This window comes from Humulus lupulus, chromosome 5, assembly GCF_963169125.1.
Source record: "Humulus lupulus chromosome 5, drHumLupu1.1, whole genome shotgun sequence".
Classification (NCBI taxonomy): Eukaryota; Viridiplantae; Streptophyta; class Magnoliopsida; order Rosales; family Cannabaceae; genus Humulus; species Humulus lupulus.
The window spans coordinates 195,376,511-195,437,458 of NC_084797.1; the positions used below are offsets into that span (position 1 = coordinate 195,376,511).

The window sequence follows — 60,948 nt, forward strand, 5'->3', positions numbered from 1 at the left end:
TGCAGCTGATGCAAGGTACTTGAAAGTCCACGCTCTTGGACAATTTGAATTTCATGTGGTAGACCCAGATGGTGACGGTGAGGTGAATTTGATGACCAAATCATGCTCCTATGGCATGTTTCAGATTATAGGGATACCTTGTGTTCATGCAGTGGCTGCAACCATCGATCGCAGTGTTAACATTTACTCATTGTGTTCCCCATCTACACTACTGAGATGTGGCAAGAATCATCTAAAGAAACAATTTACCCAACTAGCAACAAGGACGAGTGGACAGTTCCTGAGGATATAAAGAATATGGAAGTTGGGGTACCCATTGAGAAACAACCAGTTGGTCACCAAAGAATAAAAAGGTAGGAAGAACGAAGATAAAATGTTATCCATCAACAGGAAAAGTGTTGCGCAAGGAGCGTAAGTATAGTATGTGTGGTGGTCTCTGCCACAACAAATAAACAATAAACTATTTGTATCAATTTGGACACGTTTTTATTATTAACTTTGCTTGGTTTCCCTTTTTTTTTTTTGCCAAATTATGTGTAGCTCGATATAAACTCGATATATTTCAATTATAGCTCGATAATTGCTCGATGACAAACTTGTTAAAATGAATTTTAAACCTGACTGCTTTCTTCGCTCGATGGTTGCTCGATATGAGCTCAATTACTGCTCGATAATACCCTATTAAAATAAATTTGAAGTCGAATAAGTATGTTGCTCGATATAGCTCGATAACAACTCGATAATACCTTTACAACAGTTATATTTCTATAGTCATCACAAAAAAAACCCAAAACACAAACAGAAGATGTAAAGAACCTGTATATATGCAATCATCATAATAAATGAAGAGCCTATCATAATCACTCTTGTAAAATATGTCCAATAAAAAAACAAAATATATAAGTAACCGATGGTGTGGAAGCCAGTCAAGGTTGCACATTTTGATACCATAAGTATGTCGTCCACTTGATCCTGAACAACTCTATATTTTCATCACAAATGGTTTCCAATGGAAGGCCGGAAATGAGATGCTCAGTATGCTTGATAGAATACACACCACAATTTCCACTGTAAAAAACATATAAACATTAAATGTACAGTACTATAAATTTCCTTAGAAACTAATATTGTATAAATATGATGTTATTTACCTTCTCTTGGACTGAGTGAGCTCGTGTCGCTGTAGGTGACGCCATATGAACTGATGTGGCTTCTTTCCTGATGCAGGAATCTTCAACATCAAGCTATCCTTGAACAGTTTACTCTGCAGCAATATAGAAGGAAACAACATGCACCATGGCTTCATAATTTCCTCCATTTGTGTGACAATAATCATCAAGATGTATGAATCATATATGGTGAATGTCCTACTAGAAATGGAAGCCTCAATGGCAAACCAATGAGATTGTTGATAGTTCTGGTACCAATATACATCTTGAATTCCTGTCCATGAGGCAGAGACGTTGATAGTTTTGGCAACCCGCCTCATGTTCAACTCCTAGATAACCAAGACCGTTACACTGTGTATTTTAAAATAGTGCAAGACTTGCTAATCAAGTCGTTTGAACAAAAAATGTGATCCTAAGGTCAACCATCAGGTTAGGGTTAAAATATTTTGATCATAAACGGTTAATTTTCATTAAAACAGATGTTTGATACATGGGATACCCAAAATAAGGTATGAGTGGTAATTTACAATTTCAAAAAGTTAATACAACCAAAAGCCACTCTAATGGAAAAATACAAGTTCTAGGGCTTTGTCCCTGAACTTTCCCTCGGCTGTGGCAGACGAGTAGTTGACTATGTACACCCTGCCCCTAAAGCTCTCCAACTCGTGGTTGGTCCAGTTTCCCTTTGCCTTTACCTGCACCACATAGCACCCATCAACCAAGGCCCAGCAAGAAAACCATAAACAGCAAGCACATATAGCAACAGTAGAATTCAATCAATCTTAACTCAATCAGTTCAATTATATAACAGAGTACAAGCATTAAACTAACCAATGGTACACCTATAATCTCAAGTTCATATCTTAATCAGTTTCACAAGTGTTCAAGGTTGGCATGCTTAGGCCGAGCCCCCTGTTTAATTAGCTAACCCTAGCTCGCTTAGGCCAAGCTGCGTTCAATACGCTTATCATCAGCCTCGGCACCCTTAGGCCATTCATTCTCATATAACATAGCAATCGTACAATTACACAGTACATGTATTCAGTTATTGGGAACCTCAGTCCCATTCACAACCACGCAAGGGTGCAGTTTTCTTACCTCGAATCTCGAGCGAAGAATAAATGACGGTCATGAGCACGATCCTTACTCCTGAGCCTTAGCGATAAACCTAGTCACAATGCCAATGGGTAACTGTAACGTCCTGTGTTTTCGGGTACCTTTAAACGACTTGGGTCAGAATTTTTTTTCCCCGAGTTAAGAATATTATTTTAAATAATATTATATTTTTTTTTAATTTAATTCCATGAGTTATTGCTAGCCAAATTATGAATTTTGTGATTAAAAGCCAACATCAGACTTTCGGTCTTAAACCAACACAAAAACCCTGATCAGGTAAAAATCTCGGAAAAATAAAATAAAAAACTATGGCAAATATATTTTGGGCATAAAATACATTCATAAAAATTAAAGTTTGGTCAAAAATAATAAACCTAAGGGAAAATGGAAATTTTAGGGCATTTTGTGTTAAAAGCTTAATTTTACCGAAATGGAGAATTTTATTCCATGAATGGACCTTAGGTTAAATTTTATTGTGTGATTAATTAAATTAAATGAGAGACATTTAATTTAATTATTATGTGTTAAGTTTTGTTTTTAAAACTTAATAAGATTAAAAAAGATTATAGAAAGTCAATTTGGATTTTTCTTCTTAGGAAATATTGATTCACCTTTATAAAAAAAATAATATAAATGAATATATAGGAAGAGGTGGCCGGCCATGTGGGGTTTTAAATGGTGTGAACAAAATTAATTAAGTTTTAAATCCCATTTTAAATATTAGGGATATGGGTAAGTGAATAGTAAAAATACTGAAGTGTTTTAGGATATTTTAGAGTAGTCTAAACCCTTCTAACCCCCCCCCCCCCCAAAATCTGACCCTCTCTCTCTCACAATCACTCTCATCTTATTTGAAAACTCTCTATCAAGTTTTCTCTCCATCTTCAACCTCAAGAACACTAAGAAGGCTTGGAAGCTAAGCCTTGGTCTAGAAAGGGTTTCCCTAAGGTGAAGTTTCAAAAAACTAGACTCTTGTAAAGTTTTAACCATAGATTTTTCAATAGCTAATTATATATGTTGTTGGGGGAGTTGGTTAAGGTTTTGAAAGGGTTTTGAAGGAGCCAAAGCTAATAGGAAGATCCAAACCTTAAGCAAGAACAACAAGAGATAAAAAGTGTACTTTTATGGTTGTTATTGTATGGTTTTTAGTTTTAAGCATTATTTTGTATTATAAATGCTTAAAGTTTCTTATTGGTGATGTAATAAGGTTATGGTAGTTGTTTTATAATTTTTATGATGCTTGTGTGTTGATTTTTTAAAATAGGGACCAAAACCCCCAAGGGTTTTGTAGGAAACCCTAAAACAAAATACATGTTTTGAGCTGTGACTTCCAAGGGGTCAAGCATCCACTGTATATTGAATTTGAAAATTTAATTGTATTGTGATGTTTTTGAGATTGAGTACATAAAATTGAGCTTTTGAAACACTCAAAAATATTTAAAAATGAGTGAGTTATGCTATTTCAAAGTTTAGGTAAAAAATTGTTTTTTCGTATTCTTAATTTCGGGATCAAGTTTGGACAGCCACTGTATAGGAAAAATGAACCCAGTTTTTTCTAAAATTTGGTGGACATATTATTGGCATAACCTAGTATTCCACTGTAAAATTTGGTAAGAAAATGCTAAACAGTTTGAAAGTTATTAACTATCAAAGTTTGGAAAAATTAAGGACTTGAAAATAAGGTCATGTTTACCTCATTGTTGGAAAATAATTTCACCAATCAAAAAATTCTCATTTTGACCTAAGATTTTATAAAGACCTAAATGGCATACCAAAAATGGAATTGAGAAATTTTGGTAACAATTGGGTAAGTAAATTTCAAGTTATGACCTAACAAAGTATGTAGTTAAAAATGTGAAAAATAGGGTTTTCACACTTAGTGTAAAAATGAGATTTTGGAACTTAAGGTAAAAAGTAAAATTTTGCTTATTGCAAGATAAAAACTTGGCAAGTCTTGAAAACATATTTTGACCTAAAATACCACTTTGAGTTTAGTGGGAATTATTTTTTATTAAAGAATTTTTATTCTTTCAAAAAATAAAAGAATTTATTTATTAATAAGTTAATAAATTAAAAGAGGGTTTAAAACCCTATCTTTTGAGAAAAGAATTGAGTAAATTATTTTTCTAGTAAGTAAACTTTATTAATTGACTTTGGAAAGATTAACTAGTCAAGATAGGAAATTTTTAATGGTTTTCCTAATTAAGACAAATTAGGCAATTTTCTTAAAACGATTTTTAGAGATTAAAACCTTAAGAAAAAATAAAAGGAAAATTAAGAGTTTATTTTCTTTAAAAATAATTAAGGAATTAATTAGTATTTTCTAGATATAATACCGGCTAAAATCTTCCATATGTTTAACCGACTTGTTGAAAGTATGGATTAATAGCGATGCGTTTAAAGAACAAGATTTTCTAGTGGATTTTGGGAAAATACTATTGTGATACCCGAGCCTAGGTATCGAGACCATAGGATAGGTCTCCCTGAGACTTAGGGTTTAGTCTTAAATATTTTTATATGAATTTCCTTAATGGGTTTAAAACCAAATAAGGATCATTAATCCTTACAAATAATTTTTATTAAAATGACCAAAATAATAATAATGAATTATGAGTGTCATAATTAATCCGAGTATATTGTATGGATAACTACAGTATTGGCTAGCGTAACTGGACTGAACGTTGGAGAGTCAAAACATGCTGAGTGCTAAGGACTCCAGGTAAGTCAACTTATATTGTGTGGCTGCAACATGAAATGACTATTGTATTGTATGTTAGTATAGGGACACATGCACATATATACACTGTCGTAGAAAGTTGCTTAGAGATGTTAATCTAGTGAGTGTTAATTTAGAAAATATGAACAGTAGATATCGGTCATATCCTAGACGGCTGATCCCCGTCACACTGCTTGATTTTATTATGTCCGGTTCATTACCGCGACGAGTGGCCAAGAGGTGAGGATTGCTGGTTAAACCTAGGGGCGCCAAAATGAATGGGACCTAGGGGCCCTCATGCTTACTTAATCAGTGAACGGTTAGAACCCGAGCAAGTGTTATGATAAGTTATTCCCGGATAGCAGCCGTGAATATTGGCCATTCAATGAGAGTGCCTAGAGATACTAGGGGTTGCCAAGTTTGAGTGAGGCTGAACACCCTTGGGGCAACTGCTCACCAGCACCACTGATTAACATAGAAGTCTCTGTAAAACCATGTAAATTCGATTACACTCTTTGATATGTAGTGATGCCTTAGGTAACTTGATGGTTACCCTTGTGAGGGATTTGCTCTTGGATAAGTAGTGATGCCCTAGGTAACACGATAGTTACCCTTGATGGGGATATTTATTGGCTAGATCATAGTGTTGAGACTCGGTTCTCTCTTACAGATTAGCATTTATGTTGGAGGGCGTGTTATGCCCGAATTGTTGGAAATTGTCGAGCGTTGGTCTCGAATTATATTGTGATATATTATATCTGCTTGCTCTGGGATTTTGTGAGTGCAGGGATATATATTTGTTGATAAGATATAGTTGTGATATAATATATCTGCTTGTTCTGGGATTTTCTAAGTACAGGAATTTATCTAGTTATATGAAATAATTTGTCATTGGTTATCAGGCATGACCATAAGTTTGCCAGGACGCTTTGCGTTCTTGAAAATGATTGTGTCCGGAACCCTAATTCTCTGCATGCTTTTGTTTTAAAGTTGAACTTACTAAGCGTTTTCACTTACCTAGTTGTTTCTTATTGTAGGTAAGAACAAGGGCAAGGCAGAGTAGTGAGCACTGGAGTCTACCTTACAAATGTACATGTGGACCGACCTTTTTGGGAAGACGTTTTATTTTTGGAAATGTTGTGTAATTTTCCTAAACTAGGCTCACTCTACTCTTTATAAAATATGTTTGTAATTAAATGTTAAGTATGGTCATACAACTTTTTAAAAAGTTTTTTTATACGGGTTTTTGAGAATTTTTGTAAATGAAAACATTTATATTTCCGCATTATCGAGTCTTGAAAATCCGGGTTGTTACAGTAACCATCAATTCAAAACCCAAATAAATGTTTAGGAAACAATAACTAGCCTCGGGGACCTCGAATTCTACTAAAATGGGTAGTAGAAATCGTCCTGAGCGCTTAGGTTCAAACCCTCGAGCCTTCCCAAGCCTAAAAACTAACCTAGGCCAAAGTTCCCTAGGCGGGCCACGACCTGGCCCTGAGGGTCGCGGCACACCCCAAGTAAGAGGCGTGGCCCCATGCTTTATGGGGGGAGGCGAGCCGCGACTTGCTCGCTAGGGCTGCGGCGCGCCCTAAAAAAATAGCCCTCCCAAGGCATTCTGGGCACGCAGGCCACAGCGCCCATGAGCTGGGTCGCGGCACACCCCAGCATACCCAGAATTTCCTAGGTTTTCTCAGCAACCTACCCAGCCATAACCTCAAAAATCCTTCTAGCCACACTCCCAATCCATACCAAACTCAGACTCAAGCCCAGAAAGCTTATCCCTATAACCTAAGCATCATGCTCAATCCATAAAGAATTTCTTACTCCCCTCTAACACCCAGAAATCAGACCCTACAATCAGTTTCATGCAAGCTCTAAGCCTGAATATCATTTCAACAAAATTCAGTAATTCGAGATTAAATTTTACCTGTATTACTAGTCTAAAATTCCTCAGGAACCTTTGTCAGCCCTTCACTTTGTTTTTCCCAACTTGAACCAGCCCAAAACCTAGCTTAGTCTTGACTTTCCCTTCAGTTTTCTTCCTTAGCTTTAAGATACAAAGAGAAGAAGAGAGAGAGATAATGAACGTGAGTGAGAGGGAAAGGGAGAGTTTGAGAGGTTTCTAGTGTATCCTGGTACACTTCCTTAACTTTTTGTGTATAAACATAACCCAAAAAGACCCTTTTGCCCCTTAAACTTATTTAGCCTTCCAATGGTTTCTAAGGGTAAAATAATTTTTTTCCCCAATTCCCGCTAATTCCTCGAGTGTTCCTAGCATTTACCAATTAATCTCGTTGTGTCCAATTAATTACCAAATACTTATTCATTACTCGATAAATCCCAAAACATTCTCTAAATTCCCAAAATTCCCCTAGGCTCTCCCCCGAGCTGGGTATTTAAACCCCGCACTAGGACCGTCTCGAGTCATATACTACAAATATATTTACATAATAATGTGGTCTCAACCATTTATCACATATAATCACATTTATGTCCTCAACGGGCCAAAATTACAAATATGTCATTATAAACAATAAAGGGCCCACATGCATATTTAATACTCATAAACATGCATATAATTTACTCACATAATCATATTAATCATGCATGCCATATAGTCATGCATTTAATCATTTAACACACATATATCCAATTATGCCATCCCGGCACGCCAATCAAGGAACTAAGCCCTATTAGCAAATTTTGGGTCATTACAGATATAGTGAACAGAATCAGATTGTGGGAAATGTAAACCTGACAATGTATTTGGGAGTATGTTGGTTATAATTGGATGTGGCTATAGTACTTAGCTAAGTTATATCGTGATGATCCTGAGTAAAATATTCTATGGAAATTTTTAAATGACAAGGAAAAAGTTGAGTTGTCAGATACTCTCGAGGATGAAAGATGTTATGGCATAGGAATTTCGAGGAAAAATTCTTTTTTAAGGGGGGGGATAGTTGTAATATCCACCTGTAACGCCCTGGATAGCCAAGACCGCTACACTGTGTACTTATAAAGTTGCAAGACTTGCTAATCATGTCATTAATTTAAAACGTGTCACTAAACATGTATGAGCTAGAGTTAAAAAGGTTTTGGTCTCAAAAGTTTCATTTTATATAATTAAACAGTTATATACATGGGATCCCACAAGAAATAGAGTTTAAAAGTTGGATTACAGAATCCTCAAAATACAGACAACTGTCAGCCATACTAAGGCAAAATGAGCATTTTTGAGTCTCGCGTCCCTGCCTAAATCTCAACCGTGGCGGCTGAGCAACCGGTCATGTACATTCAGCTCGCAGAGCTCTCCAAATCAGGGCTGATCGAGCTTGCCCTTGCCTTTACCTGCACCATGCAGCACCCGTGAGCCAAGGCCCAGCAAGAAAACACAATACACATCATATACAATATTAGCAAACAAGTAACCTTTTAAGCATGTTCAATCACTCAATGTTCATATCAACTCTATAGCATGTAATCATACTCCAAGATACAAGTAAACACCATTAATAATCAAATTACTCAATAGCCACAATAATCATCCTTAATAGCCAAAATATACAATAATCAGGGCCGACGACTTAGGGCGCACCCTCTGTTTAACCCACTGACTCCGGCCCGCTTAAACCGAGCTCAGTGCATAATAAGCTGTCCTCGGCTACCAGTGGCCGAGTCGCGCCCTGTGCGCTAGTTTAACCTTGGCACGCTTAGGCCTTTGGTTTACTATTTACATGGCATAATACCATTCTTTCAAACATACATATTAGGGAGCCCTTAGTCCCATTTCAAATATACAACCGGGTGTAGTTTTCTTACCTTTAACTTCTTCGTTTATTAACTACAAGCGACGTCCCTCGAGCACGATCCTTTCCCGAGCCCTAGCTTTAGCACCTAATCACAACCAAGGTATTGGGTTCCATTAATATCCAAATATAGGTTTTCGGGTACAAAACTAACCTCTGGGAAATCAAATCCCACCAAGCATGGTGGTGAAATTGATCCCGAGCACACTAGGCTCGATTCCCGTGCTTAAAAACCCTAAACGTTCAAGTATGCATCTAAGGGCTGCGGCCCTTGAAGCCTAGCCGTGGTCCTGCCCTAAAACAAAACCTAAGGCCTCCCTGGAAGAAGACACGCGCTGCGGCGCTCACCCCTGGCTGAGCCTCCTTGGCTCCTTTGCATTCTAGGACCGCAGCGCTCTAGAATAGAGCCGCGGCCCTTCCCTTCGTGCCTAGAAATTCCACCATTTTCAACACCTAAACCTTACCCAAAATCATCCCAAAGCTTCCTAGTTCAAAACCAATTAATCCCAACACTTCTAGAATGACTTAAACAACATAATTCAACTGAAAACCCAACCTAAAACTCATGGAAATCCCATCTTCAATTTCTGAAACTCAAGAACCTCAAACACTAAAACCGGCCATGCAAAACTCAAATCTAAACCTCTAATTCACAAATTGAAACTTACCTCTTCTGCTACCACTTCTCCAAGCAAAATCCAAGTTAATTCCCAAGCTTTCCACCTTAATTCTGCCCTTAAACATCAAAATCACAATTGTCTCAATACCCAGCCAAAACTCAGAATTTCTAACCACAAAGAAGGGAATTCAATGCTTACCTTAGTCCTGATTAAGTTCCTTGGAAAATCCTTGAGTTAATTAGCTAAATCCCACCTTCAATTCTCAGAGATCCCAACCTAAATCCTCCAAATTTCCTCTGTTTCCTTGTGTTTTCTTCCTAGTTCCCTTGAGAGAGAATAGAGAGAAAAGGCTGAGAATAAAGGGTCGGTCTAATTTTTGTTCTACTATTTTCCTTTAACTTTAGCCTATCCTTATCTCGTTAAGTCAATCCTGAGGCTCGGGGTGCCGGAAACATCCCCGAGGGCAAAACAGTAAAATTCCCCAATATTCCCGCCTAGACTTCCTAACCTCAAATATATCTCAATATATTTATTTTCATAACCCAATAGTCTAAATAACTACCCGATACCTAAAATACCCCTGACTTATCCAAAGTCAACTATTAAGCCCTGTTGTGACTTTTCCCACTATCTAGCTCCCTAGGATCGCCTCAGGTCGCACGCTGCAGATTTGCCCACATAATAATGTGGTTCCCACGATTATAACATTTAATCACAATTTAACATTCATATAGTCAAACATGCATTCTTAACATATAATCATGTATTTAATCAATTAATCCACACATGGACCAAATATGCCCTCCCGGCACACTAATCAAGGCCCTTAAGCCACACTAGAGAATTTGGGTCGTTACACCACCTTTGCATATATATGGGTATTGTAGTAATTTTGGCCTGTGAAGGCAATTTGGTAATTTATGTTGATGCATATGTGAATTTTTTTTATTATTTCATGATAATGTGTGATTTATTTCATAATTATGATATGTGTATGTATGGTAGCAGTAAGACACGGTTCCTTCAAGTATTGAGGGTTTAAGTGCCAATTGTAATATATGTTTTTACTATTAAGGGTATTATAGTAAATTGTATGACATTATATGTTTAATTATATGAATTATGATATGCATGATTTATGATGTATGTTCATTTACGTGTTCTGTCAAGCAATCTAGTCACACGTGTTTCTTCAAGTATTAGGGGCCAAAGTGTAATAGAAGTTATGTATTGGGGGTCAAAGTGGAATTATGGGTTTTACAATAAAAAGCGTAATTATCAAAAGTTAAAACTATTAGTTATGGTTGGAAATTACAATAAGGGTCTTAAGTGATTATTACGAATAAATTTGAGGTTGGGGACAGAAAGGTCATTTGGTTTCATACAAATTAGGTCAGATTAAATAACCTATTAATAAGAAAATTAGGTTTAGATTAGTACGATTTTCAGATCTGGTTTTGAGCGATAGACGGAATGAGAAACAGAGCAAGAACAATCTCTCGTTCTTGATCTGAGTATTTTTTAAAGCTTGAGGTTGAAGGAGATCACCAATCTGGGCTATTGAAGGGCTAGGAATCTCATAGGCAGCAAGGGTCTGAGTGTTGGTGGCTAGATCTTGATCTGTAAGTGCTTAACTTCTATTTAAGGTTTTGTCAATTTAAGTTTTTAAAATTCTGAGATTGTTGTTATTGTTTCTGGGTTGATGAATGTCTAATATTGGTTTAGAGATGTTAATATTTGGGTTCCAAGGGTTAGAAACATGTTAGGATAGCTGTTGTGGGGCAAGATTTGAGTTCCCTAGTGTTTTGGGATGTCTTGAGTCGAAAGGGTTGAGAAATCGCAGAAATTTCTAGATTTTTTTCGCAGTGGCGCCGCAGCTCAATTGATGAGCGACGCGGCTCAAATGCATCTATTTTAGGCTGAAATTTGCTCTCTGACATTGGTAGCGTCGCGGCTCTATGGGAGGGCACTGTGACTCAAATACATTTTTCTGTTATAATTTTTAGATTTCGTATTTTGACCATAACTTTTGACCCTGATGTCGGATCTGGACGTTCTTTATATGGTTGGAAAGCTTGTGAAAAGATATACAATCCTAGAACCTAAGCCAAGTTTATATCTTATTAATTTGGAGTCAGAATCATGAACTAAGCTTGGTATCAATCAATTTTGATCTGTTTGTTTAGGTTTGGCTAGAGACGCTTGAACAGAATCAAACTTGGGTTGTTTTATCAACTTAATTGCTAGAATTCAGGTAAGAAGAGTGGTCACTGTAACACAGGGTGTGCATTTGAAGGCACAGATCTATGTATATGTGATCTAATTAAGTTTATGTATGTTATGGTTATGATTTTGTTATGCCTATTATGAGTTTATGAATACTGCATGTTTATGTACGTTGTTGCATGCTTACATTGACATGGATGTGAATACACTTAAGCAGAGTTGCTATAAACTATGTTTATGTTATGACATTATTTGGTGTTTGGTGAGATGTTGGACAGGGTAGTTATCGGAACAGGTAAGTGTCCAAGGCCGTGGAGGTTTAGGGCAGGACGCCACTCGTTACTATAAACTGCCAACACTTGCTTACGTTGTTTGTTTGTTGTATACTTGTGTGACCTGGTTACGTGATGAAAATGCATGTGTACTTTATGATAAAATGCATGCTTACGTTTCTTGTGCTTAGTTGCACACTTGATCAGGTTAGCACTAGTTTACGACGGGTATGACATTGCTAATACGTGTTATGATTGTATGATGAGATGATGTGATTCGATATGAATTATTATTGAACTCTATTTATGTTAAGGTATGTATTATGAATAGTATATGAATTAGATTGTCATAGTTTGAACTAGGTTATATTTTATGTTTATGTTTTATGTTTGGGGTTTGGGGTTGTGACCTACATAGCTCTTCTTATTGGGCGTTAGCTCACGGGTACTCTGTGTTGCAGGTAAGGGCAAAAGCGTAGTAGATGAGGCGATGAGTTGGAGCAGGCTCGGTCTGACGTGTGCATGTCATGATTGGTTGACTGGGGGTTTAAAAGGGTGCTACTTATGCATTATTGTTATAAAAGCCTTTAACCTTTGGTTTTATGTTGTTTATTAAACATTAATTTTTACTTACGACATGCATGTAAAACAGATTTATTTGAAATATTGAGATCTTGAGTTGCATGTTTGTAAAAAGGTGTTAATTCATGTTTCTTTCAATAAAAGTTTTGTTTTTTTTAAAGAGATTCATGTAAACATTAATTTACTTAAATATGGAGTATTTAGTAAATTAATGGAATTTAAGTCAGGTTGTTACACCGAGGTCTTTTCCTCGTTGGATCAATGTAGTCCTCAAACCATTATGGCCTGCATCTTCTCCTCTTAAACTTAACCTCATGCACCTCCTCAGGGTTGACAATAGCGACTCTTGGAGTCACAGCATTAGGTGTCACAACAATGGTTGAAGGAGTGGTTGGATCAAGTTCAAAGTCATTTGGAATATCTAGTGACTCTGAGTCTGAATCTGCTCTGGAGTCCCTTGGTCGTTCCTTAATAAATGTCAGGATCTGACTGACTGCATCCATGATCACTGACTGGTTCTTTAGGAGGGTCTCTTTTCGACCCTCAACTCTCTCCAATCGCTGCATCAACTCTTTGATATCGGCTAGAATGGGGGTTGGGGCTACAGAAGTGGCAGCAAGAGGGGTGGGAACCTCTGCCTCAGGGATAGCATCATCAAAAATCTTCACTGCCTGGGCAACTTGAGAAACTATCTCGACCATTTTCTCAAAATCCATGGTCGCCACGTCCTCCCCATCAAATTCCTCAGGATCCTGGCCAAACCCGGGATACAGGGGAACATCTCCCGGAGTCAAGGAGCTGTAATAATCGACCTCTGATGGTCGGGGCTTCAACAACGGAAGGACGATAAATTGCAAACAACATAAAGCATTGATTTAACTCAAATAATCATAAAATATAAACATATAGCAAAACATAACTACTTAATGTCAATCAAATATAACTTACAGTGCTCTCAATAACATCGGCGAGAGGACAGACTTGGTGAAATCCTTATTCTTCCAATGAGACCATCTAAGCATCCTCGGGACCATATTTCCCGAGCTCACAACAAACTTCGTCACAAGCTGCTGAATGAACTCATATGCCCAATACTGTAATGTCGGGGCATAACCATAAAAACTGTACTTTGACTCCAGTTTCACCTTGGCATCCTTCTTCTTTTCATAGTTAGCCTTCTGACGTTGCATGTCCTTCTTACAAGAATTTAATAGCCTCTTGTAAGAGAACTCCCCCCATGGATAGTTGAAGAAGTAGTCTATGTCCTCAACCATCTTCTATATATCTCGCCATATATTCAACTTTCCCTCTATGGCATTTAGAACCCCCTCAACCAACAAACAGAGACCCAACTTGTACACATCTTCGACCACAGTACAAGTTTTGAAAGCATTCTCCAACTGTAGGAGTTTTACTTTCTCGGCATCGTTGAAATACTCCTTTTTAGCGATCACTCCTCAGACGCTCATCCATCTATGCTTGTGACGATGCAGAACTTAAATTCAACCTCGTCACCAGAGCAAACTCTCCCACACCGAATCTACAGGACTTGGAGCCCAAAAAGAAATGCACCTCATCTTCTTTTTTACTTGCTATTTTCCTCAACATTAGCTCATGTACCAAAACTCCTGAGAAATGAAACTCCAAAGCCAAGAAGAACTGGTTGAAAGGGGATTCCTTAGCCCTGTCTATTAGGTCGAGCTCCACAAACCTTTTCTTAATATCGACCAAAGTCCTACCACCCCTATATGTGACTCGGCCAGGAAAGTGATCTTGAAACGAACAAGAAACTTCAACATTTGCATCGACACATGAAAACAATTGGTAAGAAAATAGAATGTTAAACAGAATCGGGCAAAAATTCAAAAAAAAATCATAAGAAATTTAAAGTAAACACTGCCATCGAGCTCTATCGAGCTATCATTGAGCTACAACATAACCCTATCGAGCCACTATCAAGAAACTATCGAGCCTATCAAGAAAATCATATTTTTTCTACATAAAGAACCATCGAGCATGTATCGAGCTCCTATCAAGCCTATCGAGCAATTTACACTCATCCTATCGAGCTCATATCAAGCACCTATTGAACCATTCATACTACCATATCGAGCCTACTATCGAACATATCGAGTAATTTACACTCATCCTATCGAGCTCATATCAAGCACCTATCAAACCATTCATACTATCCTATCGAGCCTAATATCGAACCAATGTCGAACCTATCGATCTTATCAAGAAATTTACACTCATCCTATCAAGCTCATATTGAGCACCTATCAAACCATTCATACTACCCTATCAAGCCTACTATCAAACTTATCGAGCAACTAGTTCAAACCCAGAAAAAAATTGCACAATATCGACGAACCCATTCCCTTCCACAGATCACAGAACCTACCTGTTTTTTATTAAATATGGAGTTGCGTATTCGAGATCTAACCTTTGATTTGATTGTCGCCATAGGAGGAAATTGGTGTCGTAGGGTTCCAAAGGATTGCGTTGTTGTGGGTCACCTGGATGCTCGACGGGGGTTGGGCTCGACAGAGGCTGGGGCTCGATAGAGGTTGGGGATCGATGGGGTTTGGGGCTCGACAGGGGTTAGGGATCGACGGGGTTGAGGCTTGACAGGGGTTGGGTTTGATGGGAAGTTGGGTTTTGTTGTGAGAGAGTGAGAGAGAGAAACCGAGAGTGTAGAGAGATGTAAAAAAACATGGGTAGAAAAATGGGATGGGTATTTTGAGTAGATGGGGAACGTTTAGCATCAAAATAAAATAGTTAATAATGGTGGTATTTTTTTTGTAATAATAGACACTATTATGCATAAAGAGTGATACTTCCCTTGCAAAATTGGAATTTGAATATGATATTTTCTTATTCCTCAAGAAACTAAATTTTCCCACGCAACTAATCATATTTTGGCCATATCTCCCTCGATATAACTCTGAATTGGACGATTAAACATGTTTTAGAGAACTTAGAAAAGTATATACAACTTCTATTTCTTGAATAATTTCCAAAATATGGTTGGAACAATCTCAAAATCGTTCGTGAAGTTTCAGCTTCAGCTTTGTCTCAAACTCTAGTTCATATTTCTATATTTTATTTTCTTCATAAAAATACACAATTTCCCATAAAACCAAATAAATCAAATCAAAATTAAATATTTCCAAATAAAAAAATACATTAAATTAAAGTCATAGAAATATTAATTCAAATTTATTTTATTTTTTATATTAATAAATGTGTATTTTTACTCTTAAAATTCTTTCTTACCCAAAAATCACAAAATACCAAAAACAAAATTAAAATCATTAAAATAACTAAAAATTAACAATTTCTAAGCCTAAGGAAATTAAAAATATATGATCAAAATTTAATTGATCACATTTGCACTTAAAGCCATTTGAAATAAACTATTATTTTTCCCGAAACAAACCTCCAAAAATTAACATTCTTAGCAACACAAAATTATTCAAAACTTAAACATGCTTACAGAGTAACAAGTTGACCCTCTTTCCAGCCACTGTGTGTATCTCATGAGAACATTCAAGATAGATATAGTTGTGGCTCTGAAACCACTTGTAACGCCCGCAATTATTCAATAAAATCAAATTCAAGCATTAAAAAACAATAATAATAATAATAAATGTTGCATCTTTTATTATAAACAAAGCAATAAGGTACCCAATCAAAAAAAGCATACTTTAGAATCTTTAATGCATAAAGTAATGTAAAATAAAGCAACATTATTAATCTCTTATTTAAAATAAATAAAAACTAATAAAAATCGTGCATGCCCTTTTGACCACCATCAGCTATATGATCCTCACTGATACATACACTGTTGGTTGGACTTAACTTGCACTCATCAATCTAATGTTCTACCTAGTTTTATCTGCACATATAAAACATAAGGAATGAGCTTCTAAGCCCAATAAGGAAATACATACAAATACATAAGCATAACAATCACGTAGTACCTAGCAAAATCTTATATCACAAATCTTAACATATACCTATTAAACATAGTCATACAAAATCATACATAAACCTTACTAATATCACAACTTAATCCAAAAGTGAACCGAGGAAATACCAAGGATATACTTACATACATAATAATGAAACAGAGAGTTTATGAGGGTAGAGATAACCGTAATAGGAAAACCAGAGCCACATTACCTCACATACAAATCCATCCTGTTCCTGCAATGTTAGCCATACATACATATCACACATATATAATCTAACATAAATATCTACCTAATTTCCTTACCTTGAAAATGGAGATAATAGAATGATTGCACTAAGATCCTTAAAACCACATTCCCAAAATGCCTTTTAAATCAAAAAATTTACAAAAACTAGCATTAGAGTTTAAACTAGCATATATATATACATCTTAAATCAAACTCTGCACCTTAATAATCATACCTTAACTTCGTGAATCAATACTCTAATTCAGACTATGAATGAATCTTGAAACCTTGAATAATTATGCTGTCTCCCAAATGCCTTGAATAAACTAGAATTTCGGCCACTAGGAGCCTTAGGGTTTCAATGTAGAAAATTGTTTAGCAAGGATGTGTGTTTCAGATTTGGTAGAGAATGAAACAAGGGCTAGGGTTAAAAAATATGATGAAGGCTCGGGGTGTAGTGTATCTTGGCCAAGAAGAATAAAAGATGAAGAAAGAAGAGAGTGTTTATGCACCTAAGCTTGTTCAAAAATTATAAAGGAAATGGAAGGCCTTAAGCTCTATTTATAGGTTCCAAGCTCAACCTCTTGTAATGACCCAACTACTCTAGACTTTTGGACCATTAACGAAAACTATACATAAATACTAATCCTTAATGAAACTTACAAGTGAAAAGACCATAACTTTATTAAGAAACTTGTAAAAAAATAAAGATGTACCTTACATAAAATATCAAGTAGGATATGGGATCCCATTGTTTTAAAATGAAAACATGACATAATTAAAAAGAGATTTACATAACAAAATGCGGAAAAATACATGTAAAAACCATAAGAAACAAAACTACATCCTCGAATCGAAACGCTCGGCTCTTGAATCCATTCCGCCTCAATACACATTCTCCAAGCTTCCAAGAACCTTTCCCGCCACTAAGACTATTTTCCTGCACATATAAACAAAAAGGAGTGAGCCTAATGCCCAGCAAGGAAAATTCTAACACATAGTCCATATACATAAATTTCATAAAAAAAAACATAAAAACATAACATAACATAACACTTATATCACATACATACTATAATGGCCATTATTACTTGGGGTCCCATAGACTAAACAAGTCATATGCCCATTAGATTAGTGGGGTCATGCTAGCTAAGCAAGTCATATGCCCATAATCTATATGGGGCTTGTTAGTCATATGGGTCTTGTTAGTCATACGGGTCATATGCCCAAGTCTACAATCATACATATCATAACATATTGCATAACATAAAATCATAAGATAACATATAAAAGCATATAACATATAAATTCTATCATATTTTCCTTACCAAAAATACCGAGATATGAGGACAGAGTTGGGACTTTGGAACACTCCTAAAAACCATTTATGAAAGGGTGAGTCTATTGAAGAAAAAGAGATGAAGGAACTATATTATTAAAATATACTTACCAAAACCTTGTGCTCAAGAACTTAGATTTCCTAACCAAAATAAGAATAAGGTTAGAAGGCTGAGTAGAAGACTATGAGAACTTAAATAAAATAATACCAATGAACTAGAGTGTGGAAATACCTTGAAGACTTATAAGACCAATCTAAACCTTGAACAGAAATGCTATAAAACCTTACTTCCCAAGTGTTTGATAAGCTTATGATGATCAAGCTTATGATTCCCAACCCAAGTGTTTACACTCTCACACTCACCTAGCAACTTGCAGCCTCTGAACTTAGAGTAATAGATGAATAATGGCTGGGTACTAGGTCCTATTTATAGAGTTTAGGAATGAAAAGATCTCATTTAACTTGAATAAAAATAATGGCTTTTTAAGTGAAAATAATTTGAACTATCGTTCAACAGAGGCTGAAGACTCGTTCAGAAAGGTGCTGGACTTATCAAGAGGTTGAAGGTTTGAATGGAAAACGATTTCAAAAACTTTCAAATTATGCTGAGAGGGGCGATATATTGCCCCCTGTAGGCGATATATTGCCTGGGCCAGTATGCCCGAGGCAATCGTGCAACATTTCGTGTTTTCCGTATCTTCGTGCTGCGATATATCGCCCCCTATAGCTGCGATATATCGGCATACGCTGATTATTTAAACACGAAATTACACATTTTTAGCTTAATTTAAATTGAGTAAACAGCCTTGACTAAGCCCTCAAACGTTTTCAAAGCTGCTGACTGACCTTAGAGCATTCAAACTTTACCCTTAATAAATTTAATCCTCAAAATACTTAATCATTAATAACCCATACATAACATGTGCTATAATCCTATTGGTTCTTATCTAAACCTTATAGTATAATAAATATTATCCTCAATATCAGTCATATTAATCAAACCTTAGGTTAAAATTAATATTCTTAAACTATAGGTTAAACTTAGAAAATCTACAAGTACTACTATGAGTGTCCAAATAAATCTCGGTCTGAACCAAAAATCCACAGTCATAAAGATAATACTATTATTACTATTATACTACTATCTAACTTAGCTAAGTAAAGTTCTTGGACTCTACACCTCTCCACCTTGATGCTCTCCCCATTTTTCTCAACCTTTATTTAAATTTCGAAAAATCCCTCCAAGCCTTCCCTCCTCTTAAGTTTTGGCTAGCCCTAGTCTTGTGGTAACCAATTCCTCCATTTTCTCTTTTGATGCCACACACCCTCACTAGTTGTTCAAGACCAAAACAAGTCCACTTAGTTGCTTGTTTCTAGCCAACACGCCACCTATGCCTACTATTTCTCTCAAGTTCAAACTTTAAATTTTATTCAAACTTCCCTCTGTAAGGCCTACATACTATGGTCTAGAATTTCAAACTTAAATTATTCAAACTTAGCTTAATTCTCACAAAACTACCTTTCTTAGAGATCTCGTAACTTTGGACCCATTTGTAGTAAAATGGACATAACTATAGCTATCTAGTCTAATTTAAACAATCTTGGACAGTTAGAAAGCTAATTTGATTATCCACAACTTTCTAGAAATATTATTTTTCCAAAATCGTAACATAACTAGGTCCCAAGTTACAGCACCCTAGAGTTACGAAAATTGCATTTAATTATCTAATTCTCCTAACTTCCACAAATATCTTAACCAACAAATTTAAATGCTAAATAATTTCTTCCAATATGTGTGACGTATCTACTTATACTTATATTGTCTTAAATATTAGACTCTTATTCTAACTAATAAAGTCCAAACTTATCACGGGCTTTAAATTAATACCATAATTTAATCATAACGTAGAAAATTATCATATTTAAGAAATCATCTCTTATCCACATTCAAAGTAGTGAAACAAAAATAATTCTAGAAAGTAGAATAATAACCTGATTATTACAGTAAAACAACATTGTCTCTAAGTCGAATTTCTCGGAATCTATTTCCATATATGTGAATAGGCTCCTAAGTGAACATTTACTCTCTATTCTCATTAGATAAGTGTAAGTGATAGGATATATGTTGAACCCAAACATATTGCATTCTTTTAATATAGTCTTGGTCACGAACATGTTTCATAGAAATGAGCAAGAAAACGAATAGGTCTGACATGGCTAGTTCTATCCACCATGAATGGAGTTGCAAATGAACAGATAAAGACAATGTAGTTGTAGCAAACATGTTCATGTTCACTTTTTCCTAAACCCAAAGGTGATCATACGCGAACAACCTTTCTTGCGGCCTTTCTCCTGTTCACCTTTCTTTAAGTTGAACTTGTTAGTGTCTGGTGAACAGGATACTTGAATTAGCCCAAAAGTGAACAGGGCGCTTCCTTGAATACCTTTTGACATGTTATCTTAATTTTATACACGCCTTGTACAAACAAGCTAACAAACATGCTATCCTTTGCTTACCTCGTGCTTATTTTTTTATGAGCGAGTTTACTTGTTCCCACAAAGTATAGATCTCTTTGCAAGCTAGTTCGTTTTTGTATTTTTGTATCTTTTTGGTTTTGTTCGCCCTATTTGTACACTTATGGGCGAACAAGCCTCATATTGTGTATGTGCGAATAGAATCTTATTTTTTTCTTTCATCTTCATGTACTTGGTTTGCTTGGTCTCCGAGGAGTCCGGTTTCTTTTACAATCCGGTTAAGCCTCGTTCTCTAAAGTGTATAGGGATCTAATCATCCCTATTTGCTTCTGATATGTGACCAAGTCCATGCCTCCCAAGAAATCTAGAGCCTTAAGGAAAAGGAAAAAGGTTGACTATACCGAAAAAGAACCTAGAGAGATCTTGAGCTCGAATGGTCTTGTGATACCGAGATCCACCTTTTTAACAAGTGATCTCTTCCATTCAGTAAACAAATATGGGCACATTGGGTTTAAATTCCCAGGCAATGATGAACGAGCAGACTCCCCTCTGAACGGATATACTGCTTGGAGTCTCATACATTGTCAAGTGGGCGCCTTCCTTTCTCTCCACACATATTTTGTGGGAATATGTGACTTTTTTGGAATAGCCCCGTTTCAGCTGACACCTAATAGCTACAGGTTGTTGGCACTGCTGCGCATTTTATACAGGGTGTTAGATTGGCCTCCCCCTGATGCTTTGGAGGTTCACTACTTGTTCAATATCAAGTCCAACCGTGTATCAGGTTATGAAAGATTCTACCACTTGTGTAGCTATTCCGGTGGTGAGGTCCTTAGGAGTGGTGTTTCTAACCCCGGTCGCTACTTCACTCAATACTTTTTAACCAATGTCGCCAACTCCAAGCATAGGTCATTCTGTGAAATCGGTAAGTGTCTGGTTGCTTCCTTTTAATAAGGTTGTTTGTTCGCATCCTTTGATGTACACTTACTCTGTTCACATACTTTGTTATTTCAGGTCACTATAGGCGACTAACCCCAACCTCTGAGATGCAAGAGCATCTTTCTCAATTACGGCGATTGGGTGACAAGTATAGGAATGTGTCTTTCCTTATCAATGACAACAATCTATGATTGGTTGGTCTGCCTGAACCACACCAGTCGTTGGATCATCTATCTCCCCCTCTGGATTTTGACTACGCTCCCTTTTTTGAGGTTCGAGAATCTATACATGAGAAGCGATCAGAGGAGGTTGTTGTTGTTTGTTACGAGCCTGAGTCAGTTCATTTTGAGGTTTCATCTCCTTGTTCTTCCCCAAGCAGTCTTTGTTCTAGGTTTCCCAATTGTTCAGAGTTTTACTTATTGCAAGTACCTCTCCCTTCTGAACCTTTTATCAATGTGGGAGGTCTTGGTCTATCCCTTAGAAATGAGGATATGTCTCTCCCTCATTAGTTAGATGAATACTTTCCAAAGGAAACTTTTACTGATAGTCCTTCTGGTATACTATTTTTTCTTAACCGCAATATGCTGCTATATATTTTTTGCATCTCATCTTACCACTTTTCTTTCGATAGGAGACATGAATGCTCGAGCTTTGTTCAATGGCCCTGAGGTTGTAGATGCAAGGGCTGACAAGAGGAGAAAGCAGAAAGCAAACAAGGATAAGGGGACCCTTACAAAGTCTTCTCCTATTCGTTCAGGCCAGAGTCGGCCTCTAGCTAGGGTTTCAGTGCCAGCTTCTATGGCAACTGCTATTGTGGTTCCCACGACCAGGTCCTTATCTCCCATACTACCTTCTCGTGTTCAAATGGTTGTACCCTGATTTGATGAGGTTATTCAGAATGACCAGATATGAGGATAATGGTCTTTCTTCAGAGTTTGCGTCCCCAGCGAGATCATTCGTCATTCTATTGCCAACACTATTAAGGTATGGTTCTTCTCTTTTTATTATACTCATTATCTTTCCGCTTGATTTTCTGTATTGATCTCTTTTTATCCCTTGCAGACAATGATCACCTTGACCAACCTATCTGGATCTATCAAGCCGTTGAAGAAGGATAAGGAAGACACTTGTCGTACCCTCACGTCTGAGATATACACTACTCGTGGTGAGAGGAACAGTTGTAGGACTGAGCTCGAGCAACTCAAAAGCTCTTGTACTGAAATCAATCAACTAAAGGCTGAGATTGACCATCTCTAGAATTCTCATACTGCTGAGGTTGAGCAACTTAAAGCTGATGCGAAAGCTGATCATCTTCAAACCCTTGAAGAAGAAGGATAGATCTTAAATAACATGTTCTTTCAGGTCTAGAAACACAACTGTGGTATTGATTTAACATTTCTGAATGGCGGAGAGAAGTCCCTACTAGAGGCTTGCGAACAGAGACTTGTTGATGAAGAAAACGATTTTGTTTGCACCTCCTTAGTACAGTTAGAGGATGGTGATGTTTCAAGGCTTGATCCGCTACTAGCACTTTTCTTGACCCTTTAGCTACCTTGGGTGACCAAACCCTTGCGCCAGATTCCTAATAGCTTAGTCTCTAGTGCACCTCATGTTTGAGTATTTTGTATTGGCATCCTCTTGACTCTTTATTTTCTGTTGTAGTGTGTACTTGCATGCCAACGAACATACCATTTTGCCTTTTGTTCTTTGTGCGAACAGACTAATTTGCCTTTTGTGCATGATGCGAACAGAGGCTTTTTACATGTACCAACGAACAAACTAGTTTTCCTTTTGTGAATGGCGTGAATAGCTTGTGTGTTTTTATATATGCCTTTTCTCTTTTCATGGCTTGTGTTTGTCTCACTTTTAGGCTCAGGCAAGTAGACACAATTTCGCCTTTGTAGGTAGAACGAACAGGACAGGAGTAGGCACATTTTTTCCTTTTTGGGTAGAATGAACATATCACTTTTTTGGAAAATTTGTAAAAAAAATTCTTGTGTGTTCTAATACCCTATATGCCCCCCAAGTGATTGACGAGTCTCAGTCCTTGATCATTTGTTAGCAGAATTCATTTTTCGTCACCATAGGCTAATAGAATCACTTTGTTCGTTTCATGTACATAAACATAGTCAAACAAGCTATGCTATGCGAACAGGCCATTAAAGGTTATTCCTTAAATTGGTAGGTGACTAGAATTGGAGGTTGTTCTTCAATGATGATCAATCGTAGTTTAAAATTTGTCTTCTTTCCTAATAACGATTAGGTTTTGAGGTTATCTTCCAAACTAGTAGCGAGTAGAATTTGAAGTTATCCTTGATCAAAGTTCAAGGTTATCTTCTTTTGTGAGGATGCTTATGAGTTAGTGTATCACTCGGTTAAAGCCTAGTTCAGCCAAGTTTAAGTGCTTGCTTAATAGCTACCTGTTAGTGTTCAGGCCTTATACCTGGTTAGGACTAGGATCTTATATCTTAATAGCTTACTTGTTATTATTCAGGCTTTATTCCTGGTTAGGACCAGGATTTTATAACTTTGATTTTTTTATGTTAGTTTATTAAGTTTTATTTGGAATCATCCTTGATAATCCAAGTTATTGTTCTAGCTCAACTTTTATTTCCAAATTTCACTCTTATACTAACTTGAATTTTTCAAAGCTTGATTGAGTTATTTAAACTTTCAAGTACGTCTACTTGTTACGTTTATTGTCACAATCACTGTGCATACTTACTTACACATATAAGTACGATGAGCTTATAATTGCTCGAAACTCATGCTCCTTGCATAGAAGCATGATATGTTAGAATATTACTCAAAATTATGTTGCACAAAAAATTTGTAATATTTTGCCTTTTATGCTCGGTTATCTCCATACTTTAATTTTTTTTCCAAAAAGTTTGAGACAACTTTTTTATTTAAAAAGATGTATAGATTTTCTCCAAGCTCGTGGTATGGTTATATCCAACACCTGTATGCCCCCCAAGTAACCAAGTTATAAGTCTTAGATTATTTTCTCCTCGAGTTCAGGCTGGTTTTATAGTGCGAAATTCGAAGTTATCCTCTTTCATGATTATAATCAGGATTCGAGGTTATTTTATTTTCTGATAACGATCAGAATTCAAAGTTATTGTAACATCCCAAATTACCAAATGAGGCTTAAGGCCTATATTAGGAGGCCAGAATGGCAAATTATGTGTTTATGTGACATATATGTGTGTCATTATATGATTATGTGAGTTATATTATAATATGATTAGATATGCATGTTTAGGTGTATTAAATATGCACGTGGGCCCATTTCTTATCAGAAGGGCAATTTTCGTAATTTGGTTCGTTATGGGTATATATGTGCATATATGTAATATATGTGAGACCACGCTATTATGTGGATATATTTGGGTTACTTAGCACGAGACGATCCTAGGGAGCAAGTTAGCCGAAAAGTCACAACAGGACCTAATACCCGACTCGGGGTGAGTCAAGGGGTATTTTGGGTATCTAGTACATAACCGAGTTACCGGGTAACAGGAATAAATATTCGATGATATATTTGGAGTTAGTGAGATTGAGAGGGAATATCAGGGATTTTGACCATTTTGCCCTTAGGGACATTTTTGGTACCCCGAGCCTCGGGAATTGCTTAAGGTTACTTAGGGTCAAAGTAAACCTCACAAACACCAAAAACATAAGGAAAATCATTCAATACTCTCTTTCTCTCCCATTCACAAACACTCAAATTCCTTGGGAATTCTCACAATCCATGAAGAATCGAGGCTACCCTAGGCTCAGGATTGCTTGGGAAGGAGCTTAGCATCACTTGGGGAAACTGAGGTAACGATTTCCAGCCTTGAATCCCTCTATTTCTCTGGTTTCTAGTTAAGTTTTGGAGTTTAGAAACTCAGTTCTGAATTTTGGGATTTGAGGAGGTTTTAACCAAGTTAAGGCTTAGGTTTTGAGGTGCTCAGTTGATTGGGAACTTTACCTTGGGGATTTAGCTATGTTTAGATAGGGTTTTGGCTTAAAGAAAACGGGGAAATTTCTTAGTTTTCATGGCGAGCCATGGCCCTATTCTTGGGGCGTTGCGACTCTCATGAATAGGAAGGAGAAGGAGGTGTCGAACCTCCATTTGAGTCGTGGCACCAGTAGTGGCGCACTGCGCCGCGTGTCAAAATAGAGGAGAGCCTTGGGCTCTCTGACTTGGGATGGGCCACAGCTCCTTTGTTTTGAGATGTGATGCTTGAAGGGTTTTTGAGCCTCGGGAGGGTTTTGAGTGCGGGAACTCAAACCTAAGGGCTCAGGATCGATTCTATTACCCGGTTTAGTAGAATTCGACGTCTCGGAGGCTAGGACTCGGTTCGGAAGCCTTTATTCGCTTGTTTTGACGAGATTCTCTATTGGTTGTGACTAGGTTATCGCTAGGGGCTCGGAACCGGGATCGTGCTCGAGGATCGTTCTTAATATACGTTGCACTCAGACCTAAGGTAAGAAAACTACACCCAATACGTGATATATGTGATTAGGGTTTGGCCTGGTTGTTGATTATAACTATGAATAGGGCTTGGCCCCTGAGAATGAACGTGATTTAGATTATTCTTGAATGCTCTGTGTTTGGATAATTGTCTAATGAATGCTTGCCTTTTTTGCATAGGTAGGGCTCTGCCTTGTTAAGGAACATGGTTATTATTGTGTTTGTGTTTGATTGGTTAAGATACCATGATTTATATGTGTGCATACTTGTATTGTTTAAAGTATGCTTATATGTATCTGTATCTGTTTGTTTGGTTATCTGAATGTCTGATTAAAGTCTTGACTCATTAGTCAAGGGCAGCAATAGCCCGTTGCACGTTGGTCGAGAGGCTTAGGCCCAATCAGGGACATACTATTACGTTGACCAACCCTATGATCGTTGGAAAGCAAAGCACTTGGCTTGCTCTATGGCTAGTTACTCAGAACTAAGGGCAAGGGCCCCAAGTGACTCTATGGTCACATAGCTAGGGCATAGGGCCCCGGGTTGACCCTATGGTCATCTACTCAGGGCAGCGGGCCCCATAATGATCCAATGATCATATTATTTGCAATTGTATGCATGCATGAGTAGGTTATTACTGCTGTGCATGCTAGATATGTATTTGAAATATGTATTTACTGTTCATGCACATGTTTAAGTTTTCTTGCTGAGCCTTGGCTCACGGGTGCTATGTGGTGCAGGTAAAGGGAAAGAAAAGCTAGACCAACCATGAGTTGGAGAGCTTCGGTGGCGACGTGTACATATGTGGCTGCTCGTCCACCACGGCCGAGGATATCTTAAAGGAACTAAGGTTGTGTTCCTTATTTTGCCGCTTAGGCCGGCTAATTATAACATTTGATTCGTATATACCATTTTAAACATATGTTTGTAACCTTTTGGGATCCCATGTATGTATTAAAATTTTGAATGAAAAGTCAACATTTCCTTTGACCAAAATTTTTAACCCTAACCCTTGACATTAACCTTAGTTACATGTTTATAACCAAACGACTTGATTAGCAAGTCTGATACTATTTAAAGTACACAGTGTAACGGTCTTGGACTACGAGGACATTACAATTTTCCTCTTTCATGATTATAATAAGGATTCGAGGTTATCTTCTTTTCTGTTTGAGATCACTTTATAAAGCAATCCTTAACAGTGATCCCTCTGAGAAAGGATTTTTGTTCATATCCCTAGCAGGTTTGGTTATACCGGGTACGCAACCTGAATATCCCTTTAAGGCCTATCTTCAGTGTTTGGCTCGCGAGTTGATCTCTGAGGAGAATCTCCATTCATTCTCCTAACATCTTAGGGTTGACTCTTCTCTCGTCTCCTTAATAGGAGATTAGCTCGGTAAACCCCGAGCTGGAGAACAGTGTCGGATCGGAGATGTAATGATATAGAGATAACGCTAACAGAGTTTTTAAAGTGAGTTTACATGCTTTGCCATTTTTTATCCTTGTTCATATCCTGGAAGTAATCCCAGGCAAACAAGTTCCTTAGTGCCCTTACTCCATTATTCTGTTAGTACCTATTTGCAAAGGTAAACGAACAGAGTTGGACTATCAGTTGGTTCCTCGTTAAGGCACACGAGAGAACATATTTTGTTTGTGGCTGTCGAATAGAGTATGTCTCCATGCCATAAGCGAGTAGGATTGTTCTTTATTCCTGTTCATTTTCAATGTATATCATAAACAAACAGAAATGGAATATACATAGTTAGGTGAACAAGCTCGTCTTTGGGTTAGTGTGGTCATGAATACGAGGTGAGCCCTGAAATTATTTCTCCTTGCTTTCTTTATGTAGATGTGTAAACAGGTGAAAACATGTTCCAATTTACTTATGTGCGAACAGTTAGTGTTATGTTCGTGTAATATCGTTAGTCTAGTTATTTATTGTTTAGTGATAGTAACTTTGCCTCATCCTCGAGTATGGTTTCAAGGTTGCGAGGTTGAAACTATTTTGCAAAAAATTCCAACTATATTGATTTATGAATATTGTTGGTTAATCTAGAATTTCAACTTATCCTTATATCGATTTATTTGTGTTGGTTAATCCAGAATCATTACCTAGTGAAGCTGGTGCTAATAGACTCCTTTGATCTCTTTGGACCTTGGTCGTTCCACGTGTTAGCATCATGTACATGTTATTTCAAAGACAACTTGTTCAAGTCAGCTCGGAAGTTATCTTGATAATGCGTATCGATAAGCTTGAAATCTCACCAGCAAAGACTACATGCTTTTCCTCGGAATGCCTTTGATATATCCTATCTACCCCATGTGTGGACGCATGGGCGAACATGTTTCATTCAAGGGTCAAACAAACTGGCAAAACTTCGAGATGTCTCCAACTTTTTTTTTACCTCGAAATGGTTCGAGCATAATCTTCCGAGATGTGTGCAAAAACTTTCAGTCCAACCATCCAAAGGTGACCTCGAAATGGTTCGAGCATAATCTTCCAAGATATGTGCAAAAGCTTTCGGTCCAACCATCAAAAGGTGACCTCGAAATGGTTCGAGCATAATCTTCTGAGAAGTATGCATAAGTTTTCAGTCCAACCATCCAAAGGTGACCTCCAAATGGTTCGAGCATAATCTTCCAAGATGTGTGCATAAGCTTTCAGTCCAACCATCCAAAGGTAACCTCCAAATGGTTCGAGCATAATCTTCCGAGATGTGCTCCCTTATTCTTGTTCGCCCCTTATAAGAATGCATGGGCGAACAGGTTTCATTAAAGGGTTATGAAGGAGGCGAACAAGCTTCATTGAATGGTTAAGTTAAGCAGTCCCTTATGTGTACGAATAGGGTTTTGTGGCGACCTCAAAATGTTCACGAGCCTAATACTTCGAGTTGAGTTCCCTTATTCATATTCACATAGCATGAGCTTTTAATGAGCGAATGGGACTCAAAATCCAAGTCACCTCGAATAGGCGTTCATGTGATCTCGAAAACCACAACATTGCTTAACATTATTGTCTCAAAACACAAGTATGTTTGAGAACAAAATTTTTTGTTATAGTTTCAGCTCGAATGATTATTGTCTCGGAGAAGAACCTTGCCCCTAACTCGGTTTTAAATCATGGTCTAGTTCGGAGATGAACTCCGTTTATGGCTCGAATGACTCATGTAGAGTGATGGCTAGCCTGAGTACAAATGTTAGATATTGCTTGGATGATGTGGAGGGGCGATCAACTCAAATGACACTTATGGGTCAGCTCGAATGTATTTGATCTCAGAATTGTCACTAATGATTTTGAGTTGTTAGTTTCATAAGATCCCTTGGTTTTTCAAGCTCTGTTTACTTCTGCTAGTTTTAAAGGCTTATAAACGAACATATAGACCGTCTTTTCCATGAGAGCTCGAATCTCATCTTAGCTGTCATGAAGCTTGAGAGTTGATGTCCTTGATTGCTTGTATATGTCATCTCAGAATTGCCTGTAAATAGGGAAAACATGGTTCTTGTACATAGGCACGAGAACATGGTTCTCTTAGGCACGAGAACAGGATTCTCTTGACAGCTTTGAAGAATTTTAAACATATTTTTACATTCTTGTTCCCTTAGTATAGGCTACAATGCGCGAACAGGTTCTCTTTCCGTGAGGAAACATAGAAACGAATAGGTTCTTTGCATGCTTTTGGCATGCTATTCCAGTCCTTTTTTGGTTGTTATTGCCCCTAATAAAGACATAGAAGCAAGTGAAATTCCATACACTAGCTTTGCAAGGTTTTCGAGCCCTCCTAACTTCCTGTTCGCCTAGTATAGGCCATTATGGGTGAATGGGTTTCCTTTTTCGGATGGTTGGGGTTGCCTACTCCTTGTTCTCCTTTGGAGTGTATGCACGAGCGCACAACTGTTTTTGAGGATTTATAGTTTATACTCATAGGCGAACATATTGTATACTCATAGGTGATCAGGTTGCACTTTCTATTCTCTTGTGTTGTATACAAGTGAACGAACATGAGATCTTTTCTAGGTTTTTAAGCTTCTTTGTGATATCCATCAATCCCATAAATGCATAAATGCAAACAGGGTTCCAAGCAATGGTTTTATCACTGTTAACAACTTGAAGAAGTCGCCGCCATAAGTGGATCTTTCCTTGAACCACCGTGATTGCTTCACCTTGTAATTTGACGAATATGGTGTTTGCTTACAACTTGCAAATGCACCATAAATGGCCTAGGTAAAAATGAACAAGTGGAATGATCTGGCCCTTGACGGAGTTGGGAGTCTATAGGAGATGATTTCATCAAAGTCTGTATTCATAGACTTCGTTAGATTGAACCTTTTTATCTTGAATATGCTATCTCAATGAAAGCACCAAACTGTTGACACATTTTTTCGTCAACTTGAGAACATAAGAGCATGGATTCAAGAATAGAGATTTAATAAAATAAATAACACCATATTTTATAGTGGTTTGACCCTAAAAAGATGGCCTACGTCCACTTGGTCACTTTTATTAATATTTAAGCTTGAAGAACCATAATTTCTGGTGAACTTGCATCGCTGGTTGTTCTATAGCCCTCCTTTGCTTTTTACACTACATAAGGACTATTTGTTTAGGAATGGAGTTTCACTATTATGAATCCCCCCCCCCCCAACCCATTTTTATATCATCTCCTCTTATTTATAGTGAAGAGTTTAGGGTTACAATTAGATCACGAGCCTAAGTTATTGGGATTGGCCCACAAATAATACATTATAACTCAAATATAGTTATATTTTGATAAATGACGACTCTGTATTCCTACGCTAATTCTGTTAGCGCAGATGTTGTGTGTTGAACGAACATGCGTAAAATAACCATGATGCACGACCAAGTGTCTCTGTTAGCGACCCTTCTTGTCTCTTTAGCAAACCTCGTCCTTCTGGAGCAAACAGGAATAGAAAAATATGGCCAGACCCCTCATGTTAGCGTTTGGTGGTTTTACTTTGTGTTTTGTGAGAACATGAATGCGATTAGTTCTTTTCATCATCCATTTATAATTACTATTTTTTGAAACGTCATCATGTTAAAAAAAAATTGGTATAGCATATATAAAAAAATCACGCAAAACATATAAAATAATAATATTATTAAATAAAAATGCACGTACAACAAGCAGTTTGAACTTTATTTTTGACATTTTAATTATTCATAATTTATCGAAAACCTATAGGAGGCTCACTATATAATGAACAACATCATGAAAAAAATTATGGTCAAGACGCCCTTATGTATCCATACAAGGAGCATGTGTATGAATAATGTGAAAAATAATTCTTTACATACAATCTCCCAAAAAATATTTTAAAATATATATTGTTTAATGATTACAAAAAACTGCTCGAAGAACGCTTATGTTTTATAGCTAAAACATAATTATATATCTACTAGATACAAGCAACATGCAATGCACATTTACATAGTTTTATTTATAGAATTTATTAATTTTGTATCATTATCATATAAATTTCAAATAAACAAACAATATTATTTATAAAGAAATGATATAAACATATTAAAAATTAAACCAAAACATTATTTATGATTTTTTTAAATATATATATAATATGCTAACATTTTAAACATAAGTGACAATTTTTTTTAATAAAAATTAAGATCATGTATTATATATTATTATTATAATGATATTTTATAATATTTAGATTTATATTAATATAAGTATTAAATATTTAGTATTGTATTAAATATTATAATAATAATAATATTTGAATTCATATTAATATAACTTGCAAAAAATTAAGATTATCATAATAATATTTTATAACATTTAAATTTATATTAATATAATTATTAAATATCTAGTTATGTATTATATATTATTATAATAATGATATTTTATAACATTTAAATTTAAATTTATATTTATATAATTATTATATATGTAGTTGTGTATTAGATATTATTATAATGATGATATTTTATAATATTTAAATTTATATTAATATAATTGATAAATATATATTTTTATGTTAGTTTTAAAGATATATTCCGTTAGATATATAAAATATTATGTTAAAGTCAACAAAACAAAGTGTTAAAACTAAAAATTTGTATTATCTACACATCTATATCTATCTATATTTATATAAATAAGAGTATCAAAGAAGTGATGTGACACTCTAAAATTGTTCCAAGGCACTCTTTCTATTTTCTAATTTTTTATATTTTTTAATTCTTCTTTTTAAAATTTATGATTATTAATTAATTAAAAAAGAGTATCAAAGAGGTGATATGACACTCTAAAATTTCTCAAAATCACTCTTTCTATATTCTGATTTTTTACATTGTTTAATTCTTCTTTTTCAAATTTATGACCATTAATTAATAATCTATATATTTATATAAATGAAAGCATCAAATAGGTGATGTGGCACCATAAAATTGTTTCAAAATATTCTTTCTATTTTCTCATTTTTTTTATATTTTTAATAATTATTTTTCAAATTTATGATTATTAATTAATTAAAAAAGAGCATCAAAGAGATGTTGTGACACTCTAAAATTGCTCAAAAATACTCTTTCTATTTTCTCATTTTTTAATTATTCTTTTTCATATCTCTTCTATATAAAAAGTGTGTAGATAGCGGAAATTCTTGATTTAATGGAATTATTATAAAACTCTGTTAAGTTTGACGACTTTTAAGAATCTGACGTTAATTTTAATAGACTTACTTTAAATAACGGAAATTATTAATTTAACGGAATTATTATAAAACTATGTTAAGTTTGACGGCTTTTAAGAATCTGACGTTAATTTTAACAGACTAACTTTAAATAATTAAAAAAATTAAAGTAACATGAAAATAACGTGAGGAATCTAATGGTATTCTTCTATATAAACTTTTTAAGTACACGTGCATATTTTCGAGCTGTTGAAAAAAATATGTTAACGTCATTGGAAAAAATCCCGCAATTGATATTTTTATGTCAATTTTTAAACATTTATTTAAAATAATAAAAATATTTATAGGGCTTGATTTTATTATTTTATTTATTTTTTAATTTAAAAAAAACATCAGTTAACATTACCCGAGTGTATAATCTGTTTCGTCTAGATATTTTAAAAAAAATCAAGTTTAATTTTTTTTTTAAAATATCTTTAACTTAACCACACTCCTATATAAGAGTCACCTTATCAAATATAATTTATCTCTCTCGAAACTCTATCAAATGTGAGTACATTGACTATATTGTTAGGCTACCTTATCAAATATAATTTCTCTCTCTCCAAACTCTATCAATTGTGAGTACATTGACTACATTGTTAGCCTGGAGTTGAACAAGAGAACACGGTAAATATTTTTGTCACACAAAATTACATCTCAAAATCTTTATAATCATCCATTATTGATTTACTATACAATTTTCACATAAATAATTACATCTCAATTTACTATCCAATTTTTTCTCAAATAATTGCATCTCAAATTCTTTATAATCATAAATCATTGATTCAGTAACCATTTTTTTCCACAAATCAGGTGGTCAATCTACGCAGCAAAGTCCCAAGGTAGGTTGACACATAAAAATAATGCAAATTCAAAATTTTTAAACAAATTACTATATTCACTTATCAATTACTCTATATCATACATCATTGAATTACTAACCATTTTTTTTTCTGAAATTAGGTAGTCATTCTAAGCAAAGTTACAAGGTAAATCAACAGTCAAAAATAATGTAAATTGAAAATGTTTAAACAAATTACTCAATTCAGTAATTAATTACTTTATGCATCTTATTCAAAATAAAATTTTATCTCAAATGAGGCAGTGAAATGCCATTTTATACAAATTCAATTATAAATTACCATATTCATCTTATAGAAATTTGTTTTTTTTCTCTAATTATGTAGTTATTCACAAATCAGTGCAGTTAGTTCATATAAGATAAAGTTCAACAAATCACAAGGTATCTTCTTATACAAATTCAGTTATGATATATTATGCTATGTGAGTAAAAATATTTTAAATCTTTTCAGTTTATAAATTTAGTGAGTATAAAATAGTAACAAAGCAAATAGACAAATAAAACCTACAAACATTAATAAGAATTTAGGATTGATTAGATTAACTATCAAGAAACAATGCTAATGCAAAAATAAAATACTTAGATCTAGAGCTAACTCATTAATACTTTGATTGTTAAAATCTAATTTAATTTTATTGAAAACCCATGTAGCCATTAAAAAAGAAAAACAAAAAATTTTAAAACTTATACTTGCCCTCTGAAAAGTAACACATAACATAAATCCACCTATGCCAAACCATTCTCAGATCATCATATGCCAAAAATTTTACAAGCATGAATCCCCAAAAATGCTTACATTAGAGGAAAAACAAAATTAAATTATAAAAATATTTCAACAATACTCAAACAAAAAATTAATCACACAAATAAAAGAATTTGAATAAGTAGTAATCAATTTAGTGAGTTTAAAATAGTGACACAATCAATTAGTAAATAGAGAAATAAAACCTACAAGTATTAATAAGATTTTAGGATTGATTAGATTAATTATCAAGATTAAATAATACTCAAACAAATAATGCTAACAATGCATAAATAAAATTCTTAGATCTAGAGCTAATCCATTAATACTTGGGATTGTTAAAATCTTACATAATTTTATTAAAAAAACCATGCAACCTTTATAAAAGAACAACAAAACTTTTAAAACCTATACTTGCCTCTAAAAAGTAACACATTAATACTTAATACAACATGCACATACAAAAAATATAGTAACACATAAATTCACCTATGCCAAACCATTATCAGATCTTCCTATGATAGAATAGTTAGGAAAAGTTGAGAAAAAAAATAATAGAATCATATAAACAAAGATCAATCTCCTCAATTTGTTGGATTCTAATATAAACAAATATAATAAGAAATGAAGAGATCAAAAACAATAAAAAAGGACTGAACAGATTGAAAACAAATTCAGTTATATTTACTCTATTAATCCTATACAAATTCAATTATTAATTACTACATTATATTATGCTATGTGCGTAAAAATATTTTAGATGTTTTTAGTTTATGAATTTAGCGAGTATCAACATCCAACCATCAACAAGATTTTAAGATTGATTAGTTAACTATCAACATTAAATAATTCTCAAACAAATAATGCTAACCATGCATAAAAAAAGTACTTGGATGTAGGGCTTGGGATTATTAAAATGTAACATAATTTATTAAAAAATTCCATGGAGCCATTAAAAAAGAAAACCAAAAACATATAAAACTTATACTTCCATATCACATTAATATTTAATTTAATCTTTTAACCCACCCCATATAATGAAATTCATTCTTTAAACCCACTCAATATATGAAATTCATAATTTAACCCACCCCTATTAAACAAAAGTACAAACAAATAAATATATACCACATAAACATAAATCAACCAAACAATGGCCACTGATATGACAAAGTATACCACCAAATTTATACAAAATATGAAATTGTCTAACAATTCAAACCAAAACCAAGGAACAAAAAAAGTACTGAGAATGCATCAACAATTCATCCAAAATTGAATAAGAAACACAGAAACAAACAATGGCCACTGATATGACAAAGTACACCACCAAATTTATACAAAATATGAAATTGTCTAACCATTCAAACCAAGGAACAAGAAAAGCACTGAGAATACATCAACAATTCATCCAAAACTGAATAAAAAACAGAGAAACAAACAATGGCCACTGATATGACAAAGTACTCCACCAAATTTATACAAAATATGAAATTGTTTAACAATTCAAACCAAAACCAAGGAACAAGAAATCCACTGATAAGTGATCATTGCAATATCAACAAACAATGGCCACTGATAAGTCACCATTGCAATATCAACAAACAATGGCCACTGATATGACAAAGTACACCACCAAATTTATACAAAATATGAAATTGTCTAACAATTCAAACCAAAACCAAGATACAAGAAATCCACTGAGAATCCATCAACAATTCATCCAAAATTGAATAAGAAACAGAGAAATAATTCTATTGCAAAACTAAAAATATTGCATTGTATGCATTACAATTTTGATTAGATTGGGCATATGTAATGCATTATCGATCCATAAGGATTAAATAAGAGAAAAAAATCCTAAAATAAGTAGAATGCAATTGAAAGAAACGAAAATTTCTTCCGAAAAATTAACTAAAAATAAATTAATATCATATAAAAATTAAAAATTAACCAAAAAAAGAGTAGAGTAGAATATGTAAAGAAGTAAGTAGTCATAAAGAAACAAAAAGAGAAACTAGAAAACAAAACAAAGTAAATAAAAAGACATCAAAGAATTAAAAATACTAAAAAAATATATAAAACATAATAATGATGCAATAATTTAAGTGTAATCCCAGTATAAGTAAATGAGAGATAAATTAAGTAAAAATTAGTAAAAGGAATCAAAAAAATTCTGATCATTCTTGAACTTAAGCAACATATCAGCTATTTCAATTAAGTAAATAATAGAAAAATATATGATAAAATAAACACCAACAAAAAGTGTAAAAAAAATAAGAAAGATTATTTATTTATTTTGAGAAAAAAAAAGTTTTGACTTAAAAAATGAAAATGATAACAGAAGTCTGAAGAGTGAAATGACTAATAAGATATATCCAAATATAAAGGGTATTCTGTCAAATTCTGATAAAATACAGGATTCCCTATTATAATTTCCTCATATCTAATGAACAGTAAGCAGACTAGAAAAAGGAATGCAAAAACAAGTACTATCCAATACATGATTTTAAAAAAATTATTGACACCAGCACATTTATATTTATTGGAAGAAAATTCTAGGATTGCTGTGATAAGGGCTTTATAACTGGATCTAATATGTTTATTACCACAACACATGGTGCAATAGAGGGGCAATTAGATTTTGAGATGCAATGAACTTTTAAAGAAGTATACATAAACAATAAACCATTCCACGATCATGGAACAAAGAAAGCCACCAAAAATAATTATTAGGAAAGTAAGTAAAAGCAAATAATCCTTATGGCCAAAACAATTTATATTTCCTTTATCCTATCCATTCCTTTATCACAACCACTTATTTTTAGCTATGATTAAAAAAGTATCTTAATAAACTTATTTTTACAAGACAAAAATGATACGTGCAACTCCCAACTAGAATTCAACTAGCTTCTGATATCAAGAATACCACACCTAATCAGATTTACGCTCCCTATAGCAAGAAAGCAATCACATTGAGGCTTAAAGAAACCAAATGACATCCGACAGGATTGAGAGATAGTTTACCTTGCTTTTGGCAATTGCCTTTTCCATAGCTTCATATTAACCATCTGTATCCTGACCACAACATTGCAAAGTTAGCAACATTTGGACTCAGCATAGATCCCTGTCATAAAAGAAATATAATAAAAATGCTCCTTAATATAACATAAGGCAACAAAGAAGTAGATGGTTACCTGTTATAGATGCAAACCTTGAACTCATCTGAGCCTCAGCCGAAATATGAACAAAAAAGCAAAATCACACATTATAATACAAAGAAAATATGAATCACCCAAGAAAATTTATCCAAAAGAAATTTAAAGAAAGTAAGTACCTTTTCCCCCATAGCTCTGAGGATCTCAAATCTGAGCCTCAGCCGAAATGGTTTATGGAATGAGAGTAGTGGGAGAGTGGTGCTACCTCTATGGGAAAGGTTTTAAAGTGTGGGAGGAGAGGAGAAAGCTGGTGAGCTAACAATTCAGTAGCGAATACAAGGAACAGAAGAGAGGGTGGGTGGAGCTGGTGGAGTGGTGGAGATGGTGGAGTGGTGGTGGGTTCCTTTGCCGAGAGACAAAGAGAAGACACGGTTTAGACAGAGGAGAGGGGAGGGAGACGGCTAGGTTTATGTAAAGAACGCCCTAAACTAATACTTACAAAACATTCGCATAACATAGTTTATAAAAGAATAGCATTCATTATCAAAGTCTCAGGGGGACTTATTTAAAACCATGCAAGTTGGCGCCACAAGTTTTAAAATAAAACATAGGTTTTTATGCAAAGTTCAAAGAAACCAAAAAATTAAATAACTGAGTCCCACTGATAGTTTAGGAAAGTCTCTTAAAAACAAAACATAATTTAAAATGGCGTTCTACGTTGATCGTTTTTTCGTCCATAGGATTTCCCCACGCCATACACCCCATGATGAAAGAACTCCTCACGTCACCACGCGTGCCATAGAGAAATCCTATTTGCTACCTGGAAGGAAAGTAAGGGGGTGAGCTAAAAGCCTAGTAAGGAAGTACAAACAAATAAGCAAGTAAGAATACAACAAATACAAACACTAACGTTCATCTAAAACATCATGGTATATCATAACATAATCGTAACATATCATCATATCATAATATAATCGTAACATATCATCATATCATAGCATAATCGTAACATATCATCATATCATAACATAATCGTGACGTATCATCATATTACAAACATACAGCATACATGATGAGCATGGAACGCTAGTTGTCCATGTCACCCTATGAGGTAAACAGGAGATCACTGGTCCTTGAATAACCTCGGCGCGTCCGCCCTAGGAGTTACGTCTCAATGTCCTTAGTAACTCGTGCGATGTATCTGACATCGTAATCTGTTTGATGTATCTAACATCGTAATCTGTTTGATGTATCTGACATCGTAACTGGTTTGATGTATCTAACATCCATACGCATATCACATTCAACATATCATCACATTAAGGCACTCATAATTCATAACAATTTATTCACACAACAGTCTTACCATTCATAGCATAAAATCATAGAATCTATCTAACTTCCTTACCTCAGGTCCAAGCTAAGAATTTCACAATCTTTCAACGAGCCTATATCATAATCAAAATAACATTTCTTAGGTTCATAAAATTACTATTTTGCCCTTCCATACAACTCATGTGTGCATGGGCCATGCACTCATGATAACAGTTACACTAAACATGCAATTATCGCCAAAAAGAATAATGCTCGTTTTACCCATTTTACATGCATGATCGTTTTATAACAACCACATAGTTGAATATTAAACATAATTTTGGACGTAAAAGTGGATTTGCATGTAACATGCATACGTGGGAACATTGCGTAATAAAGACGTTTTCAAAAACGATAATTCTACATTTCTTACTTTTATTGTTTTAAAATCAATAGACATATTGCATGCTTTATTTTTCTTAAAATTTCTAAGTTGATTAAATTTCTTAAAACATTATTTATTCTATAAAATTATTTTATTTTAGCTTAAAAATAAAATATGTGACAAATTTCATTCATTAATCTCAAATTACAAAGAATTTACCAAAAAGCTTGGATTTAATTAAAATACCTATTTTTAATATGTTTCTTTAGAAAAATAAATTGTATCATTGTGTTACATAAATGAGGTGAGAAAAATATATTTTGAAGTGTGGGAAATATATTTTTATTTAAATTATTTAAGACTTAGTTTTTATGTAACAAAAATCCATATGTGACAATTTAAATAAATTTTTTTAACCTTTTTAAAACAAACTTTCAGCCACCATTTATTTTCTTTAAAAATCACAAATAAATAGAATATAAATATTTTTCTCAATCAAAATAAAGGAAAATCATAACTTATCAAAATATGCATTTATACCATTAAAAATACAATTTTTCAATATTACCATAACTTAGGAAAAATAATTTAATCCAAAAACTTATCCAATTCATTTTAGTGAAACTCACTTTATATTTTCTTACAAAAATTCCAGCAACTATTTTTATCATTAAAAATCACCATAATCAATTTAAAAAGCTCATATTTTCTAAAATTCAATAAAAATTCTGTAGGTAAATAATTGAGTAAAATATCATTTTAATGGGACTTAAAATCCCCTTTTTAATTTCATAAAATTAACATAACATCAAGAACATTACTTATGCATGTAAATCATCTTTTTATCAACTTTTTCCCAATTATTTACAAAAAAAACAGCAAGCTTAATTCCTCATGAAACTCAACTTTTATCCCAAAAATTACATAAAATCATACATGTCCAAAACCTCATCATACTCTTATTATATGCATGTTTCTAATATCACCAACATATTCACATGAATTCTTTTAAAACCATTTTTTTTGCTATTCCATGAAAACCAACAAAACACTATCAATAACAATAACATATAGTAATTCATAAGCACCATATTCACATATGCCTTATATTATCCTAACATGTTTCTATCATTATTTTCATGCATCTTATAATTTATTCATTCTCAATATAACATACATCCTATCAAAATTTCATGGATCCAAATATCAAGATTGCCAATTATCAACTTACCCATAATACATAGGTCCTAAAACATGGATCTAATATATTGAAAATCACACAACATCACACAAAAATATCAAGAACATACTTAGGTATGCCTAGGCCGAAATCTCCATGCATGCATTCATAGATTATCACCAATTTTTATGCATAGCAAAATCAACATCACAACCCTTTTAAAATAAATCATACTCTCAAAATATACAAATCATATTCACCAATCCTACCAAAATCAACCATTAACATCATCATCAAAACCTCATAGACAACCCACCAAAACCAATATAAAGGCTAAGAAAAGACCATTACCTCTCTTGATTGTAAAATCAAGAACACAATAAGATCAATACCCAAACTCCACACCCTTGTTCAAGCCTAGGGTTTTTATTGGAAAACCACCATGAGGAGAAGAAAGAACCCAAACACACACAACAATAAAACAAGTCAATAACATATTATCAATAAAAAGAGATTATACAAACAAGAAAAACAAGAGAACATACTCTAAGATGGGTTCCTCTTCACCTTCTCCTTCTTTCTTTCTTTCTTTCTTCCTCTCTCTCTCTCTACACGCCACTCTCTCTCTCTCTCTCTCTCTCTCTCTAGGTCACGGCAGCCACAAGAGCAAATGGCTCTTCTCCTCTTTCCTTTCCCCTTTATCATTATTCTCTCATAAAGCCTCACCAACACAAAATGGTAAGTTTCCTTTTTCCATTTTATTTTCTCTTAATTTCTCTTAATTTTCTTTTATAATAATAGATATAAAGGAATAAAAATGATCACATGCCTATCCCCAAAATAACTATTGTCTTCAATTTTTGATTTTTATTACTTAAAAGAAATAATTCCTTTCCCACTAGGTTCACACGCCCAAACACCCTATTTCCCTTTTCTTTTTTTTCTTTTTTTTATAAATTAACTCAAATAAAATCTAAAATAAGGAAATATAAAGTGTGTAGAAAATCTACACATGTGTACCATGCTACCATGCACTAGCACACACTAAATCACTAGGGTGCATTACTATCTATCATGCACCTTAGTGCATTCCACCATAGCTCACATAATTACCTCAATTGTCACACTTAATTAAAATGTAACACTAATAGTAAAATAACATGTTACACAATTATTCACTTATTAAATTAATTAACCAAACAATTCTAACAATTAAATAAAATAATAAACAATCAAATAAAACAAATAATCAACCAAATAAAATAACAACACTTAAATAAAACAATTCATCACACTTAACATTTAAATCAATTAAATCACAAAATTTAAATAATCTAAAAATTTTTTTTGGTGCACTACAGTTTAGAAATGAAATGGGGTGGGGGTAGAAAGATATATATTTATACTAGGGTTTGGGAGGTAGGGTTTGATTATTGGGCTTCAGTTAATTAGTTTGGGTTTTGCCCAATAGACACTTGTCAAAAATGCCAACCCAAGGTACAAGATTGGATCATATGAATATGATTGGACCCTCAACTCAAGAACACTAATAGAAGATGTAGAAGAACAAGACAATCAAATAGAGGCGCCACAATATAACATCGTTCCATTTACAGACTTGCACTCTTACAAAGACTCAGCTGAATGAATAGGTATTTCAAATTTAATTCTTATACAAATTGATTATCATCAAAATAACCATTTTCTTATTTCAATATGTAGATTTCTTAGCTGTTGCAATCCAGATTGAATCAACAAAAGAGATAACCACAAAATTTCAACAACAAACAATCCAAGAGATATATCTTATTGATGAAAGGTAAAAAAAAAACATACTTTCAATTACATTTAGTATTGATATTACTTTACAAAATGTACACTAACATTTTTTATTCAATCTAATTTGTCAGTTTCAACCCAATAAAATTGACTATGTGGGGTCGGTTTGTCCAAGACGAATGCAAAACAATAACAAAAATTATTGAAGAATACCCAATAATATTGGGAACACAAATAGTTGTTCGAACATATAAAGGTACTTACAAATACATAACTTATATATTCTTATATCTTTGATATACTTTCATTAATATAAATCTCAAATTGAACACAGGATTGTCCTTATCATCACGTTCATCAAGTACCTTTACAATCAATCCTCAAATTCCAGAGGCAACTGCATTGAAGCAATGGTAATACCCCCATATTAAAATACACATATTGCTCAAATTACTTTACATTTAGTTATATTATTTTCATACAATCTTCCTATATTTATTAACTTTTATTACTATTCCCTTTTTATTCTAAAGGGCGAATAATAATACACTGAAAATCAAAAGTATCATTGAAACGTCGTTGACACATCTATCTACTACTATATCATCTATTGGACTTAAAAAAACCGTCAAAATTTGTGATATTCCCCGTGCAATGAAGGCTTTGCAATCTATGGAGGTAAATATTACTTTTTTATTTCAATTTAATAACAAAGTACAATTATTAACTTTCTAAAGAAATATTCTTATTTGATGTAGAAAAAATACTTTTGGATAAATATAATTGATTCTGCCCAAATGTACTATTACATGTCGTGTGCGACATGCCATAGAAAAATACGACATAAGTATAACGAAATAATTGTTTGTGAAAATCCAAACTGCAAACAGCGAGGCACCCCTACACCACAGTGAGTACATTTTATTTAAATTTCTAAATAAATTATAAATTTTATAAAACTAATATTCACATTAAAACTAATATATTTAAATAAATTTTAAGTGCTAGGGCATATGTGCAACTAGAAGATGATACTAGAAAGCTCGATGCTGTTATGTTCGGAGAAGTAGTAGAAAAGACATTTGGTAGTTCTGCAGTCCAGTTGATGGAAAATTCTACACAGGTAAGAATAAATATTACTACATTTCAAAATAATACATATGAAAAATACCATAATTTATATAAATTAACTCTAAATTGTTCTTGTAGGAAATTCCTCATCACATTGAAATTGTTGCAAATAAATTAGCAGGAAAAAAATGGACAATCAAATTGTCTGGAGATGAAGAAAAAATGAATAATGTGAAATACAAACATTTCATTATTCTCTCAATTGAAGCCAAACAAGATAACAATAAGGATGAATCATCATCCTAAACTACAAAGACAAATATATTTCTTCATTTTTTTTAATTATTTATTTATTCAGACAAAATCACATTCTTTATTAAACTATATACAATTTTATTTTTATTTTTTTATTTACAATGTTATTATTTGAATTCCAACAATATTTTTAGTAATATCTTTATGTCATACATTATATTAAATATTGTCTTTTAAAATATATGACACTGATTATAGGAAATTTATTCATTTGGAACCCGTATTTTTACAAAATATCATTTTGGTACCATTTTTTTCAATAATCAATCATATGGTACTATTTATTTCAAAATCATAGATATTTAGTATCTAAACTCAAATTTCATAAATACAATTTTTATCAATATGACCAAACTGTCATCAATTATATGTAATTAAGTAATTAAATTTATATTTGGAACTCATATAATTGAGAGAAATTTTATTAAATTGGTAAAATTATATCAATTAAATACATAGTATCAAATGACTATAAATGTAAATATAGGGTAGCAAAACGATACTTCACAAAAATATACTGTACCAAATGCTTACCTACTCTTGATTAAATAATAAAATTTAATACGAAAGCTATAAAATAAAACTAAGTTCACACATTTTCTTAATACAACTAAGCAAACGTGCATTGCACGTTGCTTTCTGCTAGTATTTATATAAACGAAAGTATCAAATAGTTGACGTGGCACCCTGAAATTGTTCAAAAGCACCCTTTCTATTTTCTCATTTTTTACATTTTTTAATTATTATTTTTCATATATTTATATAAATGAGAGTATCAAATAGTTGATGTGGCACCCTGAAATTGTTCAAAAACACTCTTTCTATTTTCTCATTTTCTATATTTTTTAATTATTCTTTTTCAAATTTATGATTATTAATTAATTAAAAAAGAGCATAAAAAATGATGTGACACTCTGAAATTGCTCCAAATCACTCTTTTTATTTTTTTACATTTTTTTCTCATTTTTATATTTTTTAATTCTTCCTTTTCAAATTTATGATTATTAGTTAATTAAAAAAGAGCATAAAAAATGATGCAACACTCTGAAATTGCTCCAAATCACTCTTTTTATTTTTTTACATTTTTTTCTCATTTTTTATATTTTTTAATTATTCCTTTTCAAATTTATGATTATTAATTAATTAAAAAAGAGTATCAAAGAGGTGATATGACACTTTAAAATTTCTCAAAATCACTCTTTCTATTTTCTCATTTTTTAATTCTTCTTTTTCAAATTTATGACCATTAATTAGTAATCTATATATTTATATAAATGAGAGCATCAAATAGGTGATGTGGCACCATAAAATTGTTTCAAAATACTCTTTCTATTTTTCTCATTTTTTAATTATTATTTTTCAAATTTATGATTATTAATTAATTAAAAAAGAGCATCAAAGAGATGCTGTGACACTCTAAAATTGCTCAAAAACACTCTTTCTATTTTATCATTTTTTACATTTTTTAATTATTCTTTTTCATATATTTATATAAACGAGAGTATCAAATAGTTGATGTGGCACCCTCAAATTGTTCAAAAGCACTCTTTCTATTTTCTCATTTTTTACATTTTTTAATTATTATTTTTCATATATTTATATAAATAAGAGTATCAAATAGTTGATGTGGCACCCTGAAATTGTTCAAAAGCACTATTTCTATTTTCTCATTTTTTTATATTTTTTAATTATTCTTTTTCAAATTTATGATTATTAATTAATTAAAAAAGAGCATAAAAAAATGATATGACACTCTGAAATTGCTCCAAATCACTATTTTTATTTTTTTACATTTTTTTCTCATTTTTATATTTTTTAATTCTTCCTTTTATTAATTCATTAAAAAAGAGTATCAAAGAGATGATATGACACTTTAAAATTTCTCAAAAATACTATTTCTATTTTCTCATTTTTTACATTTTTTAATTATTCTTTTTCAAATTTATGACCATTAATTAATAATCTATATATTTATATAAATGAGAGCATCAAATAGGTGATGTTGCACCATAAAATTGTTTCAAAATACTCTTTTTATTTTCTATTTTTTTTTATATTTTTTAATTATTATTTTTCAAATTTATGATTATTAATTAATTAAAAAAGAGCATCAAAGAGATGCTGTGACACTTTAAAATTGCTCAAAAACACTCTTTCTATTTTATCATTTTTTACATTTTTTAATTATTCTTTTTCATATATTTATATAAACGAGAGTAACAAATAGTTGATGTGACACCCTGAAATTGTTCAAAAGCACTCTTTCTATTTTCTCATTTTTTATATTTTTTAATTATTAATTTTCATATATTTATATAAATGAGAGTATCAAATAGTTGATGTGGCACCCTAAAATTGTTCAAAAGCACTTTTTCTATTTTCTCATTTTTTTTATATTTTTTAATTATTCTTTTTCAAATTTATGATTATTAATTAATTAAAAAAGAGCATAAAAAAATGATGTGACACTCTGAAATTGTTCAAAATCACTCTTTTTATTTTTTATATTTTTTTTCTCATTTTTTATATTTTTTAATTCTTCTTTTTCAAATTTATGATTATTAATTAATTAAAAATGAGCATCAAAGAGATGATGCGACACTCTAAAATTGCTCCAAATCACTCTTTCTATTTTTTACATTTTTAATTATTCTTCTTCAAATTTATGATCATTAATTAATAATTAAAGAAAAAAAATAAAATATCTAATTATAAAATTTATAATATATCTTTACTTAATTTTAATTCAAATTTGATTAGATATTTAATTACGATAACTATTTAATTAAATTATAAATATAAATATAATAAGCATCATTTTTTATTTTACTTTTTTAATTTATGGCTATTAAATAATTTTAGAAAAACACAATCTATTTTCTATTTTTTTCTCATTTTTATTTTAATAATAATCTATATGTTTATATTTTTAGCCTTCTGATAAAACATAGGGTCCAAATGTTAGTTTTTTAACAATAAATGATTAAAACGGGTAATCAACTGAAATACACATGGTTCAAATAATCTATCTATATATTCATATTTTTTAACCTTTTGACAAAATACAAGGCCCACAAGTTAATTTAAAAAAAATAAAGGGTCTAAACGAGTGGTATTTTATTTTAATAGTAATCTATCTATTTATATTTTTGTTTTTTGACAAAACATGTGGTCCAAATGTTAGTTTTTAACAATAAATTATCAAAATGGGTTATCAACTGAAATACATGTCGTTCAAATAATCTATCTATATATTCATATTTTTTTAACTTTTTTTGACAAAATAAAATATCCACAAATAATTTAAAAAAATAAAAGGTCCAAATGGGTAATTAGCTAAAATAGAAGGTTCAAAATGGTATAAACCCTTATAAAAAACATAAATTATATAAATACATATAATTTACTTTTTATAAAGAATTTTTAACCTTTTGAATAAATATATGGTGCAAAGGTTAATTTTAAAAAATAAAAGGTCAAAACGGGTAATCAGTCAAAATATAATATTCAAATAATCGATCTATCTATTTTTCTTTTTAACCTTTTGGTAAAACTTGATGTCCACAAGTTAATTTTAAAAAATAAAGTGTCTCAATGGATAATCAATCGACATACAGAAATTGTGTGAACATTTATAGAAAACATAAATTATATAAATATATAATATATTTTTTATAAAGAAATTTTAACCTTTTAAATAAATACATGGTCTACAGGTTAATTTTTTAAAACAAATGGTCAAAATAGATAATTGACCAAAATACAGTGTTCAAATAATTGATCTATCTATTCTTATTTTTAATCTTTTGACAAAATATTAGGTCTAAAAGTTAATTTTTAAAAATAAAATATTCAAATAGATAATTGGCCAAAATAATTATTACACAAAACATAAATTTTTTTTATAAATTTTTTTTTATAAGAATAATAACAATATTAAATAAAACTACATGTACAACAAATTTTTTTAATTTTATTTTCGATACTTTAACTATTAACTTGAGATTTGCTAAATAATAAATCCCATTAAAAAAATAAAAAATGTTTAAAAAAATATATTTTAAATATTTATAGCAGACTGCAATTATTTTTCTAATTTTTTATATAGCTTTTATTGCGTAAATACGAAATCAATCATTTATTTGTAAAAAGGATATGAAATCATTTGTATAAAAAAAAATAAAATAGAAATTGACATCTGATTACGGGGACCCACATTAAATCAATCCTTAATTTAAGAAAAAAAACTCCCGGCCTTCCTTGGATTGATGTTCGACTTCATTGTTGAGTCATGACTTGCACGCGCCCACGCGCCAAGTAACCAGCCCTTTAACACGTGCCAGTGGGACCCGCAAAAGGCGTGCCTCGCCCTCGCACTCGTACCCAATCATTGTAGCGCGTGAGCGCACGGTGTGACTCGCAAAATATTATGTTTGTGTTTGGGTTGGTACTACGTACCAGTACGTCACGCACTCTCGCCCTCGATGACGTTTATACCCCCCACGCACCGTCCCAAAATACTAACAAACTTTACTCTTACTCCCTTTTTTAATCCCGTCTTCCCCATTTCGTCGTTTTTCTTTTTTCCTTTCCTTTACCTCAAACCCTAACCCTAACCCCCCTCTTTTTCTCTTCTTTTTTCTTTCTTTATGTTTTTTCTGTTTGAAATTTCCTATTGCATCATCGCGACATCCTAAAACCCTAGAAAGTTTTAGGATTTTGGAATTTTGGTTAATGGATTCTCAGCAGAATAATCTGTTCGAGACGGCTTCGCAGCCCGACGCGGGCAACGACGCCTACACATTCCTCGAGTTTAACACGCAAGGGGAGGACTTCGATTACCCTGAGTTTCGGGACTCGATTCGGTCCCCCGTCGCGTGGCCTACGCCCTCCGATTCGTTGGCTGACACCACTGACCGCGTCGGGGGCGGAGCCGCTGGTCCTGGGTCCGATCACCAGTCCGATTCCTCGCCGGTTTCGGCTGCCCCGGGGAGTGCCGCTAAGGGCCGGGCAAGTAGTAGCTCGAATAATCAGGTGGTGGATGCTTTGGCGGCCGGGATGAGTGGGCTTAACTTTGAGGATACTGGGGATGATGATAATTATGATTATGCCAAGGGGGATTTCACAGAGCACGCGTGTAGATATTGTGGGGTGTCGAACCCGGCTTGCGTTGTGAGATGTAATGTGCCTTCGTGTCGTAAGTGGTTCTGTAATTCCCGGGGGAACACGTCTGGCTCGCATATTGTGAATCACCTGGTGAGTTGCTTTGTGTTTTCTGGAATTTGTTTTTGGTGTTCGATTTATTACTTACTAGTTCGAATTGGGTTGAGAAGTGAGAGTGATGATTAAGATTTTAGGACTGAGAAATTCGGACGTTTTTTTTAAGATCATAATTGGTTTTGATAATTACGATTGGGGTCCAGTTTTCAAGGTCCAAATAACACGAAATGGACGATCATTTAAATATAATAGTTGATGATTTAGTCGTATAATGCTATTTTTTTTGTTAAATATATTTGCTAAGAGTGCTTTCAGTTAGAATATTTTGGCTGGAATTTGGGGCTGTGGCACATAGGTTATAGTTGTAGACATCATAAATTTGCATAATATTTTGCAAAAGCAAAACTTAAACGCGATGTTGAAGTTGGTTGGATGACATGGCATTCATGAGGCTTCCGGAGTTTTTTCCCCCTTATTAATAGTCACTGTTTAGTGTCAAAACCTTTAGAGGAAGGAATCTCAGTGATTTAGTTGACTATATTCTATTCACCTAGTGATGGGTGGTCTAGCTCACCTATTGACCTGAATTTATCATAAGAGTTTCGTTTATAATTTGTATTTTATGGTCCCCCAAGTGCAATGACAAGCAATTATAGGTTGATAAACTTATAATTTATCTGTAGATAATACCGAAGTAAATGCAGGGTCATCGAATTTCTCGGTTGTGTCATGTGGGTTTCACTTTAGTTTATGCTTTTGTTATCTATTAGTCAATACATTTTCATATTGTGGTATTCTGAATGGGCCTATACTCCAGCTTATAAACACTGACGGGTTTACTTGTATGCATATTAACAGTTCAGTAGTGGCGTATTCAACTGATTATATTTTCTAGTAACATTGAAATAGCACGATCTTTATCTGATGTTTGAAATAGTAAGTTTATCGGTCCCTTGTGTAGGTTCGAGCAAAGCACAAGGAAGTCTGCCTTCATAAAGATAGTCCACTAGGGGAAACAATTCTTGAATGTTACAACTGTGGCTGTCGCAATGTGTTTCTACTTGGATTTATCTCAGCCAAGACAGAGAGTGTGGTTGTTCTTCTTTGTAGAGAACCTTGCTTAAGTGTTAATGCGTTGAAGGATATGAACTGGGACTTGAGCCAATGGTGTCCCTTGATTGATGATAGGTGTTTCTTGCAGTGGCTTGTTAAGGTTAGTACTGTTTTCCATTGGCTCCACAATTGTTTTTATATTATCTAATGTTGCTTCCCCTTATAAGTCATTGTTCTTTGCAGGTGCCGTCTGAACAAGAGCAGCTGAGAGCACGCCAAATTAGTGCTCAACAAATAAACAAGGTAGAAGAACTTTGGAAAACAAATCCAGATGCTTCGCTTGAAGATCTTGAGAAACCTGGCGTGGATGATGAACCTCAGCCTGTAGTCTTGAAATATGAAGATGCTTACCAGGTGAGCTTGTAGTTTCTCACCTTGCTTGTATTGTATTTGAATCATTATGTCAAAATCTTTTTATGTTCTTTAATCTTATCAGGCTGGTTGCTGATAGCTTAACGTTTTGTTTGTGGTTTTTTTCCTTATGCAGTATCAAAATGTATTTGCACCACTTATTAAGCTCGAAGCTGACTATGATAAAGTATGTATCTGTCTTTGTCTCTGTTTTTTTTATAATTATTATTAAAGTTGTGTTTTTTGATTTGATATCATGTGACGTTCTATATTCCCTATTATGTGACAGATGATGAAAGAATCTCAAAGCAAGGATAATGTCACTATTCGATGGGATATTGGCCTGAACAAAAAGCGCGTTGCTTATTTTGTTTTTCCAAAGGTGCATTACTATCTTGTTTTTTATGAGTAGGCAGAATTTATTTGATGCTAGACATTATGTCAATGCTTGTACCGTTTGTGTTTTTGTTATTGTGATGATTTCACTTAAATTAGTTCATAACCTGTTGTTGTAGGAGGACAATGAGTTGCGTCTTGTACCTGGAGATGAGTTGCGATTGCGATATTCGGGAGATGCTGCTCATCCAGCATGGCAATCAGTGGGACATGTGGTATGTATATTTTATCAATAAAGAAGCAGTGCTGGACCTGTAGATTTATGTTAGTACACTATGTACTGCGGGGAAATTCATTTCATATACAACAATAAAATATTACTTTCCTGATTTTTCAGATTAAGTTAACTGCACAAGAGGAGGTTGCACTTGAACTTCGAGCTAGTCAGGTGATTTTTAGTGCTGTACTAGTCTTTTTCTTTTTTAATTATATATATTTATGTTGGTATTTTACTAATGTTTGTGGATACTGTTGCAGGGTGTGCCTGTTGACCTGAACCATGGTTTTAGTGTTGACTTCGTTTGGAAGAGTACTAGCTTTGATCGGATGCAAGGAGCAATGAAAACTTTTGCAGTGGATGAGACCAGTGTCAGTGGGTAGGTTTGTTTTTTTTTTTCAGAGGTTGCTGAGCAGAAACTTTTGCTGTCTATCTATTTCTTGACTGTTATAAATTAAGTTCTGGGAAAATGTGCCCAGTCTTTCAACGCTTACTTTGATAGAAAATATAGTCATAAATCTTCAAATTGTCTATTATTTCTTGAAAATATTATAGAAGTTTTCAGTTTTTGCCTATGTATGCATTTGCCGTTGTGTTTTACAGGGCCCAAGGTGGTGATCATTGGTGTATATCAAATGCTTGATTATTGATTGATAGGAAAGTACAGAATTTCATAAATGTTTTCTATTGGGCAGGTATATCTACCATCACTTGTTAGGCCATGAAGTAGAGGTTCAGATGGTTCGCAATACTCTTCCTCGTCGTTTTGGTGCACCTGGTCTTCCAGAGCTAAATGCATCTCAAGTATGCTGCCTGATCATATCTGAATTCTAAGTTTGTAGCCTTGATATATGTATATTTGTCAGACCATGACCTTGTACTCTGATTTGATTTTGAGATGCCGGGTCTTGCTTACTCTTGGTCAAATGGTTTAAGAATGCTGAAATTAGAAAATAATTGTTTCTACAAACTTAAAATTATGTCAGTACATTATTTTTTATGTGTCTTTTTTGTGCAATGCATAACTTGCATTATTATCTTTATTGAATAAGTAAAATAGGTGATCACATTTGGTCCAAGAGCTCCAAGCAGGGCCAAAGTAGATATTTGTCATTATCTTGCCTCCCTTTGTTTAATATTCAGGGATATACACTTTTTTTTGTGTTTTGGCTCCTAGTTTTGGCTCCTAGTTTTTCTCCTCTTTTTTATTTATTTATTTGTTTTTCACGAGTTGGAGTTCTTGTTGGATTTGTTGTGACGTTATTTTATGTTCTTTAGATATATTTGTGTTCCTTTTCACATGCAATATGCTTGCTTTGTGGGTATTGTGTATCACTTTGTATTTGAAATGTATATGTATATGGAATATGCACTTTTCTCTAATTCCAACAATCTAAGATTCCTTCATTTTTAGGTTTTTGCAGTTAAAAGTGTACTACAGAAGCCTATAAGTCTTATTCAAGGTCCGCCTGGTACGGGAAAGACTGTTACTTCGGCAGCGATTGTGTATCACATGGCAAAACAAGGCCAAGGACAGGCAGGTTTCTAAAATGATCAATTCTTTCCTGCATTTAACACATCTGAAGCCATTTACTTTAATTTGTTGTTTCAGGTTTTGGTTTGTGCCCCTAGTAATGTGGCTGTAGACCAACTAGCTGAAAAGATAAGTGCCACAGGATTAAAGGTAAAGGTTAAAACTTTTCATTTTTCTATATTTACTGTAAAAGGTTATTATATTTTAATTTCTTATGTTATGTTTTACTGGTTATGTCCTTTTGACAATTAATCTCAAATTAAAAGTATATCCCATGATTAAAGAAATTTTTTGAAGTCCTATTGAATTTTTTAATGAACTATTAACAATTATTTTTGGTCTGGTCTCTTGTTATGTTGATTGCTCTTGTTGTGTCTTACCGGTTATTGTCTTTTTGACTTTTCACCTTGAATTAAAAATAAGTAAATCTCTTATTTAAAGAAGATTTTTGAAGTCCTATATTTCTTTTAAAGAATCATCAACAATATATCTGTCCTGGTCTCATGTGCATACTGCTTAATTACTTGGATCTTTTAGGCATTAGATATGGATTTGGCACATAATGAAATTGTGCAATTTCCTATAAACACACACACACACACACACATAGATATATATGTATTCATGACTACTCTTTAATTGACATCAGCTGGAGTTTTCTTATAAACAAATCACATTTATTTTTTATTAGACTTTTTCTGCGATCTATTAAATTGTAATATTAATTCAAAATTGATTGGAGTCAGTGTGAATATTACCTTTTCTGTTATGGAATATTTTACTTTTAGTACAGAATCCAATTTGATCACAATTTCTAGCCTCAAGATTGTTAATGAATTATAATATATTTATTTAATTTTGTTCTTGGAAAAATATTTCTTTCCTCATTTTATTGTGTTTTCATTTAAGAATATATTTTTTAAATAGCATAAATTATTCTACGGTCATGCTTTTGCTCAAGGTGCTTAGAATTTATGGTTTGCACGAATATGATCAACCATTTTAACTTGAAATAGGAACAGGATAATTTATGCCCATTAACTCATGTGAATGGGCTTTGATTGACTTTCTTGGTGTCTTTTACCTCATATTCAGTGATGTATGCTCTCTTAATGCTACATTTTCTTTTTCTTTTGCATTTTAGGTTGTTAGGCTTTGTGCTAAATCCAGGGAAGCTGTTAGTTCTCCTGTCGAGCATTTAACCCTACACTACCAGGTCTGCTGACTTATAATCTTCATCAATGCTTGTGGTGTTATCTTTATAGGTTCTTTGCTTCCATGTGATGCATAACACTTGTAATTATTGCAGGTTCGTCATCTAGACACATCTGAAAAGAGTGAACTTCACAAGTTACAGCAATTGAAAGATGAACAAGGTCTCTCTTTATTTCCCTCTCTTTATCACACCCATATATAATTGATTAATCTCATTTTAGGAAGAAGTTATTTGTTTTGTAAAAAATTTGGCAGTGAAGCTGGAGATATTTTACTGGTGATTATGAAATGAAAATAGATCTGTCTTTCTATTTGAAAAGATTGTTTTATGAAATATCTTGCATGTGTACTTTATTCATTTGAGACTTACTTTTTAAAGATTTAATTTCTTTAAATTTGAGGAAGACTGGTACCCCTTATTTTTACGGAAATTCTGGATAGAAATTTTGGTTCTGTTGCTAATATGTCTTGAATCTTATTCATGGATTTTCCTTTTAATTGCATTCTCTCATTTAAAATTGAACCCTTTTTTTTGGGTTTGGGAGGGGTGGCTTTATGAAAGAAATTTAATGAAATATGGCTAACTTTGGTCTGACATGGAGCTATTTGTTTGCATACAATTGCAGGAGAATTGTCTAGCAGTGATGAGAAAAAATATAAAGCTCTGAAGCGAGCAACAGAGAGGGAGATTTCTCAGAGTGCTGATGTCATATGTTGTACTTGTGTTGGAGCTGGAGATCCCCGATTAGCGAATTTTAGGTTCCGCCAGGTTGGATACCATTATTCATGAATAGCTGGGTGATAGTGAACTAAAAGATCCTAAACGACTTATAAAGAAAACAGTGCATAACTATCCCATTCTTGTTTTTAGGTACTTATTGATGAATCTACTCAGTCAACGGAACCTGAATGCCTTATTCCTTTAGTTCTTGGTGCAAAGCAGGTATGCTTATACACATCTTAGATTATTATTTATGCTTGATTTTAAACAAATTGTCTAATTGTTTTCAAATTAGGTGGTTCTGGTTGGTGATCACTGTCAGCTTGGTCCAGTTATTATGTGCAAAAAAGCAGCTCGTGCTGGCTTAGCACAATCTCTATTTGAGCGGCTTGTCCTACTCGGAGTGAAGCCAATTAGGTTGCAGGTACTTGATCTTTTCATCCTGCTTTCTCTTTTTTATTTGGTTAATGTACATATATCTATGTGCTGTGCATGTTTTAGTTTGCTTTTGGTATTGTCTTCTACAGCAATTTTTTATGAATTTCCAATTCACGAGGTTCATTATTTCTTGTTTCAGAATCTATGATCAAATGAAGAAAATAATATGCTCATTGTCTTTAGTACATTATTATTCTGGTCAAATGTTTAAAAAAGCGTTTTTAAGCCTCAAGGTTTTTTGCAGAAGCCTCAAAAAGTCTTAAACATAACATAAAACGTCACATAAATTATCCAACTCTAAAATAAAGATAAAAATTTAGTTTCTAGAACTAGAATGCTAGATTCTACAATACTAGAACAAACTTGAGTAGTGGAAGCTGCTTTCCTCTTTTTTTTTTTTTTTTTACCTTTTCCTTTCTTTCTTTTTTTATTTTTTTTGAGAGGGTGGAGCTTATTTTTAGTTCGCTTGATGAAATTTGGGCATGGCTTTTCTAATCCTAATAATTTAAATACAATTAATGGGCTTTTTTTTAAAAAAAAGGGGGGTGTGTGGTGTATGCCTCCCTCAGTTTTGCGAGGTGCTCTGAAAGGCGGTGTCTCATCTCAGAGAAGCTTATGCCTCTCTGTCACACCTTAAGCCTTACGGCATTTTTCCACCGCCTCCAAAACTCCATTTCATTCTATGATTTTGGTTATACACTTTCTCTAGTGGCAGTTTTATCTGTCCTTTGAAATGGATGGCTTCACCATCTCATACTTTCTTCTTTACTTATTGTGCTCTGTGGAACAGTCAGTTTGTCCTTCAGAAATTACATTATATTTCCCATTATTCCCCTTTATTTATTTATTTTTTTGAAACAAAACAACTTGTATTAATATGGAAGAAATATACATGGAGAGTGACTGGAAGATAGTCACTGGCAAATCAAACACTTGAAACACAAAAGAAGAATTACATGGAGTTACAAAAATAACTCCAATCTCTGAGAAAACAGAGAAAGGAATTCTTTTAAACTATTTTACTATTTTGCCCCTTAATGAACTAATTATGTTTTACATACATATATGTATATATATATGATCAATTTGTTTTTTTCTTAAGTCTGTTGATTTCTTTTTTAATTAATGCTGTAAAGTTAATGCGCTATTCTGTACTCTTATGTTTTAGGTTCAATATCGCATGCATCCTTCTCTGTCAGAGTTTCCTTCTAACAGCTTTTATGAAGGCACACTGCAAAATGGAGTGACTATCAATGAAAGGCAATCTTCGGGCATTGATTTCCCTTGGCCAGTTCCCAATCGTCCTATGTTCTTTTATGTACAGGTATAGTGGCATCATCAAGTTGTTTGATTTGGTTGAGTGAGTGTGAAAAGATTTGCATCTTTGTTTTTCTTCTGTTATTTTGCCATCTTATATTTTCTTTGTCCAATACTACCAATGAGTTTACGAAAGCTATTTTTCAGATGGGGCAAGAGGAGATAAGTGCTAGTGGTACATCTTATCTCAACAGGACTGAGGCTGCTAATGTTGAAAAGATTGTGACCACTTTCTTAAGAAGTGGTGTAGTTCCTAGTCAGGTAAATTTGGGACTTTCCTTTTGCATTTACCATGCTGTTCATGTTTTGGTAATGTTTTAATGTTTTACAGATAGGGGTCATAACACCATACGAGGGACAAAGAGCATATATTGTGAACTATATGTCGAGGAATGGTGCTCTCAGACAACAACTTTACAAGGAAATTGAGGTAAAAATGTTTTGCTTAGGTTTATCAGATGCCCCCTTTTTTTTCTGGATACTTGTCCTCAGCCTATATAGATATGTTTGATGTTTGGTTTCATCTTTAAATAATTTATTTAGAGTAATGATGCACACACACACACTCAAATTACACTCTAGTTACACACTATGATGTGTATTAAATCTCAACCATACAATTAAAGATAATGTGGTCCCTACTTGAAATTTTTCATGGTTGAGATTAATTACGCATCATAGTGTGTAATTGGAGTGTGTAATTTAAGAGTGTATGTATCGTGACTCATTTATTTACTGGTGTTTTCTTTCTGCCTTCAAGTTCAAATCTTTTAGTGCTAGTTTTTGGAAGAAAAAAGATGCATGTTAATCATGTCTTGAATATATTGGATTTTCTTACATTAATATTATTGTTTTTTTCCCTACAGGTTGCAAGTGTTGATTCATTTCAGGGAAGAGAAAAAGATTACATCATTCTGTCATGTGTTAGAAGTAATGAACACCAGGTTGGTTAATGTACTCTTATCTTTATTTTGTAACAAATGCTTTCAGTAAGCATATATTTGGTTGTCATTTCATAAAGATAAATACTATACAATATTGGCTGACTGCTGGAACCCTTCTCTTCAGGGCATTGGTTTTCTCAATGATCCTCGGAGGCTGAATGTTGCTTTAACACGTGCTCGATATGGTATTGTGATTCTGGGAAACCCGAAAGTTTTAAGTAAACAGCCATTGTGGAATAGTTTATTGACTCACTACAAGGTAATATATCTATTTTCTTTCAGTGAAATTCTACTTGTTTGTTTAAAATGGACTCTTGTGATATACTTGAAAAAGATGTGCTGCTGAGGAAGAAAAGAAAAGACTATTTGTGTTTTTCTGGCACCAAGTTAGTGGTGATGTGCTGATATGTCTGTAGCTGCTATGTTTTGCTAATACGGTCTAGTTTGTGTATTTTATCATATGGCTTCTCATATTATATAGAGCATGTTACTTCAGTAAATTAGATTGATTAACCTTGAAATTGTGTACGATAATTTTTTATTCCTTATTAAGCATTTTTACTAATTAGCTTTTTCTTCTCATCTTCCATCAGGAACACGAGTGTTTGGTTGAAGGGCCTCTAAATAACCTGAAGCAGAGTATGGTCCAATTCCAAAAGCCAAAAAAGGTAAGGGTTTTAGTCACATCATGGCATAATATTCTTTAACTACTGATTTTTGTTTAGGAGAGGGTAGTTGAATGCTTCTCTCATTCGTTGAAGGCATTTGTGAACTATGAGATTATACCATGATTGTTTCTTCCATATCCACACAGATATACAATGATCGTCGTCTCTTCTTTGGTGGTGGTCCTGGAGTTGTGCCTAGTGACAGTTTTTCATCTGTGTCCTCATCTAACCAAAATGCTGAAAGAAGAAGTGCTCGAGGAAGGGGTATGTTGATATATGTTGAAGTTGAACTTTTGTTGCATGCCTTTAGAATGTAGTTAGAATGATGACCTGTTGGCTGTTGGCAATTTCTAATATAGAACCCATAACAAGATTTTGCTTCAGTGTGCTCATTTTATAATTTTGATTAGGATTTCAAGGATTTGACTAAGGTAAAGATAATTTTATGCTGAGTGCAGGTTCTTATATACCTCCTAGTCCACCCAATGGAACCCATAAACCTGGCTTGCATCCGGCTGGGTATCCAATGTCTCGAGTTCCCCTTCCTCCATTTCCTGGTGGCCCTGCATCTCAACCATATGCTATTCCAACTCGTGGAGCTGTACATGGACCAGTTGGAGCAGTGCCTCATGTCCCCCAACCTGGAAGCCGAGGTTTTGGTGCTGGACGTGGAAATGCTGGTGCTCCTATTGGCAGTCATCTTCCACATCAGCAAGCCACCCAGCAATCTTTTGGAAATATTGGATCAACTTTTAACTTTCCTACTTTGGAAAATCCAAATAGTCAGCCATCTGTGGGTGGCCCGTTATCTCAACCAGGATTTGTCAATAATGTCTGCTCTGCTGCCTTTATTTTGCTTTCAACTTTCTAAACCTGTTTCTCTACCTTCTCTCGTGTCCTTATGGTATGTTCTTTTATGCAACAGATGGCAGTTCAAGGGCCAAGCCAAACTTTTCGCGATGGGTTCTCCATGGCTGGCATGTCTCAGGATTTCTTGGGTGAGGACTTTAAAAGTCAAGGATCACACGTTCCTTACAATGTTACTGACTTCTCCACCCAGGTATGAATTTGGAGATCTTTACTAATGTTGTAAATATATTCACACGGTCCAGTTGTATATATTGGTCATCAAAGAGTCTTTAATTTTGGACAGATTGGCTTTACATGTTTTGACGAAAAAGCAGGAGTATTTACATGTCTGCTATCTAGAAAAGTGTTTAATTTTGTACAGATTAATTTTCAAAGATTTGGATATATGATACACAAACTTGTTATTGGATGCTGAGTTTTTTTTTAGGAGGATATAAGATTTACATGAATATACACACATTTAAAAATCAAAGTTGCTTATTACACATTCCTCTTGAAGAAAGTTGTTTGTTGACTTTGTTGATTAATCTGCTCTGCAGGCTTCACAAAGTGGTGGATATGGTGTTGATTATGTTACACAAGGAGCACAAGGAGGCTTTCCAGGGAACTTCCTGAACCAGAATTCTCAGGCTGGTTATTCTCGCTTTGGTACTGGAAATGACTTCATGTCTCAGGTTGGTTGAGTTCTGTCTCACAGTACAGTCGTTATTGAAGCCTGGTTTTTCTTCATTTTGGCTAACTCATTTCTTTATTACACAGGACTACATGCCTCATGGATCACAAGGTTTATTTACTCAAGTTGGCTTTAATGATCCATCACAAGATGATGCATCTCAGAGTCACTATGGTGTGGCCAACGCTAATCAACTTCAGTCTCAGGTTTTTATTTGTACCAATGCTTCTTAATATGGAATTTATGTGTGTAAAATTTAGCTGCCATTTTGTAGACAAGTTTTGCCCCTTTTTCCCTTATCTTATGCTACTGAATTTATAAAACAGCTGTTGTGCTATGTGCAGTCTCTGCCTCATGTTTGTGCTTATTTTGGCATACTTCCATGGAAATCTCTCTAGTTTTTTGGTCTTCAATACAAACAATTAACATCTTTCTAAACTTGTTTGCAGGGATTGATGAATTCACTCTACTCCCAACCCTTCACTCATTACAACACACAGCCACTGAACTTGCAGGCCCCACAGCAGCAGCAGCAGCCTCAGCCGAGTCAGAGCTCTCAAAATCAGAAAATCCACTACAATGGTTGAAGTGAAGGGAGGGAGTAATTGATGTGATGGGTTAGTCTTTTGCATTCAGCTACTCTGGTTGTGCTCTCTTGTGTGCCCAAATATGCCCTAAAGTGCAGAATGGATTGCCGATTGAGGTCAGTTTGGTTATCTATCTATGTGTCACCCGTATAGTGGATATAAATACACTTGCTGGGTTTTTTGGAATAAGATTTGTGCAACGGGGGCAAAATGACGGAGCATCGTTTTTAAGCAAACATAAGCGGCACATCAGAGGCTGAGAGAGAAAATTATAACCCCGATTACAAGCTTAAAGTTTTGTGTTGAGAAAAGATAAAAGAAATGCTCAAGAGGATGAGTGCATTACATGGCATGGTTTTGGCGAAAAGGGCTTTGGCAAGTGGAAATAGGCAGGCAAGGGTTATTTAACATGATGACTTACAGGGAAGACCCAATTTTTCGTACAGAAAGCAGTTTTACTGAGAAAATTTTTGTACAGCATGCCGGGAAAGGTCGCCTATAAACACCCCTTTTCTGCTCTTCTTGACATGTAATTTTATACTCTATACTTACATAGAGCATTACAATACCTTAGAAGAGAGTTAATTAAGTAAAAGCACTTGGCTTTGCAATACAACCCTTGGTGGTATATAGAAAGTGTGGTTGGTTTTAATGTGTCATGGGGTATATTACGAACTTGTATTATTGTGACCCAGCTTCTCAGCGCAATTCGCTATTTGTGTTCTTTAGATTTTTACTTGCGAAACCGGTGTAGATTTTATTTTGAATTGTTTTTCCCCCCAATTATTAGTTTTATACTAAAGATTTTCTGTCTCTTTCTATTGATAAATAATAAAGAAGGCATCTTTTTAAAAAAAATAGTGTTATTATTGGAAATAACGAAAAATATGAGCTTTTAAGCTTTGAAAAATGTAGTAATTACAAGTATAATACATTATAAAATTTTGGTTTGCAAATCCATATTTTTGTGAGAATTAAACACTTTTCTCTTGGAATTTTTGGTGAGAATTTAAAATTCAGTTAATTTTTTAATTTTTATTAAATTTTTTTATCGTCATTTCTTCTCTACCATTTTTAACATAATTGTGTTTTTCTCACTCACTGTTGAATGGAATTTCAAATAATTTTTTTTTATAACAAATCTGAGAATTCAAAACATTAAAACTTTCTCATATGCTCAAATTAAACACAGATTCAAAGAACTTGTGTCGTAAATGTAAAAATAATGTTG

At 33.6% G+C, this 60,948-nt stretch overlaps 2 protein-coding genes across 2 annotated transcripts; both read left to right on the forward strand.

The window, feature by feature from the left end:
- The first annotated feature begins 41,772 nt into the window (after positions 1-41,772).
- LOC133779823 (replication protein A 70 kDa DNA-binding subunit B-like) lies at positions 41,773-43,444 on the forward strand. The gene is made up of 8 exons (XM_062219726.1): positions 41,773-41,785; positions 42,011-42,107; positions 42,199-42,323; positions 42,402-42,480; positions 42,601-42,745; positions 42,826-42,977; positions 43,070-43,190; positions 43,277-43,444. The coding sequence occupies exons 1-8, from the start codon at positions 41,773-41,775 to the stop codon at positions 43,442-43,444; spliced, it is 900 nt and encodes a 299-aa protein (XP_062075710.1).
- Positions 43,445-48,011: 4,567 nt separating this feature from the next.
- On the forward strand, positions 48,012-60,462 carry LOC133778001 (regulator of nonsense transcripts 1 homolog). Its single transcript, XM_062217800.1, has 28 exons — positions 48,012-48,709; positions 49,635-49,886; positions 49,970-50,140; positions 50,274-50,324; positions 50,427-50,519; positions 50,653-50,748; positions 50,871-50,921; positions 51,011-51,129; positions 51,446-51,554; positions 52,165-52,287; positions 52,363-52,434; positions 53,429-53,500; positions 53,594-53,660; positions 54,126-54,268; positions 54,371-54,442; positions 54,516-54,644; positions 55,827-55,982; positions 56,123-56,236; positions 56,307-56,405; positions 56,842-56,919; positions 57,044-57,178; positions 57,513-57,587; positions 57,734-57,851; positions 58,046-58,419; positions 58,513-58,647; positions 58,997-59,131; positions 59,217-59,336; positions 59,580-60,462. The coding sequence occupies exons 1-28, from the start codon at positions 48,188-48,190 to the stop codon at positions 59,715-59,717; spliced, it is 3,819 nt and encodes a 1,272-aa protein (XP_062073784.1). The 5' UTR covers positions 48,012-48,187; the 3' UTR covers positions 59,718-60,462.
- Positions 60,463-60,948: the final 486 nt, after the last annotated feature.

What these genes read in the sequence shown, in the direction of transcription:
- LOC133778001 (XM_062217800.1), top strand. Translation starts at nt 48,188, where the DNA reads ATGGATTCTCAGCAGAATAATCTGTTCGAGACGGCTTCGCAGCCCGAC. An exon ending in TTACTGACTTCTCCACCCAG is followed by an intron (nt 58,648 to 58,996) that starts GTATGAATTTGG and finishes TCTGCTCTGCAG; the next exon opens with GCTTCACAAAGTGGTGGATA. An exon ending in GAAATGACTTCATGTCTCAG is followed by an intron (nt 59,132 to 59,216) that starts GTTGGTTGAGTT and finishes TTTATTACACAG; the next exon opens with GACTACATGCCTCATGGATC.
- LOC133779823 (XM_062219726.1), top strand. An exon ending in AGTTGTTCGAACATATAAAG is followed by an intron (nt 42,324 to 42,401) that starts GTACTTACAAAT and finishes AATTGAACACAG; the next exon opens with GATTGTCCTTATCATCACGT. An exon ending in GCAACTGCATTGAAGCAATG is followed by an intron (nt 42,481 to 42,600) that starts GTAATACCCCCA and finishes TTTATTCTAAAG; the next exon opens with GGCGAATAATAATACACTGA.